This window comes from Haemorhous mexicanus, chromosome 1, assembly GCF_027477595.1.
Source record: "Haemorhous mexicanus isolate bHaeMex1 chromosome 1, bHaeMex1.pri, whole genome shotgun sequence".
NCBI lineage: Eukaryota > Metazoa > Chordata > Aves > Passeriformes > Fringillidae > Haemorhous > Haemorhous mexicanus.
The window spans coordinates 53,035,211-53,107,299 of NC_082341.1; the positions used below are offsets into that span (position 1 = coordinate 53,035,211).

Here is a 72,089-nt window from a genome sequence, read left to right on the forward strand (position 1 = left end):
GAATAAGATTCAAATCTGGGAGTCTTATAGTGGCTGTGGATCTACCATATTCAGCAGCTGAAAAAAATGTGATGATGCAAAGTCCCAAGAGAAACTATTTAAGAAGTTTTCTGTAAAATTCTGTTCCTGTTTGCCACGTGGGTTGCAGCTGACCAGCATTGGGAGGAGACCCAACAAACCTGAATAACACTATTACAACATAATAATAGTGTTATAATAGCAATAGCATAAGGGCATAATAGCATGTTCCCTGTTCCTATTACTATTTTCAAAAATTTTCTAGTAAAAAAAGGAGCTTTAAAGGTACTGTGAAGTGTGGGGACCCTGCGGGGCATCCCCTAATTTAGGAAGACACAAGAAGCTTCCCTCAAAGCTGTTTGACCTATTGGCTCCTTCCGTTGCTCCTATGTCCCTGAGCCACTCTCTCCTTATTCCCTGATTGGCCCTCATCTTGGTACTGCCCCAAGACCAGGCGGACCCTGAGTTCCTCTGAGGAGAGAGAAAGCGAGACCCTCAATGTGTGTGTGCCTTGGACCTGAACATCTTACTGGGCAGCTGAATTAAACATCTGTGGCTATTGTGCAACGGTCCTTTTTGCTTCTTCATCCTGGACTTTACTAGCAGGAATTCAGGCTGCAACAGTTGAGGGGACTCATCTATTTGAAATGGTATAATGAATGTCACTTAAAAACTGAAAAATGTAAATGACATAACAGAATTCTTCTGTACTGACCTGACAAAAAACAAATTTAGAAGTTGTTGATGAGGCCATTAAAAGAGTTTCTTTCAAGAAAATTAACTGAACCTAGTGATTAAAAAAAAAAAGCAAAGTAGGTGTACTTCTGCATGGAACAAAACAGTCATACCTTTCTCTAAATTAGAAGGGAAAAACAGTATGTTACTCCTAATCTGATGTTCTTCTCTTGCTTTTCTTTTTAATAGATTTCACGGTTATATATTGGTTCCTATTGAATCTATTATACATTTTATAGCTTCTACAAATGAACTATCACAAGTGTATCCTATCTTTTCATTTCCAGAGACGATTTTTCCTAGTAACTTCTACTCTCCCTTAACCATGAATAAGGAGGTTGCTGGAAAACAACATTAAAATAATATCAGGTGTCTCAAGAAAGAGACAGTGGAGGCAGATCTAATTTGTATATACCACTGTTAAATTATAAAACAGCACCACTGAGGTGTGAATCATCACCTGCTGACATTTTCTGCAACTGATAGCTGCACAGCACAGTGTCTGCACAGTTAGGCATTGACATTGGTGTCAGAAAGGATAAAGATCAGAAAACAGGTTCCTTGGTATGATTTGACCTCTTAGGTATTGTCAGCTCTGCAGTGAGTGATACTGTGTGTGCCTACACCAGGAGGCTATAGCTGCATATTGCAGACATAACATGAGGAAGCTCTTCAGTTGCATGAAGCTTCCAATCTCAGCAACTGTGTGTCCCCTGTGGAAAGATATTGAAATTCATCAAAATACCAGAGCAATGAGGGCACTATACCAGTTGCTTATAATGAGACCCTGAAACTAAACTTAAGCAGAGATGCCTGTGAGAGCTCATCTGGGCAGGGAGATAGATTAAGTACCTCTTGCTGCTGCCATCTGAAAGTCACGTGTGGGTGTGCAGAACCAGTGCCACTGCAACTGATTGTTTCTGTTTGAGTCAACAGGTTGTTTATCAGCAAGTGCTGATGTGCACTGTGTCCATATTGTTAAGTGAGGGTTATTTTTGACAAGAAGGTGTTGTGGGGAACTGTGACTTGTGAGTCTCAGCCACAAACGGGGTTTGCTATTGTGCCTATGTTACACTGATGCCTTTTCCTGGTCTTAAAAAACTTGAGAGCCAGATGCAGTTCAGGGATAAGGGGGTTCTACCCCGGAATTTAAAAAGGATCCTTATGGTGCACCATTCCGCCAAGGATGTGTTGCAATGCACACACATGATAAATCATGTATACAATTTATAGACCATACAAATAAACATATCTAAAGAAGATGCCCCAATGGGAGGCCTGGATGAATGGCGTGATATTCTCCCATCTGAGGAATTCCCCTCTGGATTGGCAAAATCTCTTGTTTACAGGGTATGTTCTAGATGCGCTTGGTTTCTCAACATAGTGTAGGGTTCTCTGGCCTCCTGCTATGAGGCCTTTAGGATATTTGGTCTCCTAGTCTAACAAAATACTAGGACTATGCTAAGCTATCAGACTTAAGAAATTACAAGTATGCATGTTAAGAATACTGAGGATACATAAAAGTTATATAAAATGTAAAAGAAAGAAAAGGCAAATAATTATCTTGGCATCAACACAGAGGCTCACATTTCTCTGCTGGCTGGCTGCCATTCTGATGCAGCCTGTATGGAGCTTCTTAGCTTTAAGAAATTTCTGAACATGCAAGTGTAGTGCAAATTCCCCTTATTCATTATCAATTAGTGCAGAGGCTGAAATGCTTATCACTGTGCTTCAGTGCAGATGTTTTCTTTTCTGCTTGTGCTTTTCATATGTCTCTTGTCCAGCTGCTGTCTGGGTGTTTCCCACAGCATCTTCTTCACCTCGTGTCCTGTGCAGCTCCCTATTGCTATACCTATGAGAAAACGCCTTTCAACTGCCCTCTCTGCAACAGTCAAGCTCTTGTGAAAGCGACTCAAAATCCTTCCATGACATATTTGAGTGACTGCATTATGGATGTCACGGATCACATATGCATGTAATATCACTGGATTGTGTTGTCTATAGCTAGTTTTAGGTTACAGATTTTCTCAGAAACAAATTAACTACTTCTGTGGATTGTGTAGCTCTAACTTGGCCGTTTGTGTGACATAGTTGCTGGGAAGCAGATACAGTCTTTCAGCTGGCTACTTTGACAGAGTTTTTTTCTGGAAAGGGTTTACATCCAGCTGATGACAAATATTTTCCATCCATTTTCCCATATCTTTAAATTTTATCATTAATGCCTCTTGTATGTCCAAGGATAGAGGGCTTTTTTTGCCTTTGCACAGGAAGGAAAGAGTCTTTACTGTAACACTTCCCTTTCCTGGTTATTTGCTTCCCCCTAAAGCTGTGGAAGCCATTCCTTTCGGTCCTCATGCAGTGAAATCCTGTGTGACCTGCAGCAAATGTCACTTTCTATCTGAAGTCCCTTGGCAATTTTAAGGGCTGTTGAGTCTTTAGACTCTAGCAGAAGAGGGCAATGTTCAATACTTACCGAATAGTTTTTCAAGATTAGATGTCTATTCCAAAATTCCAGTTCAAGACAAACATGGAAAGTTCATTGTCAAACATACGAAATATATCAGCCACAAAATTAGGTTAATGTAGCAGAAATTATGTGCTTTCTGAGTTAAAAGGACATCTAAAAAGAAAAACTGTTTACTTCTCGTTAATGGCTTAAAAGTAATTCCTACTTAGAAACCTTAAAATTCTTTCTAAAAGTATGATAGAGCAGTTTTAGGAGATCCCAAGGGCCTGCTTTAAAGGCTCTTTCTGTCCAGTTTCCTTTATTGGCCTGTATCAGGTTACAGAGTTGTGTCTGATGTTGTCTCCTGATGTTAGCCCTTGCTCTATCACTCTTCCATCCTACAGCAGCCAAAAATCCTGTGAAGCCTTTGAGGCAAATGTGGTTTTTTTGCTGTTCCATCACAAAACCCCAACAAACCAAGAAGTAAAACCAAGAAAAGCAAAACAAAAAAACAAAAAAAAACAAAAAAAAAAAACCAAAACCAAACCAAAACCAAAAAAAAAAAAAAAAAAACCCACACCAAACCACAAAAAACCACACAAGAAACCTCACCAAAACTTAGCTTCTGCCTACCACCTGTGAGGCCAACTTGATGGTAATACTTCAGTGCAAGAAACAGTCATGCAGGCATGGCAGAGGTCAAGGTGAAAAATTGATGCTTACTTGTCATTTAAAAGAGCACAGACCAGAGCAGTGATGCAGAGCTACTCATCCTCACAACTGCTGCATAGTGTACATCCAAGTTTTTTTTACTGGAATAGGGACACATTCAAGTCTTTGAATACAGACCATTTTTCCCCACAGTGAGCTCCTGCACCTTCAAAAATAGCTCAAAGAAAAGACCCATGTAATTTATGGGGAACCTTTTGATACTTGGATTCCCCAAATCAGCAAAATTAGGTTATCTTTCTTACTGTATCTTCTGAGTTTCTTCCTTTTCCAAGCTCCACACACAATAAGGTTTTTGATGAACAAAGAAGTGATGATCAGACTATTACTCTAGATCCTCTTTGGCAGCAGGAATTTTGAAAATGTAAGAAAAGAATTGTTGTAAGAGTGCACCTTTTCTTTGTTCACCTTCTTCTCTATTTCAACTTTCCAACACCAGTAATTCCAGAAGAACCTTGCATTTCAAAAAGAAAAATTTAATCTGGCATTTCTGCTACTTTTCCAAAGACCTGCTTATCACAACACACGCAGGGCTAGAAAGCAGTTACTCACCTGAAGTCTATCTTAATTTAATTTGGTTCCTCCCTTCTGTAACACATCTGCCTTATGGTGAGTGAGATATATCATATTAGTCAATGCAATGCAATGCAATGTAATGATCTGAAAGAAGTAGTTGAGAGATTGTAGTGTAGTTGCTAGTATACATATGGAATGCAGGATTGAGGTCTCCAGCAGTATTTTGCCAGTTTTGGGAAATTTGTAACACTTTGTCAAAATGACCCAAGATGGCAGGGAGCAGCTAAAATCTATGAATATTCAAATGCTCATTAATTTTAAGTCGGTAATCCTTCACACATTTCAGTGAGTTTAGGTACCAGGGCAGAAATGTGAACCCCAGATGACACAGAGCTAACTGTGTGGCCTCCTAAAGAACCTTCTGATCATATTGAGATATAAGAGTTCCAGTCCCCACAGGAGAGGACTCTTACCCTTGTGGGAACTCATTCTAAGACCTCTTATCTGTATAAAATGACCACACAGCCCTTGGTCAAAACAGTGCTGACAAAACACAATTTTAACATAGGCAGTAGTCAAAAACTTGATAGGCTTGAGCTGGGGTCCTAGACTGGAGGGTACATGGGACCCAGTCTTGTCATAGGGCTCTGATTTTAAAACTGTTTTTAAACCGCCATTTAGAAAGCCATGGTCACACATAGTTTCTACCTGTTCTTGATATTTGCCTGTGAACAATTGAAAGTTAAATACCTCTATATAGGGTCTCATTCATTTGAAAATATCTTTTGGCTCAGAAATGTGACCATAAAAATACTGTGTGCATGTTTCCCACAGTTAGTTTTGTTCCTTATTAGTTTTTACATTATGCTAAAAATCTTCCTTATAAGAAATTCTCTTATAAACTCAGCTTACCATTCAGGAATCCAAATACCTTCCTCTTTAGTTGTTGATCAACAGTAGCGGTGAAAATGCAACAGTCCATATTTTTCCCTGCCACAACTTTTCATTCAAGGTTAGATGTAACCCATAATTAGGGTTAACACACTGGCCCATGTATTTTCCAGTTCATTGTCAACACTGCTTCTAAAAGGAAATAACCAAGCTCATTCTTTGCTGTTTTGTCTCTGCAGGTCAGACAGAGAACAGAAGTAACAATAGCAACAACAAAGATTTGATGCCTTAGCAGATGTTATTTAAAGGCAATGACAAAATATTTTTAAATGGCTTTTTTATTATAATTCAGTAAGATTAATTCTCTTTGTTCCAAATACTTATGATATTTTAGTGTTTATGCATAGTTTCTGTAACAAAGTAAAGATTCTGCATTTTGTCTATTTTTGTCCCCAAAATAAATAATATGCAGTTTTGCCATGGGAAAAATAATAAAATTCCATCATAACTTTCTTAAATTGTTTGGAGATGTCAGTCATAAGTACAGATATGAATAAGCTGAAATAACAATTGTTCAATATTAAAGAGTCATAACACAGAAATACAGCATGAATAAACTGAAACATTAAAGGGTCTTGAATATAGTTCCAGTCTTTAATTTTATATGGTAATCTCTGGGTTATGCATTATCTCCCCTTTTCTAATGATGCAGCAACCTGCCATAATTTCTCTTCAATAAGGAGTAGCTGTAACTTTTTGGGGAAAAAGCGTTCTGCTTGAAAACCGTGTCAAGAACTCTGTTCTTGATATATAACAAAAAGTATTAAATAACATGCTCTGTCATCTAATAGAGAGAAGTTTTTGATTCTATAATATAAAACGTAGTAATATTTCTTGAGCATCTGTGTATATCTGTTGTCTCCCCACAGAAGCTTGCTAGAATTCTTGACATTTAGCTTCAAGCACAATATTTACTCTGCACCACCCTTATTTCCATAAGCACGGTGAATTTATCCTGCACTTATCCAGACTCCAGCTTCTGGTGATAGAGAAGGTTACAAGCAGCTGACACTGTGACCCTGAAATTGCTCTAGCTTTAGAGCAAACAAAGCCTTCTGCTGAACAGTTACAGAATTTAGGAAAGGTTTTGGCAGCTTTTCAGGATTTTAGTTTTTTTAGTAGAATTAGAAGGGGTGTGCAAAGCAGGTACTTCAGTAGAACATATTCTTACAGAAATACTGTGCTAGACCAGTAATTGATGAAAGCCATCAATTTTTTATGCTGCCCTAAAGACACCTTTGCAACACCACTCCTGTGCTGCAGCAAAGTTATGCTTGTAATTGTAAAAAGCAAGGATGGAAGTAATGTCAACCTGGCTTAATGAGGAATCCTAGAAATATCTGCAGGCATTCTTCCAACACTGGTGTCGGCAGAGTACTTCCATGGAAAAGACATGTCTTTGTTTTGATGAAATGCAGAGTGCTAAGAAAGTGATGTGTTTAGATACAATTTCCAATCTACTGCATCAGCAGTCTATTCTGTACACATCCTGGAAGCTGCTCTGCTAATAGATTGGCTCCTGAAATGATGTCTGAAGCCCTTGATAAATTATTTTTGCTAATTTGCTTGGCTCAGAACAGACGGAACTTTCTGTAAAATAAGTGCTGGCTCAAACATTTTCTGCTTTTTCTCTGGGTGTGTTTGTATATATATATGTGTGTGATAGATATATAACGATGTGCTATCTCTGCATCTAGAGCCTGGTGGTTTTCTCTTATAGTCTATGTCAAATCATCAAGCACAGCTCTTGGGGGCCATGAAATAAACCTCCCTAAAAAATCAGTATATCTCTTGTGTAATGAGCTGAGTATGGCACCCAGTAGCAAGCAAGAAGTCGTGTCATCCTATTAAAGCAGTAGCTTTTCCCTTCCCTCCAAGACAGAACCATGACTTTGCATTTGAGGGGCAGCATGGTTATCATGGGGTCATTTTCAGCCCAGCAGTTCATCCACAGAGATGGAGAAAAACCTTACACCACTGGTCAGTGGGGCTGCTCTGGGGTGTGAACTGCTCTTTGATGGGAGACACTTTTTTAGTATCCTATTACCAATTTGTAAAGGTAGCTGATTGCCCAGGCGGGGTTTTATTTGCATGTCTGGCTTTTGTTTGGTTTGGTTTTTTAGTTTGGGGTTTTTTGTTTGGTTTTTTTTTGGGGGGGAGGGGGTGGGTGTGAGTGTGGAGGTGTGTGTGTATGACTATGACAGTATGCAAATGAGTTTCTTGCACCCCAGGACAATGACAAGGAATGGAGGTAATTTTTAAGGAGAAGCTGTATAAGCATGGAACAGTTATGATTCTTGATGTAAAGAGAGTCACCAATTCACAAAGGAATTTGATTACCTCTATCCATTATACACACACAGTGAGTGATCGTGCTACTAACCATCTGTCATCTATTTCATTTGCATCATCAACACCTGCCCTGTTTATCTGCTACATTCTTTTCTTCTCTGAATTCTTACACTGCTTTAATAAAATACAGAAGTGTTATTGTTAAAAAACAATTAATTTACAATCCTCCACAGAGATTGTATTACTTATATTTCAATTTAGCTTCTAATGACCTGCTTTCTTGCAAAATTACTTAATTCTCATGTCAAAGATTAGTTATTAGGCATTACCCTGATGCACCAGTCATGTACTGCTGAGACAGCCAAAGCAGCTCTAGGTGTCCCCAGTCATTAATCAGAACTCAGAGACATTTTCCCTATAACTCATTACAGAATGTGATTTCATCTGCCACTTTAACTCTTTGTTTTACTGAATATTTTAAGTCTACTCTTCTTTGTTGTTTTCACAGTTTGGACCCTCAAGGGGGAGAAAATTATTGTAAGTCTAATTGCTTTGGAAAATACCTGTTGTTGCTTGTGTTTTCTGCTGGCCCTCTGCTGAGAAATTAATTTTGTGTCTCAAATGCTATGTGAATGGGGCCTTCTTGTTCTCTGCATTAGTTTTGGGAGAAATTACCACAATTGGATTTTCCACACAATTACAGCATGGGATGTACATTCCTTCCAGTGACAAGAGATGCTATTAAAACTATAGACCACAGAGGCCAAGCTGCTTCAATGGGAGTGCATTGGGAAGGCAGCTGCCACCAGTCACCTCCTTCCTGGGCTTAACAAAAGGAGTTATGAAGCAAGTGGACAAATCTGGCCAATTCTTACTGCATCAGCTGGGTTAGTGAGCATTCAGAAGAATGGCTGTTTTTGCAGTTTGCACATTGATGTTTCATACACAAAATGTTATGTGCAATCTAGGGTAGGGCCAAATTCTACATTCTCACCATATTCCAGGCAAGGATTGGCTTTTCTTGCTCATAAACTAGTATGGCTTCTTCCTTCTTCACAAGAGGTGTAGCACTTTACTGAGAGTAACCTTATTTGTGAGGCATTCGCAGTCTGTGATTTGCAGAAGGTAAGGACGGATTTGATCTTTGAAAAATAGTATAAAGCACTGTTCTGTGTCTTTGTTTATAGATTCTGTGACACATAAGAGAAATACTTGCTGTTATATTAAATCCCGATATTTAGAACATTTCAGCAACTAGGGCATAAAAATTAAATATACTAATGAATGGATTATACATAGAAATTAAACCTTTTAACAATTTATGCCAACTTCAGCTTTTTTCAGCAGAGAATTTTTAAAATGCATAACAAAATTAAAACTTTGGGCTAATAAAACTCATTTATGGAGATGGTACAACTGGCAGGATTTAATATAGAAAAGGTTATTTCTTTTATTCACAGCCAAGACTATATGCTGCAGTACTCCTTCCAATAAAATTTTATTTTTAGCATATCTAAGTGGTGCAGTTGAGAGTGGGTGAAATTTTTTACTTTCCCAAATCACAGTCACTTCTGTCTGTTGAAAACTGAAAAGATACGTAGTGCTATAAAAGGCAAATAATGTCTCATTTGCCTTCTTGCTGCATACCATGCTGGAAGAATAAGAAATGCTCTTCCTTTTCCTAAAGCACAGGAATTGGCTGTAGAGTGTAAGCTGATGAAACTTCAACAGATGTTTAATAAGAGGTAGGATTTTTTTTCACAGTAGACTGTCAAGGTACATGTGAATAGAACAGTAGACTAACTCTTAAGCAACAAGCATTCTATGAAACGATCAAACTAAGCTATGAGGGCCTAAGAATAACTACCTTTGGGTAGCAGAGGTGGGATATTGTTTTTAACATACTGTGAATGCTAAAGTCATACATAAAACATTTTGCTAGGTGTGTTCTATTTTTATAGCTTAATATTTGCAGATAAAATTAATCTGAAATATTAATACCTTAAATTAATATCTTAAATACTGAGAGGATCAACCCTTTGGACAATATAGTGTGTCTCTATGTACGAGCATCCTTAAAAGTGATGTTTCTAAATGATACAGACTAATTGTTTCAATCAGACTAATAAATAATTCATATTTATAAATAGTTTCTACACAAGGTGATGGAGCATAGTAGTAGAGTAGCCAACATCCACCTAGAGCCTAAAATGTCTTCAGACATAATCCTAAAATAATTCTATGAAAATAGAATTATTCACCATTTGAAAAAATGGTGAAATGATATGCTTTCAACTCAGGCTGCACATCATCAGCACCCAGATCAGGAGTTATGCCAAACTAGATGCAATCTAATATGGAAATGAGATGTTGGCCTTGATATTGTGTCATTCTTCTGAATAGGATCACCTGCACCCATATCTCCTAAACGGAAATTTCAAACAGAGTTAGCTCCTTAAACCTTCTAATTAAAATGAGAAATCCCCCGGCTTCCATGACTCAGCCTCAGAAAAAGATTATTAGGAATTTAATAGGGAAAATATCGCATCTCAGACCATCTGTGACCCAGTGCTCTGTGAGAATTTAAAGAAAACTGGAGGGAGGAGGTGCACGCTCCAAAGCACACTCTAGAAGTATTTTGTTGGAGCTGCAATAAATCAACATAGTTAGAGTACAACCTTTTTCAGATTTAATTACTGTTACATAATTATTAGCAAAGCAGTCTCCTCTGAAACTGTAGAACTCATTATATCAAAAATCCCCAAGCTCCTGATGGAATTTATGAGCTAGGTACTCTCTTCCTAGCTCTGGCAAAATGCAATAAGATGCATTTGATTTTGTCTCCAGCAATATTTTTAGTAGGGGGATCTATTCTATTCTATTCTATTCTATTCTATTCTATTCTATTCTATTCTATTCTACTCTATTGGGAGAATATTCCTTATTTGGCTTTTTTATTATAAAACATGTTAATTTTCATTTGTACACTTTTCTGCTCCCTGCACAGAATCTAGACATAAGCACTCAGGGAGAGATACCCTTTCCCCTTTGTTGAAAACTATTCACATCTCATTTTCTCCATCACTCTAGAAGCTACTGATTGAACTAAAGTATGGGTTCCCTCATGGAGATGCCTAAGGAAAAAAATTTTAATGTCTTTTTCCAGACATTTTACTATGAATACAGTTTCAAAACTTGCCAATGATGTGAACAAATTGCCACCAGGGAAGACTATTCGGTGCCTATCTCAAGGAAACCTGGGACCAGCCCCTTCCCTGGCTATTGTTGCCTGGTTAGAGACTTTTGACAGCTGCCTCCTGGCTCCTCTGTAGGACAATGGAGAGATTGCAGGATGCCCTGACAGACAGGCTGACCCTATCTATGAATTCATGACATTGCTTCATAGATAGAAGCAGTAAGAGGCATTTCCCTCAGAGAGCTGAGAGAAGTGAAGAATGGTAACAGCCACGGCTCTTTTAGAGTCACATTATTTCACAGCTGGTGGGACTGGCCTAAGGAAGAAGCAAGGCCTCAGTTCAATCAGATGAAAAAACTACAGCAATCCTCGCTTTTCTATTTCTTCCCTCAGTCAGGAAACTGCAATTCTTAGCAGAACTTGTACTAGCACAGCCCATCCATCAGCACTGCGAGGTACTCCAAAATGCTAAGTGGGTCTTTAGTTCCTTGTGAGCTCATGAGGCACATGTCTAGGAAAATTATCATAGTATGTTAAGAGGTAACTCACAGATAATCAATGATTTTGTGCCGCAGCACAAAGTTGAAATTATATTTACCTGTTGAAATTGCTATGATAATACTGCCAGATGGAACAAGAGCAGCCTGCTTTTTCTTGAGCTGCATAAATTTGAGCCATCAGACAGTGGCTGGTCTTCCTGCATTTACCCACTCCAAAATACTATTTTGTTGTTGTATTTGTTGACTTGCAAAATTGCAAATCTTATCCTGGTAATTTTATATATGTGCAAAATTTCTCAGCTCAATCCATTTTTTTTTACCTGTAGACGTAATTGTTGAGCTAACATTTCCCCAAAGGTTTAAACTAGTGCCTTACAAAAGGTGACATGCTGAGTTATACTGGGTCAGGTATATTGGGATATTCACTTTTGCTCTGCATTTAATATAATTTAATTAACTTCAGAGATATTACTCTTGGTAGATATTACAGGTTGAAAAATAACAAGAAATAAAATACAAATTAATTTCGTGTAACACTTTAATGTGATCTGTATCTTATATTTAATAAATGATACACTTACAATATTCCAAAAGAGAGATTAAGGAAGAAAACAAGAATGAATATGGGCCCTCTTTCATATAAGAGGGCTCAAGGATCAGGATGTGCATTTCACATTGTGCCAGCTGAAGCAAAGTTTGCTGCACTATATTTCTAATAGACCATAGATGGTTTAGAGAGGAAGAGAGAATGATAAAGACAGCTTGAAACTGGATTTCTAAATTAAGGAGGAGTCAGTATATACCTGTTTTTAATTTTCTTTTCTTCCCTAGGAAAAAGCAGTTGCTTAAATTGTTCTGGAAAAGTATGTCTTGAGGTGACCACAAGGAGAAATTACAATAGTTAAGCAAAGAGGAATCTATAGTGTAATAATTGTTGGTGAGCTGGAGAACCTGGTATATAAAACAGAAGACAAAGACAGGACACAAAGAAATCCTAGTACCATCCATGGAGTTTTTTTGAATTGCAGAGAGATCCAGATCTAGCTGCTTATCTAAATAAATCTTCTAAAGCATCTCACTGGAAAAGTGTATTGAGCTTATTTCTTGGGCACATCCTTACTTTGTGAAAGATGGGCTCAGGAGGTTTATTGGCATGGAGGCAGAGGACATGATTTGGGCAGTTATGTGGGCCACTGGGTAGAGCATCAGATTGAGGTTTCAGACTCTTGAGCAAGTTACCATAGCTTAATGAGGTCCTGTGTAGCAGCTGAGCTGTTGCAAATGTAGGGTAGCACATGTTAATTTAAACAATTTTCACTGGGGCTCAGCTGATGCATGGCAGCCATTAAGCCAAGTCACATGTCTGAAATCTGATTTAAAGAATCTGGGTTCAGCTTGCTTCAGGAAGTGGATCTCTAGGTTTCTGCTCAGTTTGTAACTTCTTGGGACAGCCAGTTCATCTTGGGTTTTCTCATGTGTTTAAACTGTAGTAATAGTGCCAGCTCACACATACGAAGTGTTCTGAGAGAAATAAAAAAAAAGAAGGGAATGTTATAAGAATAAGATGTTTGGATTTGTTATTGGGAAGAAGTGTGGAGAATGTTGAAATTTGGCAGAACTAAATGCAAATTTATCCCCACTAATATTTAAGTAAATCCAATGTGTTTAAAGGAGCTTTGCTGGTAGCAATGAGGGCAGAACCTTGCCAAAGTGAACCAGCCCTTTGTTGGTGAGCACAAACAACCTCAGTTGAGATTTGTCATGTTTCTTGGGAAGTGCTGAGGAAAGGATAGAAAATCAGGAAATGTGAATTTTATTTACCACTTGCTAACTTTGGTACTTTGAAAAGTATCATGTGTCCCCATCCTCTCAGAAAAGATGAGAGCACAAATGTCCATTTTTATTTTTTTCCCAATATGGTATGCTTTTAATAATTTAATATTGTGAATTTTGTTTTCTCTCTTGTTTGAAATTAAGGTCTCTCCTGTGGAAGGATTTTATTTTGTATTTGTGTGCTGATCATAACATGTGGCACTCCAGACAGCTATTCTGCTCAGAGCTGAACAACATCAAGCTGCTCCTTTAATACTACCAATAAATAATTTTGTTATTTTTTTCCCACAAAGTGGTACTCTAAGCATTGTGTCAATTCTCCAAGTGACAGATGCTCTTAGAGGTAAAAGAAAAGTGTCAGTATTTGCTGCTTGCTATAACTATTTCAAAACAATTTAAGAATCACTAATTACTAAAATATTTATGTATGCATGTCAGTTACAGTACTCTGCTACTATTTATTAGATAGATTGACAAAACACATGTATCATCAGAATAACGATTCCCATGATAATTACTTGAGGGAATAACTCTGTAAAGAAAATGTGAAATAAAACCATAATATTTTGTACAGTGATAAAATATTTTTGTGGTTATTTATTCTAAAGTTATTGGGTTTGCTCATATATCAAAATGTTTGATCCAAAAAGTAACATCTTGCTGCAAAAAATGATAACTGTATTCTTACAATTGCACTTTTGGAAATTGCAAAGGACAATGCTTTTCACATTCTCACAGTTCATTTCTTGTCTTGCTCCTCCTGTTACAAAGGACTTGAAGACAATAAAGTCACAAATTTCAACAAAAGACACCTGACACCACTCCTGTGTGCATTTACAGTGGATGATAATCTGAAACAGCAGAGCAAGATTTGTAGCCCTGGATTTGGGAGTCCTCCCTTGGAAATATATGCAGCCTTTGCCTAGTTATTCATCAGACTAAAGATTTTCAAAAGAGCTGTGCTAACCCCCTTAGCTACTGCTTCTGTGCTGGCAGAAGCAGCTGTCTCTTACCATTATGCCTGGAGGAAGCAGTGGCATTTGCCAGCAACTCCCTTTGTGTCAAACTCATTTTCTACATTCTCTTATTTCATTTGCATAGTCAATTGGTCCTCATGCCTCAAGAAAATCAGGAGAGCATGTGAGGAGTAAGTTGTTAGAAATGGAGGTGCATGAACAGACATTATATTCCCAACAGATCTGCCAGCTCACGAGAACATAACACCAGAGAGAGAGAGACTCTCTGTACTAACAGTTGACAGTACTAAAATAAAGAAGGCAGCTCCCCCACTCCCTCACATTTCAGGAAATCATTGTGTAAATACAGTGAAATATATCTGTGAGTCCCCTCTTCACTGTGATGCCCTTCTGGTGGACAGGGCTTATTGATGTCAGGAGCTCTGGAAAGAGTAAGAATTAAGCTATAATGGGCTGCCTGCTTCTATTTTCTTCCCTCCATATGTCGCACTTCTTTCACAGTAATTTAGTCCCAAAAGTGTAGGTTAGAAATTAGTCAAAATAGCTTGAAATCCTAGAATAGCCTAGATGAGAGACTTGTTTCATTGAATACCTTCACAATCAGAGCTCAGCATTGTTAGTGCTTTGATCTCCAATGCTTTTTCTTCATCTGTGTCTAGCCTGGCTGCAATGGTATGCTGATGCCTTTGCTGCCCACGAGAGGTCTGGCAAAGGTATTTTCCAGGAGAGGAAATCTATATCTATGTATGCTGTGCTTAACAGAACCACCACTCTGAACCACCAACAGCTAATGATGCCTCAAGTGTGTCTCTGAAAAAAAGTCATCAAGAACCTCTTTCTCATTCTTCTTGAGTAGCTCCATGGACATTTCATAAACCTGACTTCCTAATTCTGATTGTGCTCATGCATTTGGTAGGTACTTCCAGGCTGTTACTTCATGTATGATAGGCTCACAATGTGCAAGCCTCTTTTTCTGCCCCATCCCCATGCCTTTCCATTCTGAGTTTTGATATAACTAGCATTGTGCTGGATGTGGTTTCCCAGGTATAAGTGAAATCCAGGCATAGACAAACAATGCCAAACCAAAACTGATGCTGACTTATCAAACAAGTATCAGTTGCACTTGATGAAAAAAATAATTCTGTGCCTATGGTTCTGGCCTTATTTACTGATGATGTTGATTACCATGCTGGTGCCAGTTGGAAGAAAAAGAGAAAACATGCTGGGGATCTCTGACAACTTAATTAACCCCAGAGATCAGAAAGCTGATCAGAAAACTTCCAACAAAGCAAAAATGCTTTGAATTATCTCGCTTTGGTTATAAGATGTACTTCATTGAATGAGTTTTTTCAAGAACGAGAAAGAGGGAGGGAATAAGTAATATTGTGACCTGTGGAAGCTTGTAATCTAGTAAATAGAGCTGTGGCATGGGATGCTGGTGTTCATGGCCTGCTCTTATTTTGAAAGGTCTTGCTTTATTGCTCTTGCTCTTAGTCAGGTAATCCATGAATCAGACTTGAATCCAGGGGTGAAAATCCACTGTAATCACTCTCCAGCAGGCTTTGGTAAGTAAAAATGAGCTAGGTGTTGCTGAAATTTGGTGTGGTTGAAGAAGGTAAGAGACTTTGAAAACAGGCACTGTTGCTTGTTCAATCATGACAATGTTCTGCAACAAGATAATGAAATGCATGTGCAGCATATTTCCTTTATCTAGTTAATGTGTTCAAGCTAATCACAGTGCATGCACAACTCTGGGTATATTATGCAAAAATTTAGCTGTACCTCACTTACAGGTGATCTATATATCCTTGTCAAAATTTAGGCTTTTCAGTTGTTTTTAAGTTTTTAGACTGTTTTTGAAGCTTTGTAAAGCTGATGTTGTAGCATTATATTTTGGTCCTGTTGTCTCTCAAAGAGGTACCGGATGCTTAGTGCCTTTAAAAATGTTCCTTCATGGTTAGGCAGATGAACTGGTAAAGAGCAGTTCTGACTATGGATGTTTTTTTTTAATAAGCACTATATTTGTAGTTATATTTGTAGTTCTGTGAATGAGTGTAGATATTCCTCAGTCTTAGGTAGGATATGATAACCCCAAGACGTGTTAGTGGTTTGGGACTTTTTGGACTGTTGTGCCTGGTAGGAACCACCTTGAATAGCTTTGTTCCCAGTAAACACAAGCTGATTTTGTATGCCTACAGACCATTCTGCAAATAAGCCTCTGTAGTGACCAGGGAACCTAAAATTGAAGCCATATGGAAACTTACTGAGCATATTAAATTGCGTGCAGCAGTGTTAACAACGTTTTGATTTGTGGCTGCAAGTAATAAATGAATTACATTATTTTGTAGCTGCAAGCTAATTTATCCAGAATTACTTTTTAATAACCATTACCATGTTCACTGGTAAGATTTAAATATACTTAGGAAAAAGTCTGAATGTTTTCTTAAAAAAACCCGCTAGATTCTAATTTGAGATTGCATTTATTTTGTAATTCTCTAGATATTTAAAAGTAAATTGTCACAGAACAATGGAGTGAACTGGAGACCGATTACCTCTACATAATGCAGGAATTGGGGAAAATCAGATGAAATGGACAAATCAAGCAAAGACTCTGTTGTGTCTACTACTAACTTCACAGATACTGGCCAGCAGAAGAGAAGGGGCAGGTATAAAACTGATCTAGGATATCTGAGCAGAGATATCCCTCCTTGTGTGCAGTCCTTCCTTGCCAACAACTTATCCCATTCTGAGGGAGTAGTTTCTTCCCAGACAACTTGTTGGCTACTTTAGGAAGTCAGAGAATGTTAGTGAGTGTATGCTTGCAGTCTGGGACAGGCAGAAATGTGTGTGGCCCCTTATAAAATATCTTCTCTTATCCCTTGGTTCATTAATAATAAAATTAATACATTAAAACTAATTCTGTAGTGTTATTTTTGCCCAGAAGAATGCTAAATTTAAAGGGAGGACACATCCCAACACATGGATAGCAATAAGAGTTAAGGGAATATGACCACAGTATCAGTGAGATACTGTACTCAAGCAGTATCACACACTGTTAATCACTCATGGAGTCCACTAGGCATATATTAAATGAAGAGCTTTTCCATAAGGCTGTGCCTGTGGTAGAGACCATTACTCATGGCAGTCACCATATTACAGAATGTGCTGACATCTGTGTGAGTACCTGAGGGTACAGGGATCTTGTGACTGAGTAAGATGTGGATGTATGGTACAGCAGCATAAACTCCTCTAAGGCATCTTTTGCAGGTTCAGCTGTTTAAAGCGGCTGTGAATCCAGCATGAAGGCTAAAGTAACTGTTATGGGGTAGATGACCTACTGTGTGAAGTAACCAGCTCATTCAAAATGGGGATTGGCAGAGTTGTATTTGGGACATATCGCCCAGTCAAAGCAGACTGGCACCCCAGCTCATGTATAATGTGCCTGTCCCTGAGAGGTAATTAGCTGAATTTGTTGTGACCACAAAGTTGCTTTTTTGTCTCAGAGGTTTCCTCACCTGTGTTTCTGTGGGGTGCTGCAGTGCATCTTTCATTGAATTATTACTCTATTCACTAGGAAAGATGTTGCCATAGTTCTGGTGGTGTCTTTTCACATCCTGCAACACTCATCATGATAGGGCTGTGTTTCTGGTGCTGCAATATTTGTCATTCTGATTTCTGGGCTTAGTTATCACAAGATTCTCCTATAGTGAGAGTTTGAGATGTGGCACAGGGACAGGTTTATCCGTTTAGCCAAGTTCCTATTATTTAATTGAATAAGGGAAAAACTGAGAGTATAGTAAGAATAAGAATATATGAAAGTTAGGAGTAATGGGAGTATGATGGCTATGGATAATTTGAATTCATGAGATGGAAATTTGCGAGTCCAAACACCTGACAACTTGTGGTTGTACGTATTGACTGGCTATTCACTCAATGTCTTACCACATTAATAAATTTTCTGGCATTTTGGCATCAAAATAATTATAACTACATGCATTCAAATTATTTTACCCTTCCTGGTGGAAACCCACAAAATCTGTCCCAATGGATGTCAGTGTGCCTTTGTATGTAAACTGATGGGTGTGAACTAAAATGGTTATTATATCTATTGTGGGGAAAATATGTACTTTTCTAAAATAATGCCTGTTACCAATACAAAGATGCTAAGCCCAAGAACAGCTCTCCTGGCAAATCCAGATGTGTCGTGGTTTGAGAGGAAATGGTTTTTTTGCGATGGTGTGGTCACGCCAATCGGTGTCCAGATTTTAATATTGGCACCTGGTTTGTCCACTGAGGGCATGGATACGCCTCTGAGAACACAGGGGTTAAAAGCTGTGAACTCCCACTGGAAGTTCCTTTTGAGTTCCGGCCCTTGACCAAAGCAGACCTCTCCCCTGTCCAGCTCCTAGCTGGGCAGGGGGGAGGGGAGCCATGCGGCCGGAGGGAGGTAGGCCAGGCCTGGGCCGAAGGGTGGAGGAGCATTGCACTGCGAGGGCTTCGGGCAGCCATCCCCCATTCCACCCTCCCGGAGGGAGAGAGAGAGAGCAGCCTGTGCTTGTGATAGCTCGGCTGGAGTGAAGGAGAAGGGAGGGGTGCCCAGCAGGGCAGCCAGCCGTGGGAGTTCATGAACCAAACAGGCAGAGCCTGGGACTTTTAACCCTTCTTGGGATGATGGAAACCTTGCAAATGCTGATTCCTCCTGGAGTTGGTGAAATTGAGAAAAAGTTGAGAAGAATTCTAGGTGGGAGGAGATGATGGAGTGGCTTTTGGCTGGACTTTTCTTGGATAGCTATGGACAGAACCCTTGAGTTCCTGTGACACAGAGACTGCATTCTAGGGGGAGGCAAGGGCTCAGAGCCAGGAGAGTGCGGTGATGTGAAGGTGTGTGAACAGAGACGAAGGGTGGAGGAGGGTTGTGGTGGTACCCTATGTCTTCGATGAAGAAGAAGAGGAAGATGATCTCTGTTCGAGAGACCCCTCAGCCCCAGGGGGTGAAACATGGGGGGGACAGATGTCCCAAAAGGAGAGGGACTGTGCTCTTTTTTGGAACTGGACAAAGCATCCTTAAAGGGAAAAACCCTAGAAGCAGCTCTGGTCCATGTGCAGTGGTGAGAGCACTGGACATGGAAGGAAGAGGTCACGATGGCAAAATGTTCTCTGTGCGGTGCCACACGTGACACAGAGACACGAGAAGTTTCGACTGTTTCCTGGGTGAAGTCTGTAGTGCAAGAGGGACTCCTCTATTCTCAAAGAACTGAGAATTGATTATCCAAAGGGTGGCAACGGAATTAAGAAATTTGGTGGGGGGAGGAGGAGGAAATTTGGAAGGTTTTCATCCTGTGTTCTGTGTGTTTTTTCCCTGTAGTTTTATGTTAATAAAGTTTTTTTCCTTTCAATCATAAGTTAGAGCCTGCTCTTCTCTGTCTCTGATCACATCTCACAGCAGATACCAGGAAAAGAGGTTTGCTCATGGAAGCACTGGCATTTCGCCAGGCTCAGACCATGACAAGATGGAGAAGGCTTTTCATCATGGCTGACGTGAACTCTCCTTTAGAATTTGGGAATGCAATCTCAATTGCTTAATTATTGAAATTAGCAGGAAGGAGTCCTGCTTCTGGTGTTCTCCATATCTAGACAATGCTTCTCTTCCTACAGGCGCTTCTCCCCATGTGGGGCAAATATTGACTAACATCCATGTGGGCCTCTCCCTGGGTTCTGAGGAGGGTCCTGTCAGAGTCTCTTTGTTTGCAAGCTATCTGCCCAACAAAAATGTCATTCCAGTTGCATCTAAGCATTATGCATTTGGTCATGTGTAAATAAATAACACCGTTGATAAGGTTATGCTTATCTTCCCATGCGATTTAGACTCCAATCTGGTGTCTGCTGAATTCCAACAGAACAAGAGAGGACCCAGGTCCTCCTGCTCCTGCTGTCAAGGGTACAAAATTTATGATATAATCTGTGGTTTTGCCTTCATTCTCTATCTGTACAAGGACTTTCAATTCAGCTGATTATTAGATTTTGCAAAGAGAATGTCCAAGAACTTCAGAATTAATTATATTTACCATGTGGGCATATTTATAGATCAGGAAATGTCATCAATTTAAAAAATACTATTTCACATACTAATTAGTTAAAAAAAAAATACTAAGAGGGGGGAAAACCCTCAGACCAGCTTGGCAATGTTCTACAGAATTGCAAAAAACCCTGAGTATCAGAAAATACAATGTTCACAAGACTGGGGTGAGGATGAGAATATATTTTTTCCAGTAAATATTTTTTTAACCTCCTGAAGTGGTGCACATTTTCAGCTACAACCAGATAAGTTCTACATACATGATGTAGAATTAAATCATACAAGAATAGAATTAAATAATGCAAGTAATGCAGTTACAGGGATAAATGTGTAAGTGTAAGGAGCAAGTGACAAGGAAATAGTCAAAAGAAAATGGTGTTTTGGGGAAGTAGGGGGAGGAAATCTCTTTACCATTCTGTAACAACCTTTGCTGCTGTTGCCAATTTAAAGCCAGTTGTGAGTCGTAGGGGTGCCACAATGTAGGTATTACAAAAAAAGAAAAAAACCAACAAAAAACCCTAAAACCCCAAAAAACAACAACAACAAAACCAAACCAAACAAAAAAAAATTAAAAAAAGAAACAACAACAAAAAAAATCTTTTCCCCCCAGAGCTCTTTTGCTTGCAAATTTGCCTTTCCCTTTTCCTAACTCATTCTTGCACATCCTCTGAGATGAGGAGAAAAGCTCTGCAGGAAAACATGACATCCTTTTGGCATAACATAGATTTTTGTGAGATTATTTGCTCTGGTCTAATTGTGTGGTGGAGAAGACTTGGGAGTGTGATTCTGCATGGCAGCCCTGTGTACTATAGTTAGGTTTGTATCAGTGAGATATGACAGGTCTGCCCTTGAGATTCTGCAGTGGCACAGTGCCAGCTGTTCACCACGCTGATCTGTGTCTCTCCAGAGCAAAATCAAAACCTGCTGCCATGGTTCAGCTCTGGGTCAGAACCACAGCCAGGTTACTGAGGGTTTTTTTGTTTGTTTCTTCTTAATTTGAAAATTGCTGAAATTCTGTAAGGGAAGCTGCTTTCCTGACAATTCAGCCTAAAGCAGCACTGTATCTGCTACTTATATAACAAAGCCTGAAGGATTTTGGTATTAGTATTAAACCTGCTTTGACCTAGTGACCATAAAATAAAACCATTGTTAAGCTAGATTCACAATCTGCTAAGCAAAACCATGCAAAGACTTTTTTTTTTCAAGGAAAGATTCTGCCATGTATTGCACTGGGATTTCATTCATCTTTGTTGATGGCATTTCACTTAATTGCTGCCATTTGAGAGCCCTATAGGCAAGGCAGAGAAAGAAGAATAAAGTAGGGATAAAAATGGGAGAGGGAATTGCTACTATAAAAAAAATTCCCATCATGTTTGTGCTTGTGCAATCTCAATACATTTTAAAAATCTTTGTAGAAATAGCAATGAAATGAAAAAAATGAAGACCGTCCCAAAGGGACCATACTCAGGATGTGTCCTAAAGCAAGGGTATCCCTACTGTAATTCAGAAAAGGTTTGAGACCTCCACTAAGGTCTGGCAAAGGAGTGGCTGCCCCTTCCTCCCTCTCTGTGGTCTCACTGGGATTTGTAGGACTGGGGTTTGGGCCACAGGTTTTAAATTGTAGTCTTGAAGGGGTTTTTCTTTGCATGGGGTTCAGAGGTACCACCTAGTACTACCCAGTGTATCCTACTGAGTGATTACTGATGATTCCAGTATTGGAATCATCAGTAATCACTGAGTAGGATACACTGAGGAAAGAGCGCTAACATTACAGTACACTGTTATGCCTCCTGGCCTTTTTGCAATGCAGACGCATCTCTGTGTTCAATGAGACTGGAACATTATGCTTAGTTTATTTTCCAGTACTTTTATTAGTTTAAAAAAAAATATTTTCCTTGCCCTCTTCTGACACATTTGGACAACTTTTTTATGTTGTCATATTAAAAACAGATATTAGGTCAGATGGGAGATTAATCTGAACCGGTACAGCCATTCTTAAATAATTAGTGTGTTTCCAATACCATAAAAAAAACCACACTGCTTTTTAAAAATTCACACTAAAACGTTACTCTGGGAAATAATAAATGGCAAAGAGTTCCACTGTGTAAAAAAGGCACACATTAAATAGCTCTTCTTTTGACAGCTTTGGGGTTCCCATCTCTAAAACTGACAGAAGGTTTCAAAATTTTTGTGCTAAAGGACATGGAACAATAGAAATTTCTCACCTAATTTTTCTGAAGCAGTTCTTTTATGATAATTCTGTCCTCAAAAAATTGAAGGAAGTTAAGAGGAGAACAAGACACACAGATCTGACCAGTTTTGTTTTGCTGTATGAAAGGGATTGAAAGGAGACAAACCTCAAAATGTGGACATAATGAGTAAAAAACCCATTGGCTTTTATTCCTGTGATTTTAAAGGACCAGACCTTTATTAGTACTCAGATTTCCCCTCCCTAAAATAGGGCATCTTCAAAGGCTTTTAAAAATCATGTCAGAGGTTGGAGCACCTTTTATTCTGTGACTGGCCAGCGAAGGATCACAGAAATATTTGTTGTGTGCATAAAAGAGGGTATGCAAGAGAGCCTATTGTCAAAGGAGTTTCCTACCTCCGTATCTCTAAATAATCCATACCCTCCTAGAAAGAGAACATTGGAGGGTTTTTATGCCATCTCAATATTTTCCTAGTACTTGTTCCATTATTTATTGTGGAGTGACTTTCCAACTTGCAATGCCCTCAGCAAGTGTGGTTCTTGCCTTGAGCTACCAGAGGGGGAATCTGGCTGCAAACTGCCTCCCCATCTGTCGTTGAGTGAGGGAGAAAGATCCGAACTGTCAGGGAAATTTTTTCCCCTTTCCCTTTGTCTCTGCTGCCAGAAGGGGAAATAGAAACTGGCCCATGAGTTATTTAGTCAATATAGAGCCACAGAGTTGGAGATGCCCAGATTGCAGAGCCTGAAGACTGAACACTCCTTGGGTTCCTGCTGGATGTATTGTGGTAGGCATTTCTTTCCCTTGGTGCAGGACTTTACAACTGCCTCCTCACACCACTCTCAACTTAGGCAAAGACCCTCCCCCTGTGCAGCAAGACAGCTCTGAAAGTACTTAGTGAACTTTCAGCCTCCTAGAAGAGGCTTCTCTTAGTAAAATTGGTTAGACAAGTTTGTTGCCAATGCTAAATGAGGGGTATTTGCCCCCCCCCGCCCCAAATTATCCCCTGTTTCTGGGCCCTCTTGCCTACAGCACCTTGTTATATATTATTATTTCTCGGTGTGCATGAATCTGTGCCTAAGCTTGCATGCTTTCACTTCCTCAAATAACTTCTTCCCCCTTCTCTCTACCATAACCTTTCCGTGGCTTACCAAATATCAGCTAATTCTGAGTAACGGTAAATGCAATCTATTTTAGGGTCTTCTTTTCTCCCAGATCCCTCCTATATTCAGTGCAGAACACCTGGGGATGCTTTTGAGTTTACAGTCATCACCATTGCCTTTCATCCAAGGTGGAAAATGGCTTCCTGTAGTTTCCATGCCTGACTCTGAGGAAACAGGGGATGATCCTGAGCCAAACCCCTGAAATTTGGCCCAGGACTGCTCCAAAAGACTCCTTTTTGGTGTCATATTTGAGCCTAGAGAGGATATTGTTTTAACAAAAGCCCATGCTTGTCCCTTTACCTCTGCAAACATGGAAGCATTTAGACCCTGATATAAACTTTGGGATATGTTATCACTTTCCTTTGAGGGCAGCCTGGTCTTACTTAGAAGAGATGAACATCAGGTTGTGGTTGTCCTGAGGGAGCTGCAATGCTTGCCAGGGCAGACTGTTTACAACAAGTATTGCTTGTGACATTAGGCAAATTATCAGGAGAAATTGGCCCATCCCCTCTTTGTCCAGCTATGTACTCAAGTGAGGCTGTGAGATTGATGCGTCATTAACAAACTGTGACCCAGACTGTGACTCAGTCAGGAGCTTCCAACTTGCATGTGAAATTTGCAGGTTTTATACAGCTTTTTGAAAAGTATTCCCTCCTCATTTAGAGCAGAGTACTTTTGCTTGTCAGACAGCTGCTGTTTATCCATCATAATAAAGAGGTCTTGCTCATTCAGAGGTTTAAAGACTGTTGGCTTTTAGATCAACAGTTCATTCATTTTATCACTCAAGAGTTTATAGATAAATAGTTCTAGCTGGTTAGAAAACAACTGAGGCTCAGCTAAGCTAAACTCTTTTAAGGTGTGTGGGACTGTGCAGACCTCTGTAGCTGCTGAACTAGTGTGGGTTGCCTACACATCTGTAGCTTACTGGTGCTGTTTTTTAGTCAACACTAAGTCTAGCAATGTCCAGGAATTCTTTTTCTCTTGAAGTTCCTATAATTCTCATGCTCCTGCCATTCCCCCAATGAGCTAGAGGAACAGCTAGTGTCCTGTGTGTTAGCTCAGGGCTCTTCCCCATATGAAATTTGGCATTTCATTCAGATATAAAGTTACTTTCTTCCCATAAGCTGTTATTTCATTTAACACACAGCTATTTATGTGGCATTTTGAATCTACTGCATCACTAATACATCCTTCTGAAAACAGCATGAGGTTCACCCTGATAACTCTTGACTTTCTACCCCAGACTTAAGCATTATGAGTGTCCTGGGAAAAAAGGTGTGTAGGCAAGACCAAAGGCTGTATACTGTGAAATAATAAATATCAGACAAAATACACGCAACTATAGTATCACAGCTAATAGATATATTTTAAAGTGGAAACATCTATCTTTAATTGCATGTTAAGAATGTAGTGAGAAACCACAGTTATACATTTTTATAACAAACCTTTACATCTGAAGTCATAATAACACAAATAAAAAGTGCTGATTATATATGGTCAAAAAACTGAGGCAAATTTTTGACAACATCTAAATATAATCATGTGGCCCCTGTCAGCAACACTCTAAAGTCAGGCTGAATAATGTCAATGGCAATCACTTTTTTCCTTAGTTTACCAAAAACCAACAACCCAAAAACTATTTTGCTTTCTTGTTTGCCTTTTTTTTTTTTTTTTTTTTTTTTTTTTTTTTTTGCATAGCTTTCAATATTGCTACTCCCTCACCTCTTCACATTGCAAGTCCATCTCAGTTCTGGATAATTACTTTAAAATTCTTAATATTTTTAATTCAGCTCTCCTTGAATACATAATATATATTTTCTACCAATTATAAATACATAATTTTTATTACTCTGATTTCAATAACATGCATTTGTATAATTACTATACAATCAAAATAGACACTGACTTCACACAGTGTGTATGCTTTTATTTCAGTAATATTGTTCAGACACACTGCTCAACAAATCAAACAAACAGGGAAACAAAAAGTTAAAAAGGAGGGAGAAAACCTCTGGGAGGAAACATATTCTCACAGTGATTACAGAAAAAAAATACTTACAATAAAAAGGGTTTATTAATACATAGAAAATCCACACAATAGTTGAAACACACTTTAGGAACTAGTAAACATTTTAAATAGAATTGTGCTAATTATGCAGTGCCCAAGCATCTGCTTGCTCTTAATTAGATGGGGAGGTGAATGACCACTGTTTATTTTCACTTTCCTCATTAATTATGAAAAACTGCATTCAATTCATCTTGCATGGTGAGAGACTGGCTGCGCAGATGTAAGTCATAAGGGAAGTGACTCTCTGTAGGCAACCTGAACATCGAGCTCTGCCCAAGGGGACCCCTGGGTGGCACTGGACAGTAATGCATGCCATAATTGTAATTTTTGCCATAGTCCAAGCTTTCCTCTTGCTTCAGGGAAAATATTCCATTATAGTTAATTGGGGGAGGACTTAAGGGACCTTCAAACTGTGGGCTGGCGCACTCAGGGGAAGTGCTTTCATAGAAGGACTCATAAGCGCTGCAGTAATTATATGGTTTCATGGACTTAGAGTTGTCAAGAGTCCCATGCCCTGGGGGGGTGCCAAGCTCCGGGCTGTGGTAGGGAGGATAGAAGGTGGAGTAGGGTGTGCGGGTATGATGGGCACCTTCACCTGCCTGGCCCATTAGGAAACTTCTGGCATTCAGCTGCAGGCAGCCTGCCACCAAGTTTGTAGTTGGTTGGGACAGACCCTTGCACAAGTTTTGGACAAAGGTGAGCAGGTCAGGTCTCTTCCCAATTCTCAGTATTTCAGAAAGAGCCCAAATATAGTTCTTAGCTAGTCTTAAAGTTTCTATTTTAGACAGTTTTTGCGTTTTAGAATAACAAGGGACAACTTTCCTTAAATTGTCCAGAGCATCGTTAAGGCCATGCATACGGTTCCTCTCTCTAGCATTGGCTTCTTGACGCCTGAATTTAATTCTTTCCATCCTTATCTTGCTTGTCTTTTTTTTCCTAAGGCCCCTTCGCCTTGGCAAGCCATTCTCATCTTCCTCTTCTCTCTCTTCCTCCTCCTCTTCTTTTTCTGTTTCTTCTCCAGGAGATCTTTTAATATTCTTTCCTCGGAGGATGATCTGCTTTGAAAAGCTTTCTGTGTTCTTCATTTGCATTTGGTCATCACTTTCTCTGGGAAACTTTCTACACATCTGGGATTCTGGCATTACAACAGACTCATCAAATGGTAGTGTTAACATGGTTCTACAATCTTAAGTTACCTGAAAGAATGCCAGCACAATGTTTAAATATTTCCATTTTTAAAGTTTTTCGACTCACACAGACAGCCTCATGCACCTTATTTGTGTCTGTGTGTAAGCTCTCCTAAAAAGAGAGAGTGTGTGTATGTGTGTATGTGTGTGTGTGTATAAATGCTCAATCTATATTTTTTTAATAAAATGGCAGTTGCAAATGCCCACATTTAAAAAAATAATAGATGTTGAGAATTCTAAAATCACTTGAAACATTTGACCCTGCAACTAAAAAGCCACATTTCTCACAGATAAATATGGAGTAAATTCATATTTTAAATGTACAGTTAGCTCCCTGCTCATTTTTTTTTTTAAACAAATTCTTCAAACTCTCACCATCTCGGAATTCAAAGAAATGCAAAATGTGACAAAACACTACAGAAATTTCATTAATCCAAATTCCCATCCAAATGGGTGGAAAAATGAGGAGAGGGAGTGCAGTTTTAAAATTGAAAAAGTGCCATATCTCTATTATTTGATGGTAAATATTTTAAAATCACTTTTTGACTTATACTTCAAAATTGTGGGTTTTTACTCTCCACATTTCCTCCTTTATGTATCAAGATATGAAACTTTAGTAAGTTACAGTGGCTGAGAAGGAAAAAAAAATGGAATATACCCCCCAAATCACTCAGTTAGTAATACAATTCAAAACAAAGCATTTTTCCTAGTTATTTGTATTAAAATCACATAATACTTATTTCATATTAAGACAAAAAACTGAATTATTTAACCTAAACGTATTCAGATTAGAGTTAAGAAATAAAATCCCCCTACCTCTTTTTTTCCCCCTTTTTCAAGCAAAAATTCTATTTGATATTATCTGTTTCGTTAGAATCAACTTCTTTGGCTTTTTTCTTGTTCTTTTCTCCTCTTTCTTTTCTTTCCCATCAACTGGGGGGGAGGGGGGGAGGTGAAAAATTCCCTGCACACTATAGCAGTGTTTATGTTCTGCGAGGCTCAGATGTCTTCCTCCAGCTCTTAGCTGACAGGAGCGGTCTGTAGATTCTGACTGTAATCCTGCACGTGTGCTCAGAATGCAGCCTGGAAAGGAAAAATAATTTCCTTTTCCCAATTACTTTGCTTTCATTTGCAGTTTGGGAACAGCAAATGCTTGTATCCCATGGACTTCAAAGAGACAAGCAAAGTAAATGCAGGGACTTTTAACAGAACAAAATTAAACAAAAACCCCAGTCAAAGACTAACCCTATCAGTATTGTCTACACATTTGCAGTATTACATAAAAGCAATGAAAGTTTGTAATTGCATCAGAGGAATAAAATGGTAGGAGCTATTATACAGTAAATAGCATACACAAAATACAAGACAATGATACTGTATCTTTAAACACTTGCATGCACACCCAACACCAATTGAAATATATCTTTATTTGTATTACCTTAGCTTTTTATTTCATTCAACAATCAGTTTTCATTTTTTGCCTTCCAAATCTTTTCAGTCTGAATGTCGCATCGTCTGCTGGAGTCTAGATCTGTGTATATCTGCACTATCTCATTGATCTCTAAAAAGTGACATTGATGCCAACTGCCAGAGCTGGTACCCATGCCATCTGCTAGTGACGTCACAGGGCAGAGAAAACCACGTGAGTCTTTCTCCTGGGACCTTCATTCTGCACTGATCATCTGGCATCCCTCTAAGTGGGTACCAGCATTCATGTATCAACACAGAAGGTTAGACTGATAGGAAAAAAAGAAAAGAAAAAATTCTGTACCAGCATTTCACATACAGTAGGTGCATTTCCACTGTGGTTGCTTCTTTTTAGCTGTCTAGCTGCATGGATAGACATGCCAGCATTTGGTGCTATCCCTGCCTACAGGTACAGCTGCCCTCTAGTTGTTAAATGGCATTGTTTGTATGAGAAACGCTGTCTTGTATTGATCTGAGTCCCTCCAGTGCACCTGGTACACAGGGACAAAAAAGAAAAGGCAAGGAAAGGAAGGCAGTAATGGGGAAGTAATGCTGGTGCAATAATGAATAGCACAGTCACATAAAGTAGTTTTGTGTGATGCTGCTGGGTGAGATTTTTGGGGTGTGGGTTTTTCGGAGTGCAGCTTGTTGCCCCAGAACACAGAATAATAGGAGCAAACCTCATGCCATCTGTAAGACCTTGGTGATTTTTGATATTGCAAAATAAAAGAGGCATTTATAGAACACTGGACATACAGCATGAAGGTTTAACAAATCATGCCTTTTTTCTGAAGCATGTGGCAAGGCTCGCTGACCTGCTCTGGCATGTTGCAATGTGACTGGGATGCACCTGCTCATAAGTGTAGCTTAGGATTCTCAGAGGGTTTGGCCCCTGCCATATTTTCTGTCTGCCTGGCCTTTTCGTGAATCTTTCCCCAATATCTCTTTAAAAACTGTGTTATTCCCTTTGAAAACCTCCTAAAAATCTCTCCCTGCTCTTCTGTTTTGATACCTAGCTTCTCCTTTCTTCATGTCCTTGTTTCTCCTGTCAGCTGCCTCTCCTGTGCTCCCTGCTCTTCCTTTTTAACCCTTTTGTCTCCTTCTGCTGGCAAAACACTGTTAAAGGAAGCTGACAAAAACTCTTAGCTCAGCCTTGCCATGGAGATTATTACAAACTCCACCTTCATGTGTTAGGGATCTGTGTTTTGTTTTTTTTTAATTTAAGGAGTGGCATGTCATATATAAGTGATACCAAGGGAGTTACAGGAGTCTCCTTAGAAACATTCTTTTTTAAAATTTGATTTCATTATTATTGTGTATCACTGCTTTTTTGTAATGAAATAATCTCTATAATAAAATAATGAGTCATTGAGTATGCTTTTAGTATTAAAATAATACCTGGCAGAGCTGCTATTGTTATGGGTCCATGTTGGCATTTCCATTATAAATTCTGGTTTTGAAGAGTTTATAATTCACCTGCTTCAATTCACATTGGTCCAAAGCTTGGCATTCATGTTCTCAGCCCTCTAAGCCCTCACCCAATTATTTTTTCTTTCACAAAGTTTCGTTTAAATATGTTGGGGCATTTTTTTGATTAGAGACGGGAAAAAAAAAAAGACTGCAGTACAGAACAACATGTGTGTGGGAAGATCATGTTTTATACATATATATGGATGTGCTCAATGATTTTGCAGCCTTTCATTAAAAAAAACCCTCACCCCAAGCATTGAGGGTTTTGTGGGTTTTGTTTTATTTTAAAGAAGCGAAACATTCAGTCTTCTCTCATTCTTTGTAAAACGCAGGCTCTTTTTTTTGGTTTTTTGTTTATTAAGGAAAATTTATCTGAAGTGACAAAGATGTGAAAACTTAAGGGGAAACTGTCCAAAAAAGAGCAAGAGCTGCCCTATTCATAACATTCACTTCATTTTTACTGCAAATATTACAATCTGTACCAAAGGAGAGGGCAGAATCCCATTATCCTCAGTAGGAATTTATGTATTAAGATTTACATTGTTAAAAGTTCTAGGGATTGTCTACCTTTTCAAGGATTTTGCATTTTCAAAGTATTAAAAAATGCAAGATAATGTAAAAATTAAAAGTCCTAGAGTAACCGACACTATTTCAATACATGCTAAAAATACCATGAGATGCTGAAGAAAGGTTGACATTGCAATAGTTCTGTGTTTAGGGAAGGACCAACAAAATTCTCAGTTATATCACACGGTGCTCAAAATATGTGAAACTATTTTCTCCGTCCTTTTTTATTATTGAAGTAGGTGGTTATGTTTTTAACAACTCAAATGCATTTTTGAACATCTTTTATAGTGCTAATAAAACCAAAAATGAATTAGTTTATGTCAATGATTACCTCCATAGGAGTAATATTACAGTTTCACACATTACTAATCCATTATTTGACCTTTTTAATATTTTCAAATAAATTGTGGAGAAACAAAATAGCCTAGATATCAAGGTTTAAAAAGCCTCTACTGTGCATGCATAATAACTTTTCATAAGGCTTTTACTATGCCCATTTTGTATTATGGATCCATGATATGCAAATAGGTACTGCTGTTAACAGGCATTCACAGCATTCCCAATAACTGCTGCTTTGCTGTCTACTGTGAATGCATGTTAAGAATAGTACACAAAATACAGTTAAATGAGCTCTATAGAATGGCTGCACAGCACCAAATATGCTACAGAACACATATCACAATTTTTTTCTTGTACATGGACTGTCAAGCCTTGAATTAAAAGTGAGTATTTCAAATGCAATATAATAATAATGAATTAATTATAATATGTATAAATAATAACACAACCAAATATGTATAGATTCATTTAAATAATACTGAGTCATTAATAAATTTACTGAAATAATACTGAGTTCCAAGGTCTCCAGAATGTCCATGTAAGGAATTCAGGAACATTTTGAAGCGTGGTAACTTTGGTCATTCACTAGGAGGAAATGGACAGCAGGAAACTGTTCAGAAGGGGAAGATAGCTAAATCTTTTTCTTTTATTTGTGTCCTCTTCTTTCTAAAGTACATACTAGACATCACTGCAACATAGACACAGCGACAATCGTGATGCCCAACTCCCTCTTCCACACTCATGACCTGACGTGAGATTGCCTTTCTGCCATAGCACCCACATGCACAGCCCGAGCACCAGAGCAACTGCTGCCTTGAGAGTGAGACTGGGGGAAAATGTATGTCTAGTGCATCCTAAATTGCAAAGTCAGATCATAAGAGACAAATACATAGGTAACAGTGTAGAAAACAATGGCTTTGGTCTACTCTTGGGTTTAATGTTAAGGAGGAGGTGAGAACCCCTGTTTGGCAGGAGTTCTGCATGTGCTTTTGAGGATTTGGTGGGTGGGTTGGTTGGGGTTTGTGGTTTATTTACTTTTTTTAAAAATTAAATTATATTATTTTACAAAAATATTCAAAAGAAGACAGTATCTTGGGCAGGGACCCTGGTCTGCTAGCCTTGGTGAGTTTCAGATTGGTCAAAAAAGTGAGTTTCAGACTGGTTAGACTTGGGGCTTCTTGGTGAAGCCTGGACTGTGTCTCTACAAAACGAGATGCTGGGGAAAGGACCAGAACCACATGCCACATGCATGTCGCATGACAGCTGCCTATCCTGTGTACAGCTAGCACACCATGGGACCAAAGTGATCTGTCTCTCTGTCTGTGAAGAACTGTCCCTCTTCTGCCTCTCCACATCCCCAGTATGCTGATATAGACTGTGGACTTTTTTATGAGGGGAACTTGCCGTTCCCATCAAGTTGACTAAGCACTCTTCTGCCAGTTCTAAGACAGTATATGTCCTTCTCCCAGGACAGATTAGAAAACACCAATAAGGACCCCTGGCTTCAGAGAAATAAACTACATTTATTATAGCTCAAGAAGATTTGGTTCATTCTGAAAATACTGTTTTTAACCTATCTGCCAATGTGTCAAAATATGTTTTGCATTAGGCCCCTGTTATTAAGGATGTACTTCTTGCTCTAATCAGACAACCTTAGTTTCATGTTTTGAATAGGCTGTTAGAAACAAATAGGAAAAAGCTGTAAAGGGGTTAGTTACTCTACTTTCATGGGAGTTATTTGAGTAAAACACTAATGTAGAATCTGAAAAATGTTGCTAACTGTAATTGCTTATGGTGAAACAAAAATAAGTTTGTGACCAGAAATTACTCTAAGATTTCTGAAACACATGACTAGAATAGGCCTTATATAGATACAAAATACATTTGGGATAATGTTATTCATTTTGAGTTACTCCCGGTTCACGCAAATATAAAGGAGTTGAAAGATGGTGGAACCAACTAATTTTAAAATGGAAAATACCTTTGTATTTTTAAAATTACCTAGAAAAGTAGAGGCACAATATGGCCTGAAAGTTTTAGTACCAGATCAAGAGGTGATTGTGTACTTCACAGAAATATGGGATCTAAGGTACTTCTCTCCCTGGGGTAAGATATTCTAGTCAGACTAGTCATGTAGCTGTGTTGCTTCCTAAAACTGCAGGGTGTTACGATGATTGCTATTGCTTTGTGATGTGAAGCAGCCCTGTGGTAGATCTGAAAAATGTTTTTTTTCATTCATACTTGGTGACTGAAGTTGTCACACTCTCTGTTACCCTACCTTGAGGATGATCTGAGATCAGTAAATTTGTAACTATTTAGAAGCTGCTGCAGGGACATTTGGCTAAAGGACACACCCTGACACTGCTCATCACCATTCATTCTTTAATGGCAGTCTCTGTCAAACGGCTAATCAGTGATGATGACTTTCCTCCTTTTGAGGTGATGTTGATGCCTACAGCGATTTACAGGTGTGCTTCCTCTGTGTTTCCACTTTGAGACTCTCTGCTCCCATCAATGCACGTTTTTTCCAAGGGCCTTGCAGCTAGTCCATTTTAGTAGACATAGTGTTGCCTAAAATCAAATAAAACAAAATTTGCAACAGTGTTGTAATAGTGAGCTAAAAAGCAGGTCTTAATTGAAAGCTTCCCCCTTGTCATGGGCACATCCAGCATGAGATTTCTGCAGTTTTTGTAAGTTTAACAAATTAACATATTTTAAAAATATTGTTCAATTAGAAGAGCAGTTGGTTAGGTAATTTCCTCTGGGTTCTGCCTCATTAGAGTTGTTCCAGGGGCTTCTTTGCCCGATTTCTTGATATGTCTTTTAAGTTCTAGTGGAAAACAAAATGCCCTTGTCAGGCTTCTTCTTCTTAAGAATAAGACTAAACAGAATTCCAAGTATGGATTAGGAGGATTAGTTATTATTCTTATATCTAAGAGACAGGGTATGAAAAATACCAGGAGCTGTGTATTAACTGTGTATTAAGAGTCTGCAAAGTTACAAATAAATGAAAAATGTATAAAAAGCTAAAATCTGAAGGCACCAATAGTGTAGGGGTGTGTGACCCCAGAAGAGACCTGCACTGTTTCCCCTCCAGCAACAAGACCTCAGAACTATGATGCATGATTTTTCTTCCATAGATTTGCTTGCAATCTCTCTAAAGCTAAAGGGCTGCGTTCTTCTCCCCACTGCAAATCTCCCTCAGCAAGAGGTGCCTGATGAGATAGTCTCCCTAGATCACCTGTGTAGATATTCCCAAAACTTTTTTCTCCCTTTCTGCAGTCTTCTCCTGTGACAGGGTTATTCATCCTACATGGAGTGATGACATGCTGCACTCTACATGGTGGGGTCATGCTGGGGCAAAAACTGTCCAGGAAGTGGTGGGAACTCTGAGCACATGGCTATAGCACTGACACAGAAGAGCAGAGTGACCTTACAGAAACCACATGCAACAAGATGTGCAGTTTGATTAGGACCTGTATATGTGTATACATATATATATATATTAAATTGATGGATTCTATAAATTAAATTCAATATGAAGTGTAAGAGACTTAGAGATCATAATTGCCTTAAACTCTGTTAAGGTCACTGAAGGACTTTGCCCACTATAGTAAATAATATAAAGAAACAACTGCTCACGTGCAATCACCCAAGCCCACGCTCCTACCTGTCCTCCCAACCTATCCCCCCTACCGGTCCCCTCTACCCCCCAACCTATCCCCCCTACCGGTCCCCTCTACCCCCCAACCTATCCCCCCTACCGGTCCCCTCTACCCTTCCCATCTATCCCCAATATGCCTCCAGGATTCATGAAATTTAGACTGTGAGTTAAGTCACCTGATGGGAGTTTCCGATAAGTTAAAGGTGTTACTATTGTCCACTTACCTCAGGTCTATGGAGAGGAAAGCAAGGCTTCTGGAGAAGAAAGTATCCACAAGGAAAGCCCAACGCAGCAGCTGTGCTGAAAATCAGCTCTGTCTGGATCCCGCAAGGAGAGGCTACAGCTCACAGACACATTTCTGAAGCCTTCGACTAGAGGACTGCACGTGATACACAGTGTTGCAACAGATCCTCAGGGCTGCAAAAGACAGTGTAAAACTCTCCCCTTCACGACAGGGAAGGTGCTTGGCCGTTCCCACATGTACCTGAACGTATATTAACCCATTGGGCTTTCTTTTGTGAGAGCCCGTTCACCGAGAAGACCAGAAGAAGAGCAATGGGACATGGTGTGGATCCACGAGATGGTGACTATCTTTCTCACTCTCTTACTCCCCTCAACCCCTCTCCCCCTTTCCAATTTCTTTCTCTCTCTCTCACATTTACTGTTAAATAAAATCCATACTATTGACATTGATATATGGTCTCATTTGCACCTTAATTCGGGTAGAGGCATTTCTCTAATGATTGGATCTTAAAATGCAAGGAAACCAAGAAGTTGAATTAACGATGACTTGACAGTAGTGTAAAATAAAACTTAAGCATAACATCAGCCCCTGTTGGACAGTTCCCTCAAAGGAAATTATAGCATGCTTTGTAAGGGCAATTTTGTCAATGTTCCTTGCAAACTTTATAAGAAAGTCTGACACTTATTCTTTGCAGCAGACCTTTGAAACAGCAGGGAGAAAGTCCTCAGACTAGAGAACTGATTTCTTTAGCTCCATGAAACTTCACTAAGTCCAGGTAGGCTGTAAGATCATATGTAGGAATCATAATTTCCTATTTTTATACGCATGAACACCTTAGGAAAAGAAATAAATAAAAGTAAAAACTTTAAGCCTTTTTTGAATGTACACTTAAAGGTGAGAAGGCAAGAAGCTGACAGAAGTAAATGCCAGAGCTACAATTGCCTATGAAACCTCCATTCTCTCTACACACAAGTAGGCAGGTAGTTTTCATTACAGCTCAGGAGAGGTGCTTGTTTATAGGAAATAATATTAAGTGTTTAGCAGGATGACTCAGGCTTACTGTAATGGAAATATATGCTCATTTTGGTTGGCCTTTTATTATCTGAATTTATAACCCTTTTAAGACAGAACTTTTCCTGAGATACTGTCTGATTGAAACAAGTAAATTTTCATTCAAAAAGCAGAAAAGCTGTGCAATCAGGCATCCCAAGCTGTTAATGAACTATGGCCTCCCTTACACTTCTCAAATCTTATTACACTTTTGACTGGTCCTAGCATCCATAATTGCCAAACAGCATTGCAACCTGTGATAATGCATGTACTTAAAAACCTTACTAGAGCTCTTTCCTTATTGGAAAGAAAGGTAATTTTGGATTAAAAATAGAAAAGGCAAATTAAACAAACCTAAGCTAGTACCAGAATTAAATGTTTATAGGAATGAAGCAGAGAAATGCTACTTTCTAGGAGGAAAAGGGAGGCATAAAAATCTTACAGCATTGATTCTGAACTTTTCCCTCTGACTTAAAATGCTCAATGCAAATGTTAAGAGTCATGAAGAGTCCAATATCTATTTGATAGACATGCCAGAAATTATTTTTCAGAGAGAATAGGTGGTGTGTGCAGTTACTGAATCATCTAGCCTTCCTGCTTTTTCTAGTTACACAAAACTATATGGATCTTTCACTGATTTGAAAACAGTGGAAGGTGGATAGCTATATTTTTTGAGTGATCTTGACCATCTCATTTAACCTTGAGACAAGCTGGAACATTTGAGGTCTTATACCCACAGGATCAATTTTCCCCTGAAAGTTCTGGAGATTCAATGGTGGAATTCACTACAAATAGAATAGGAATTTATAAAATTGTTTTCTGGATTCTATCCTCAAGCTTCTGTAAAAGTGAAAGAGACAGCTAATTTCATCTTAGCTGTAAAATGGTGCTGAATGCAGATAGGGCTGTAATGATATTTTCTCCAAATTGTTTTGGAAAACCTGATGTTTAAAGAACAATTTTTTCAGTGATGAATGAACAATTCTATTATTTCTAGCTGCAGATCTACTTTCAGAGTAACTGATGTTTCTCATCCATAAAAATCCATTGTAATTGTGGTTTTCACCAAATATGCTGATCAGGCAGACACCATGGTGTCATAAGATGTAAATTTCTTAGATTCTTAACCCAACAAATTCAATTCCCATATATAGAAGTATACAATTAAAGAAGTAGAATCAAGAGGGGATTTTACTTACAGCTGCATAGAGGTTTTTATAAAATACATGGACACCCTCTCAGAAACTGCATTGTCTAAACAATCAATCGAGTTTTCCAAAATCAACATGACATTGTGATCTGCTGTAAATAGAAGTCAGGTTTTCATGCACTTAAGTGTAAGATGCAGTAAACAGTACTTTCTCTAATTAATATCCCTTATGTCTGAGCAATCTCGAAGGAGTTGTGTAAATCCTACAGCTTGCCAGCTTCCTTGTCCACCAATCATGAAAATCAGTGCTCCATGCCACAGTTTGAGTACACAGTGTTGATTTTGAAGGTAACCACTCTGTCAAGTGATCTCACCTAACAGGACGTGCAAAGGAAATTGCATGTCTTTTGGCAGCCTGAAGTTTTCATTTCAGTCCTTTGGCTGGCTGAGGACTAGTTTGAATCTCCAAATAGTTTAAATAGCCACGGCCAGAAGGCACCTAGAAGCTTGGCAAAATCCCTTTCCTAAGAAGGGAGCGTGGCTTGCTGATCCTGATTCCTGCTTGTGTTTCCCCTCTATTGTGCTGGTTGCCATATTAGCTTTCTATCTAGCTTGCGTGGCCTTACTGTGAGCCTGCCTCTTTAACCTCTTGAAGCGCTGGGAAAAGTTCATACAGGGCATAGTTTGCAAAATGCTGAAACAGTCAGTGGTCAGCAGAAACAGTACTGAAGATACACATATTTTTGCAAGTTAGAAATCCTTTTTTTCTTCCCATGGCATTGTTCCCAGTGTTAGCCAATATGTATCTGATGTATCTAGCTTTATTTTGGTTCCTTTCTGATCATGTTTAATTCAGGTGCTATTTTTTGAGAAATTTGTATAGCAGTTCAAGTCTTATTACTATATTGTGTCCAGAGGAGAAAAAAAAATTGCACTTAACAAATTGTTCAAAGGCGTACATTCTGAAGAGTGTGTTATGGTATGTTCAGGCTTTCATTCATGTGTTTAGGAATTTTATGTGTGACTTGGGTTGAAGTGTGCTTTCTGCCTAGAGAGGCATGCTGGAGTCTGCATTCTGCATTTGGACCTGTAAGACATCTTGCTATGTAAAGCCATATAGATAAGATTTCTCTCAAGAGGGTACTTTGCTGTGAATTTTGAAGACAGCTGATGTTAGCAGATGGTGACTAGAATAGCCATCTCTCCCAGTATCTCTAAATCCTTAAACAGTGTGAATACAGGCAGTGCAGTAATGATTTGGTGAGGCAACATAGGAAATATATTTGGCATTATGGCATGAGGCCAAATCCTGAGGGATTCATAGTTCCTGCACTATGTCTTGAAGGCTGGGTGGTGGAAGAATGAAATCTATGATGCTCAGGTTGGTAGAATTTGGAGTAAATATTGCTTTCCATTCAACCTGTTATTCATTTACTTCTTGTGGCACAAATTAACAGTAAGATTTTTTTGCAGACTGTGAAAATGCTCTTACTCCCACAGAAACAGAAATCCTGATTATGAAAAAGATATGTGCAGTTTGACCTGGTTACATAAAGGGGCAAAAAAAAAAAAAAATCTTTCAGAAGAATGTGTTTATTTTTTGGCAAAATCTTTGTGTTTTAAGTGCACTGTAATGAAATTTAATTCTGAGAATAAGGTACTTAGGAAAAGTAAGATCTATAAATCTCTTCAAAGGGATTTGAAAAGATGCTTCTTTTAAAAATTGCATATAATACATGAAATTTAAACCAGAGAAATTCTTTAAATAATTATTGATTTGAAACAAATATTCACTGGAAATTTTTCATTGCAGAGCATACTTTTTTCTTTGCTTTTGTTTCATATCTGAAGGAAAGAAAATTTTTAAAAGGGATCTTTCTTCAAAGAAAGGAATGTCTCAGTTTGCCTTATGCACTGAAATCCCTATAGCACCTGCCTTAAATCATAATTTCCAAAAAGCAAACCCCTTTCAGCCGTGTCTTGTGGATTTGCAGTTTTCACTTTTTTAATCCATTTCTCTATCATTTACAATATTCTACAACAGAATATTAGAGTCTATTAGATAGCCTGTGCTTCTTATCTAACTACCATATCTAAATTCTTATTTAACTACCATATCTAAATGTTTCTACATGCTCCCCAAATATTTTTATTTCCTTTAATCATCAGCAATTCTTGGAAGCAGAGGAGGGCATCCTTATACCCTCAATTCCATTTTGCTAAACCCAACACAAAAAAGATAGCCTTTGTTTAAAAGTTTAATGCTCTTAATTAGTAGAATTGTCAGAGTAATTGGAATGCCAGTTAGAATTGGCAGGGCTATCGTTATTTAGAAGTGCTGTGGTTTAGTGTTAACTGCTATTAAACCTTATAGCTTATGAAAGAGAGGGAATAAGGAGATGTATAACACACACATACACAATCTCCATTCTCTTCCATTTTAAATGACAAGAATCCATAATAATCCATGCTGTCAAAATGTACTTAGGGACTGTTTAATCCATGAAGACACCGATGAAAAGCTAATGACTGTTTATGCACAAAAGTAACATTATGGAATAAAAACTATTTAAATGGCTACATTCCATCTGTGGCTGGAAAAAATACTCAAAGCACCATGGACTTTCATTTGAGTTGTGCAAGAGAAATCTACTTTATTTTACTTTCTGTACTTGTGAAAGTTACCTTGAGGTTCTTACAGCACGTGGCTGGAGATCTTACAGCATTGTATGAACTGAAATTTAGTTTCAGTGTCAGCTTTTTCAGGGAGTGTTTCACAGATAGAGGAGCTATCACTCAGGTTCCTATGGTGAGTTAGACGTACAATGAGAAATACACAGAGAGTTCAGCAACTTTCACTCTCTGCACGTGTGCCCTTCCCATTGACCTAATTCTAAATTCTGAGATGATCATGGAAGGAAACAATTTTCTTCTTCAGCCTCAAAGGAAAATAAAAAGTCCCTATTCAGACTATGTACTTAAAATATATGTTCCTGTCTGAAACCATAAGGGACCACCTCCCAGAACTGAATGCTGTGAATATTGCTGCGAATTCCATGCATGCTGCTACCACATGCACATAATAAATACAATTTATATCTGCAAATGATTATATCTACAAGTAATTAGGAAAAGGGGTGCTCAGGCAGCTAGAGAACTACTTGAGAGCCTGGAGTGTCCAAGTCCCAAGTACAAACAGAATATTTCCATTTTTTAAGCAGAAATATATTTTCCACTTTTATGTTTTCTCCAGCTGGGCTGATTGCCTTCTCAAATACCTTACCAGTGACAGATTGAGGCAGGAGTGATGGTATTGATGATTATTTATCTGGGGCAATGGTGGTGTGAGCTAGAAGCAGATAGACAGAAGGCGGGGCAGAAAAATAGAAGGTCAGTAACACTGCTGCCTATGGAACACATGAAGGTAATGCAGCACAGCATAAATATTTTTCTGTTCCTCTCTGGCCCAATGTAGTTCAAGTACTTCTCAATTTATGTCACAGCCTGTTCACAGTCGGATAAAATCAATCTAGACCTAACTGCACTTCCTCTTCTAGTTCCAGAGAAACCAAATAATTCATTTTAGTGTAAGTCAGATATTTAAATTGTAGGTGTGTGGTCAAAAAACCTGTGTCTTGATCAAATTTTTTTTGTGCTAACACATTATTTAACTTTTTTTTATGTAAAGCTAGAGTGAAATACGACAAATGTGTCTTTGGTCTTACAGAAGAAAAGGTGTGAATTTACATTATTTATATAGAAAAAGTGGTTTAAGAATCAGCTACAAACTTAACATTCATAGTTCCTATTGTGTTATTGCACAAAGATAAATTCAATTCTGGATAAGTAAAATGCTGAAAAAGAGAAATAATTATGACACTTTGGGAGAAATTAACTGATGAAAATATCTTTAACTGAAAGACAGTGTTTTCTTTCAGCTTTTCGCTAAATAGGTATTTCTCTCTTATAAGTGTCTGGCAATGATCTGTTCCTCTCTGCTTTGTATATCAAAGCAGGAAATATCAGCTTCTGAAATTTAAGTGCAGTTTTTCTGTTGAAAATACTGTGAGGGAGTATACCGACAAAATATTTCAACATTTCATCATGGCTGGGATTGAAAACAAACATGGAATTTTTGTCATAACTCACTGGAAGAATTCTCTAATTTCATTTTTCTCAAATATTTCAAGGTACTTTGCAGCCACAATTTCATTTTAACCTGCTACATCACAGGTTCATTGTTTCTGCCTCAATTTGGTACAGTGAGATATCCACCAACAAGCTGAGCAAAGAACTTTGAAATACAATAAAAAAGAGGAAGCCAGGCCTTTTTCTCTCCAGTAGGGATGTAGTGGTTTAGTTTCACTTTTCTGACCTGCACTAGTGACCTGCACACATCTCTCTGAAGCACTGAATTGCTTCACACCTTGATTTGTGTTAGAGATGTTTCTTGGTGCTGCCTTGGGCAGCTGTAAACCATTGTCCCAGCCCTGGGCTACCCCATTGCTAAATATCGTATTATGCCCCAAGTGTGGTTCCTCATACAGATACCCTCTCTGAGCTGTGGTGATGGTATTTCATCAATGTGGGAGCAGAGAGGAAAGCAGCACTCTACTCCTGTAGGAGAGATAAACAGCAGTCTCAGTTTGCTTATCTGGATATCTTACTACTTGGGTGAAGAAACATCCTTGTGTTTGGAGTGCTGGAGGCAAAGAGCTGAGGACATGGAACTTCAGTATAGAAAAATTATTTTCCTATTTTACTGGTATTTCCCCAATCACTATTTTTATTTTTTGCTTAGGTGGTTTGCATTTACCATACTTATTAATTCTATTGTTTGCCTTTAGGGCTTCTCTGTGCTTTTTCTCCACCATTAGTTTGCTCTCCTTTTTTTCCCCCAATGATTTTATATGTGATCTTTATGTTAATTTGGCCTAATAGTTGTCCTCTTGGCCATTGTGGATGCAATTGTTTCTAAAGAGATGAACAATATTAATTAATTTATTGGGTACAGAAGACCATGTGTATAATGCTACCTCTATTGCTTTATCACTGGAGTGATCAAGTTTTCCTTGAACATTTTTTCATTCTTTTTGCATTCTAACCTTATAAGGAATTAGAAAAGAGCCTAAATGTACTTCCAAGAGCCATTCACTCCCATAAGACAAAGGACCACATAGACATATAGTCCACAACTCATAGCAATTTTTGGTGTTTGTTTAGATCTATGATCATTCTGATCTCATATATATTTTCTGGCATTAACCTTTGATGAAGAGAGACCCTTAAAGTCTGTACATGAAGGTTAAAAAGAGATTACTCTTATTAAATCTCAACCTGTTCACTAACAGTTGCTGAATTCTGAGAGCCCTGAAGCATGACCCAAAAAGCATTACTATAATTAATTATGGTAACTGATTCTGGTACTCTGATATGCATATCAGTTCCTTTTTCCAAACATACATTCTGGAAATCCACTTCTTGTGGAAGTGTGTTGTCTAGCCTAAATAGACTCTTGAGCACAGTCCATTTAGGATGTTTAATTGTGGGTTTTTTTCTGTTTAAACCCCTAGTGTGTATGAGCAAATCAGTCACATCTCAGCCATAGCAAAACAGAGACGTTTTAGCCATCCTTTTGCCTTCTCTTCTATCACTGAGTCTTTTAATCCTCAATTTAGAATGAACAGACTTGTTCAAAACCCATCAAAATCCTTGATGAATTTCTGGCAACCGTTGCTGTATTGCCATAAGGCTTCCTAGTCCTGCGCCCTTCCTCCAGATATTACTGAGTCAGTACGCAACCAAGAAAAAGACTGCAAATAAACTCAATGGTGTGGTACATATTCTGTAGTACTGAGGCCACCCATCCTTCCCTCAGCAAGGGGGGGAAGGGGATCTTTACACTTTAAGAAAATTGTATTTGAAAACAGTGTCCCAGCACTGTCCTCATGGAAATCATTCACTTGGAAGCAGCAGAGTGACTTAGGGCAGGTAAGGTCCTCCTTCAGAGCAGGGCAAAGGAGAGGAGCATCACATCATTCTTGTTCATGCTTTGCTCACATTAAATTATTTTTTAATAGAATACTAATAAATAGTGAAAAGTATATAGCAAATATAGAGCTAAAAGAACTCGGTAGTAAGTATGCTGATTTACTTGCCAACAAAAAGCAAAAGTGAAAATGTTAACATGTGAATGATGCTCCCTGCATGAAGAGGTGCCATGTTCCAAGCATAAGTGCAAACTAAACCCACATTTGTGTGAATCGCTAATTACAAGGGTGAAAACACTGTCAATCTTAACACTCATCTGGGTTTCATCTTGGATACCAAATGGGTCTTGCTGTTCTATATGTTAAGAAAAGTCTTGATTTCACAGTCCTAACAAAAGAATGAATATCAGTGAGAAGTAAGTGAAAGGGCATAAACATATTATGATGGAACTTTACTAGCATAATTTTTTTTTACTATATATAAATATTCTGAACACAATCAGACAAAGAAAAAAGAAAGAGAAAGAGAAATAGAAATAGAAAGAGAAAGAGAAAGAGAAAGAGAAAGAGAAAGAGAAAGAGAAGAAGAAATATCTACTACAATTTGCAAAATATACATGTCTTGTTAAAGCTTTCTAATAAAAGGATGGGTTTTATCAAACATCTTAAGTTACATCTCCTGTACTAGTACAATTAAAATTTAAATGTAAGTCTTTAAAGCACACAACAGACAATCAGAACATTATCATCCAGTATCTATTCATTATTTAAGAGGCACCTTTTGAGTTGTGTTAAAATCTTTACATATTAATCTCTGAAATTTTGTAGACCTTAAAAAAAAAGCAGCTACAAACTCACAGCAGGTGGGGTGGCCTGCACTGTATAACAAATAGTTTGGATCCCATGTGACTCCAGGATACCACAATTCTACAAAAGAACAAAGGCAGTTTGATTTTAAATATTTTTTAAATTTGCATGATGTTGAATGGCATAGCCATTAGTGTATATTAGTATTTCAAACAAAAATGACAAGTGTTTGAAAAATAATTCTTTGTCTGTTCCATAAACTGCTCTTTCAATTTGATCTATTTTAAGGGGTTTTTAATTTTCCTTTGTTTCCTTGAGCCTAAATCATAAAACTTTGGGTTATTAGTTTAACAGCATTTTATTCCAGTGTTTGGATAGGAAAATAAAATAAATAAAAAAGAAGCCATCCTAGGGCTTCAAACTATGAGAAAAGTATACAGCTCAACTTCTGGTTGAATCTAGAATGATACCGGCCCCTTGGAATTCAATTACCTATAAATCTTATTTATTGCTTCATTTTAAAACATAAAGGAAAACATTTGCTAATGCTTTAGATTTTTTCAATAATGGAAGACTATGATATGTGAGTTGTCTGAATTTCTGGTAATACAAGTCCTCTGCTGACTTTTACAACATCTTTGACTGGTTTCCAACCTACATCTATAAGGCAGGTTAATTTAAGATACACTCAAACTCTCAAGAAAATGCTCTGTAGATGTTTCACATTAATGAAAACAATGGTACATGACTGTGGGGCAAAAAAAGTAAGCATGTGGAAGATGAAAAAACCTGGGAGCTGTGGAAGATTTCCAGTTAGCCTGAACTTGTGTGACAGAAGAGGTGTTCACTTTGCTTAGTGCCTTTCTAAACTTCTTAGAAAAGTCTTTGGCTCCAAAAATGCCTGTAATGAACTGCGTACTACAGCATTGCTGGTAGTTGGTGTAGCTTCATTTAATGAGGGAATTCTTTTTTTACAGACAGGTGTTGTTTGGTTTGTTATGCTATGAGGATGGATTTTTTCCTGTCCCAAAAAAAGTAAAACATACAATAAGTACCACCTTGCATGCTGACCTTCACACCTTGGCAGGCTTTGGTACCTAAGGTTCTATGAGCATGATGTCCTGTGTGCCATTGCTGGGGCATTAAATCAGTGTTAGGGAACTTGCTGCACCTTGCAGATATTGGTGTGGAAAAGGAAGACGACAGATCTCCTGAGGCTGGGCACAACATCTGTGGAGGGGCAGTGGAATGACCCTCCCTATTCCCAGGGTGTCATGGCAAGGTAAGGATTGCAAGGGAGAGGTGGTGTCAGATAGGGTATTGAAAGTTCCCTGTTGAAATGGAGTAGAGACAAAGCAAAATTCAAGACCAGGGAAGGGCTCTGCAAGCAGTTCCTTCTTTAGCTACTCTTCATTTTCCTTGAACAAACCATTCAAATGTGATCTGATGAAGCTGCGGAATTGAAGAGTATATATAGCAGACCCAGATTCCTGAGATTTAAGTGCAAGCCTTAACAAAATATTTTGGTAGAGCAAAGTGAGTGTTTTCTTCCAGATTATCTTTCATGGATGTATAAACAGCATTTGCTGCAAAATGTGTCAATTATGGAGCTCAGAGTCACAGCCTGCAGCACAGCAAACTGGCTTTTCCTGGGGCTCATAATGTGATAATTAAATTGCTAACAGGCACCTTAGTGATGGCATTTGCTGGGGATGTGCAAGACTTCTTTCAATCATACCTTTCTGAAGGGAACCTATCAGTAGAGTCAGAATCCAGGTTTTTTTAATATATTTTCTTCAATTAGTACATTAAATTTTTATGTGGAGTGAAATGGGACAGGACGTGTTTCCCTTCCACTGCACAATGATTTATTACCCCAAAAAGACGGCAGAACTAATTAGCAGAGTAATTAATTAATATAAATTTGCATATTTGCATTTGCAATTAGTGCAGCCGACTGATTAGTCTGAAAATAGGAAGTTTGTCTCATTAGATGTTTGTGTCTGCTGGACCAGAAAGCGGCTGCCAGATGAGGCGAAAAAGCATAGAATAAGCAAGAGTGTGTGTGTGCACACGCACAAGCTCACAATTGCCTTTTGTTAGAAGAACGGAGTGCAAATATGTGGTCTAAGATAGTAAGACTGCTGGGGGGTTTTAATACTCTTTTCTTGCTTTTCACTCTTAATCACTTTTTCTGCCTGGTTTTTCTTTTCATTTACTTACTGCAGTGAGTCGCTGCAAACACGAAACTCATTGATGGTTCTGCAGTCAGATCTTAAGGCAGGGCAGCTGCTGCAGATCTCCTGATTTTGGTGCTGAAGGGAACCTGTAAGAAGCCTTCTTTTTGTGTGATTGATGGGACAGATCTATTTCCCATCTTACTGGTTACATTGTATAATCAATTCCTAAAGCTGAAAAGCCAAGCTCAGTGGTGCCCAGAAAAGCCCAGAATAAGTGATTAACTTTCTAAGTTGCTGTGCTGCTGTCTTTTCCTCCTTGGACACACTTGTAGATAAGCCTCTTTGTATACATCTAAAGAGTCCTTCCACTCTGCATACCTGAACTTGGTATAACTGGACAGCTATTGTCCCAGGTTTTAGTGACATTTGAGAGGACATTGAAGATGATGTGTATGTCTCTCAGGGAAGATACCCAGAAGCCAAAATATCTGTAGACTAATTACCAATGCTGTTCTTAGGGTGTCAGAGCAGAGCTAGTTTTCACGGGGTTCAGTGGAGAAGTCCTAGTACCTCTTTGGGGCACTTTACTTCGCTCTCTCCATTACATCTGGAGGAAATCTTCAGTCCTCCCCTACTGAGACTGATTGCCTCCCCTTCAAGATTGCTGAGTGGAATGTTCTTAAAACAGTCCTCTATAAGTTCACTGGATCTTAAAACAGTCCACTATAAGTTCACTGGATAAGTTCCTGCTGTTCTTAAAACAGTCCTCTATAAGTTCACTGGATCCTCGTTCAAAAACTTTGATCAGATTTCAGCCATTTGGTGCCACTTTGACACTTGTGCAAGTGTTGCGAAGATTGAAATGCATACTGTCATTTGTCACTTGCCATCAGCATGCACTTACAGCACAGTGAAGTCCAAATTCTCTCTAGCTCCTCTGCAGTACTACAACGAGTCACTTTCCTTCTTAATTTTTTTTTTTGTTCATTTTATACCAAGCTTAAAATTTTGCCTACAACTATTAGAACTATGGTACAACTGCAGTTTTACTTTCAATAAAGTATAATTCTATATTGTTCCAGGAACAAGCTTAAGCTAATGCACACTTTACAAATACAAATTCTGTACCCTCTGGTATACCATCATTAGTTTGTAAAATCTGAGTGCAAACTGGCTCAATTTTACAGGAAAATATTATAAACTTGAATCCAATTTTTTTTTTTGAGGTTTGCAGATGTTAATTACCTCTCAAGATGCCCCTGTTCTATTACATGTGTATAACATAATTAAAAATGTAATCATCCCTATGGAATGAGGAAACTCCTGTTTTTCGTTTGTATACCTACACCAACGTATGATAATTTGTTATTATTATGTTTGTGTGGGATTGCAAGCAAAATTATTCTTTTCCCCCTACTAATCAGTAAATTTTAATTCTCTGTTTACTACAAAAATTCCAATATATACCATCAGTATTTGAAAACAATTACAAAGTAAAAAAATATTATTTTCTAAAATACTATTTCTACTATTTTAGAAAATACTATTTTTTGGAAAATATTATTATTTTCAATTATAAAATCCAATACTAGTTAGAAGGAATTTGTGAAGAAATACTTGATGAAGAAAGAACTAATATGGATAAAGAATGCTACTTAAAAGGATCTTCTTACCACTGCAGATGAAGATATAAGTTTTACAGTCATTCTTTAATAAGAATATATTTTAAAAATTCTGTCCTAGTCAATTGCATGATAAACAATTAGCATAAAATATAAGCATAAATAAAATTTGTCCCATAGGAATTTCATCTCAGGCAAAAATCAAACCATTTGTAGGATCAAATAACCAAACTTACTTCCACCGAATTCATTATTATATTTGAAACATAACCAGATTTTCAAACACATTCAGGACCAATGGAGGCAAATCATTTTTCATGCCCCATTCCCATAAAGCTCTCTATCTGCAACCTTTGGCAATCTTTAAAAATCTAGCCCAGGTGAGAGTCATTTTGGACATGGATGCATATGAGGCAGCCCTAATCTGGGACTGTGTTACGGAGGTGCTCACCATCATATAGTACATGCCTGTTGGGATAGCATACTACATGTACTCAGCACCATGCACACACAGCTATCCTCCTGGCAGGTAAGAATTGCTTGGTACCCCATCAGCCAGAAGTGCAGGCAGATGTGAGCTCTACTGAGCTGGTCTTAGTTTTAATTCACAGGCAGCGGTGAATTTGCTTTTGAATCTAGATTAAAGCATCATTTTCCTTTATTTGCAGCTTTGCATTCTGACACTATTTCCAATTCTGACTGTCAAAATGGAGATAAAAGAAAATGATCTGGCCATTTAGGGAGATCCTTTTCACTCTTACTTCCGTCACTATCCAATTGCTTACTCAACAGCTGAGAAATTGTTCACCCCCTTCCTAAACTTCCCTGTAAAATAGCAAAACATTCTGTTTTCATGAGGTCCAAATGTTTCATTACACCTTTACTAAAAGAGTGAAGCAAAAAGCAACTCTTTATCAAAAGAGTTGCATTTTGGCAAGGCTGTTTGAGTCTAAAAACGAAGTAAATCATTTTGCAGAAGCATGACGCATAAGCAAACAGAAAAGCACAGGGTGTACAGTGCAGTTGGTGCCTGCAGTTGGAGAGCCCCCCCAAAGAGACTCCAGCAGCAGCAGTGACACAGCACTCTTCTTGGCTACAGTACATGGCAAAGAGAAGGATAACAATGTAGCTAGCTTCCTAAGTCTAATTAGCTGCATAGGGCCAAAGGAGAGAACCTGTGATATTCAGTTTTGAATAAATAGCTGGAGAAAAAGTATTTTATATTCATGAGACACAAGAAGGGCAAAAGACAGCTTCCATTTGGATTCCACTAATGAAATATGGAATTCTTCAACCCCAGTTGTTGGAGAACTACACATTGACTATAGACGCAAAGAGAAAGGTCAGGATCTCTCTATGTGTTTGACATGCTGTCAAGTAAGTCCTAACACAGAAAAATTTTGTCACTTTATGAAAATTTTTATGCATGTGGAATTCATTCCATATTAGAGGCAAGTAAAATGATATTTTTCTAACAGCTAGGAACTTTTGTGTCCAGAAACATGGGAAAAACTGGAAATCGCAAAAATAAGTCAACTCTCAAGTTTCTGGTACTAACAACTAGGTATTTCTGCAGCTACTTCCATCAGTGAGATCCAAAGGAATCTCAGTGTCTAAGAAAAGGGTGTGATTTAAAGTAGTCAAACCTCTAAGGTGTGTACAAAAAGGAAAAAAAAAGTCTGGACACTTACTGATCACTGCAAAAAATTAGGCTCCCTTTGCAATAGGCTATAATTTATCAGGACTCTCCAGCATATTCTGAATTTAAACTGTTCATCCTAGGCAAGGCAGGTGAGACTGGAAGAAGAGATGAACAGCCACAACATTTGGTAAGAAACACCTGCTGGCCTGTTATCAGTGCACAAGATTTCCTGGGAAAAGGGTGCATGATGCAAGACTGTTGACAGAAGGTGAAAACATACATGACAGTGTAGATGTATATGATCGAGACAAGAGGGTATAACACTGCTCAGTCAAAATTCAGAAAGAATAAACTAAAGCTGGGATTACAGCAGAATGTAAATTACTGCATAGCAAATTGAGAACTTCAGGAACCACAGATGAAGTGGATGCTGTAAAAAAATTTCTCCTAAGAAATGGAAAGCCATGGGCTGGGTGACTACCTACCAATTAGTAATGGGTACCAAGAACAGCAGAAGTCAAAGGGTGTCCATAAACAGCTGGGATGAGGCAGCAATCTGAAACATAAAGGATGCTGTTCGGAAAGAAACAAAATACTTCATGAAAACAAGGAAGTCCCACAACAAGGAACAGTTAATCCTACTTGAAAGGAGCTCCTGTGCAAGAAGAAGTGCACAGTGAAAGGATTCAAAGTATATATATCAACACCGCAAAATTATATTCAGATGGAAAAAAATTATTATTCTTGTTTTCCCTGAGTGTCAGTAGTTTAGTCACCACATGTAGCTGTGTTATTACCACTGAAGCAGATCACTGGCCCCTAGGGTACATTCATGACAAACCCCTAGTATCCACATGGCCTAGACATCTTTACTTCACATTTAAACTGTGAGGGTGCTTCTTGAAAAGCACAGTACAAGCAGTGAAAAACAATTCCTTTAGGAGATTTTTCTTTAATGCATTTGTGTTGGGCAGCATGTTCCAAAGGGGAAGGAAGAATTTAAAAAGTGTTGTAGCATTGCTTACTAGGAAATAAATAGAAAGTGATGATGTAATCAGTCATTTGAAAGATGGAATAATGTCAAGAAGGTCTGTACAAGAGTGGGTTTCTTTTGCTTTGGAGGGAAAATGAAGTGAATTGTGCAAAGTGTAGCAGGTGAAGTCAAAAGAATCTATGGCCAGAGCCTGAAAAAGTACTCCCAGTAAACACCTTCATATTGTACTATATGATTTGGAGGCATGTCCTCCCAATGAAATATTTCTCCACTGAGAGACACATCATAACACACAAATTCCTAGTTTTTCTCCACATGGCAGGGCTGTTGTTGAGGGAAACCTTTGAGCATGTGAGTTGGACCTAGAAAAGTAAGGCAGCAGCATGTCTTCTCTGACACAGAGGAAAAACTCTCTGATGTTGAGTGATGACAACAGAAATTTTTTGAGGCCACTTCAAAAAAAAAGAAGGCTGTTAGAGACCAATACAATCAACCAAACATTTACCACCAAAACAATCCCAGAAAACAGAAATTTTGCCTGAAGACCCTTGGCAATTTCAGGGAATGGGCGTCTGATACACCAGCAACTAATGGTTTGCAGGCCATGGCGTCTTGGGGGCAGTTAACCCCAAGTGACTGAAGATGAGACACATTGTTTCCTCATACAGTTGAATTACTTCTATGTGCTTGATGAGGTTTTCCCTTTGACTCCAGCTATGAAGGTGTTGCCCATTTTGCGGCCCAGTGCTGGAGGGATCAGGAAATAATGCGACTTTCTGGCTGAAGGAAGCAGGAGGAAATCCTCCTATGACTAAAAGCAGGAAGGTGGAAGAAAGCTTCCTTTCTAATAGATGAAAACCTGACTGCACAGTGTTTGGCTAATATTGTGATCAGTTAGGAGAAATGCAAAACATTCCTAGGAAAAACAGTTATCAAAGTGAAGCTGCAGTGAAGCTTCCACACAGCTTCCTGCAACTGCCAAAACAGTTGCAGGTACCACCTATCATCAATGAAGAGAGAGAGAAACTTTTTTAGCGGGCAGTTCTAGGCACTAGCAGCAGGGTCCTGGACGATGCCTTTGTCTGACAGTGCCTATTTCTCCTTGCTGACCGTGGAGAGATCTGGGAGTTCGGCTTTGTGGTGGATGCTCTGTAGGAAAATGCCTTGAGGCAGGTATTGTGATAAGTCTTTGCAAAACCACAACTGTTTCCAGCTGAAACTGATTTGAAGTAACAGTGCCACAAAATTTCCTTGACTTTTTGACAGGAAATATATCATGTGTCTGTGCCCAATACATGATGCCCGTTTAGCTGAGGGATAGGCTGCTTGCATGTGGGTGTCTAGCTGAGTAGCAGAGAGCAAGAGGTCTCTTTGTGAAAAGACTTATTTTTCTTCTGTCATGTGTAAAATCTTCATGACTGTGAATGGCCTGACTTAGGCAATGTCAGAGAAACAAAAGAGGCAAAATTGAAATTACATTGATTGGAAGTGACTCTGGAGTATTCTGCAGAAAACCTTGTTATTGTGAAGCCAAGACAGAGTGCTCTGTAGGTCCTGGCAGCTCTCTTGGCCTCTTGCTTCTTTAGCATTTCTAAAGAAATTTATTGAAAAGTCTTACACAAGCAAAAGTCTTCCTCAACATGTGAAGACTTCCAGTGGCAAACCTTATATAGGAAGGGTCAAGGGAAAGCTAATTAAAGATGAAGACTACAGAGTTCAACCCTGAGGAAAGGCTGCAGAGTTTCCCAGACACACCAGACTTAACAAGAGACTTCCAGCAAAGGTAAAATTTTCTCTCAACCTCAAGAAATTTTCTTTCAACCACAGCACCAGAAGGTATTTGAATGTGAAGATAGCTCACAGAGAAGAGCAGAGCAATCAAGGCTCTAGTGTTTCATGCAGGTCTTGCAAAACCTATTTCTACCCCTCATTCTTCGTTAATTAGGTGTTGTTCTCATACATATGCAGTAGAACATTTTGGTTTCCTTTCTCATACATCATCTACTGATGAGACATGGTATACAGAGTCCCTGAAGGAACAAAAGATCCTGACAAAATGGAGGGAAAGGAGTTGTCATTTCAAGGAGTTGAGGCTGAAGTATGCTTTCCCTCTGAGTCATGAACATGCCTGACATGGCTGAGCATGCATAAGAGTCGCATCTCTTATGTATGTGTACCATGTGCAGAGGAAAAAAATTTTGAGGGGTCCAGAAATACTGGTAGTGGCAGAAGGAAGCTCACTAACGCAAGTTTTTGCAACTTCATCCAAATCATACAACCATTTGAGTTGACAAGAGGTTTTCTAGGGGTCTTTTGTCATCCTGTGGGAACTGAGTTTCTAGTTAGTGGAAGATCTGGCCAAAAATCAAGATAATTACATTTACCATTGTGATAGATGAGTAATGTGGTGATTGACTCTCACAATTGACAGAAAAATATAATGTATATAAGTTAAGAAAAGTTTTACAGATTTATAGTTATGTTTTATCCCCTTGTGTGGTTATCAAGGGACATCTGGTGTTGGGACATCTGGTAGTGCCGGCTTGTCACTATGGGGACATCTGACCTCCAATCAGGATTTGAGGATTTGAGATCTCCACCACTGGACAATGAAGAAGAGGTTGATGGACAGAATTTTGGGAAGGGTTAAAAGGTTAAAAGGGAAAAACCCTCCATTCTGTGAGGGGAGAAAGCACATGGTGGGGAAAATTTTTTGCTCCCTGTGCCGTAATTTTTTTCTCTATTCAGTCTTCTGTTGTATTTTTGATAGGGTTTAATAAACCTTCCTAAACTATGAAAAATGAGTAGCTATTCCTCACACCATGGACTTTAAAGATCTTCTCTGTTGCTTCAGCACAGATGTTTAAATAAGTACTAGAGTGGAGGTTCAACTGTCCTCTATTTTTTTGATGGTGGCTGGGAATGAGAAAAGCTTTGCAGTGGTTTAGATGGGAAGGTATATTGAGCATGAACCACCATACAGAATTTATAATGGCTAAGTATTTGACTTTCAGCCTCCACAACTTATCACTCTGGCCTTCTTGTGAGAGTCAAGACATACTAGGCCAAGCATGGTTGAATGTGTTATCGTCCTTCCAGCTTTGTAGATCTTGTTTCCTGTACTACACTTGATTAAAGCAGCAGTTTCAGAGAGTGGAGCATTACAAATGATTCTGTAGGTCTTTATACAAATATCTAATTTCAATAATGATGGAAAGACATCTTTCCCTCATGCCTTTTTCCTCAAAGAGAGAAGAGCTAAAGAACCATTATAGGCCACTGGTAAAATAAATTAACAATCCTTCCATAAGTCTGCCTTATGTGAGTACCCCTGCAGTACCTGCAAAGATTGACAGTGTTGTATATATAATATCCCTAATTATTGTGCTGCAAAAGGAAAGTAATTTGCTTTGAAACAGCACATAGTTTGTGCAGCTATCCTACATGAATGTTGTGTTACAAGCTTCACAGACACACTGTCCAACTTGCAGCTGTGCCAAAAGTTCTGCTGCTGAAGTTTTTCACCAAGTCAAAACTAGGGAACTATTTGCAAATGTTTGAACTGACCCAAACTTTGACGAACCAAGTCTCAGACTGATAGCAAGAGCTAGATGGGATAAATATATTTTCATAGAGAGGATGAGATATGTCAGAGTGACAAAAGGATTTCATTCTATAGCTCTCATCCTCCTATGCTGGGATATGATGATGGTAAGAGAGGGCTGAGGGCAACAGAATCCCACATTTCTGGTTATTGAACACTACAAGGCTTTATAAAGCATTTGATGGAAAAATCATTTTAGGAAATTTCCTTTCTATCCTGGCTCCAGCTCTTCACTGTAGTACAACTACCCTTTAATTTATGTGAAATAATTTTTTTAAAGGAAATTTTAAAAAGTAGTCTTGAATATAAACACACAAGTATTGTCACAATGGAGAGATTTTAGCCTTTGACAGGGAATCAGTGGGAATGGGCAGTTATTGGGAAGGTGAAAAAAACCTCTTCTTGAGGCAGATCTGATAGGGAATTCATGGCATGGATCTGCACTTTCAACATCCAAAGTCCAACTTTCTGTTGAGCAATACACCTGGTGCAGGTAGCTCGGTTTGTATACTGCAGTTCGAGATGCATATTGAGCTCTGGGTGAGAACCCAGAGGGACAAGAGGCCATGAACTGCCAATCCTTTGCAAAACAAAGGGTGCAAAGGCTACTGACCAGGTAGGTGAATGGACACTGAAAGACACAGCAAGAGCCAAATACTCAAGAAGAGCAAGACTTTCCCACTTGTCGATTGTGGGGGTGTTCCTATGTTGAAGGTTCTCCTCAGAGGCATCAGCTCAAGCTATTTCTTCTGTTACTGTGCTATCAAAGCAATAAATTACTTTATGGGTATCTGGGAAACCCATGGTTGAACCGGCAAGGAAACCTGGTCTGACTGCATGATTGGGATGTGTAAAACAAGCCACCCGTTGGCTCACTGCAGGCACCTACTGTGAAGATGTTTCAGTCCCAGCAGTGAAAGTGTCTGGCATTGGGAATGTGACTGCTGAAGTGTCTGCCAATCATCAGACCTGGATGTTTTCTTAACACTTTCAGGACTGGCAGGAATATAGGAACCAAATGTCCATTGATTTTCAAGTATGCTGAGGCTTTACTAATAAGTCACGGTGGGTTTTTTTCTCTCTAAATAGTAAATGTTGCAAGAAGACCTCTCATATATTTTCAAAAATAGCTGAGGACTGTTACGGCCTAAGTAATAGAAAGAGACAAGCAATCCAGGGTATTTACTGTTTGAAGTTGCCAGACCCAAGCAATCATTTGAGAACAGAAGAAACTATACTTAAAGCCATCTGAGCATGATGTCTTGTAATTAGCAGTAAAAGTTTTTAAAAAATAAGTGTTTTTGAAAAACTCCTTGAGAGCTGCCAAATAAAGCCTTTTTTTCAATCACTGAGGTATTTCAGGAAAATTACTACCAGTTACAGTAGAGTCAGGTCTTCCAAAGTTATATGAACACATTGAGAGCCTTGATTAATGAAACAATCTAGAAGAAGAGTTCCATAGTGTGGAAGAATTGTTAGACATATCTGACTAGCAAATATAAAGTTGTCTCTTTAATATATGTTGAAAGTGAATATCACAGAACATTCCAAGGACTTTCTCCCAGTTTACTGGCTTTGGTTAATGGCATCTTCCCTTGAAGGATCATGTTCTTACCTTGTGTATATCCTTTGTTCTAGAAAAAAGATGAGACATATTGCACTTGGGAATATGTTCTTGCTACACCTATTTTTCATGACAATGTACAAGATGGAAAATCATTCTAATGAGTATTAACCAGCTATAGGACTATGTTTGAATATGCAAAATATCTTCATTGTGTTATCTTGCAGGAAGGGGGAGAGTGTAGGTTTCTTTACTTTTTACTCACAGAATTTCTTCCCATAAGTTGCTAGGAAGCACTAATGACTGGGCATTTAAGAAGCAAAATACGTGATCAAGCTCAGAAGAGGAGGGTATCTGGTCACACTCTTCTTTGGGAGTGTTATATATTATCAAATTGGCAGCCAAATTTATAATAAAAATTTAACAAAGATTTATTAGATCGTTAAAAAAAATAGAATTTCGAAAAACCACCACAGCCAAGGTGTGCCATCAACCCTGGGTGTCAGCTCTGGGTCAACCGAGATCCAACTGACAAAGTGTCAGCGTCTCCCCAGTGGTTAACCGTGACTGCTTCATGCAGCTAGCTTATATACAGTTTATTCTGCCTGAGGCAGAAATGACCGAAGGTTCCTTTGTGTCCCTTCACATGTAGAACTGGGACTATACAGATGCAGAAATATACAAAAGCCAGTCGAGATGTCTGGATGGTTGTCTGAACTCTTTGGAAGAGCCTTCATTCACATGTAGCAGAGTGGTGCTCAGTTTGGTAGATGCAGTCTTCCCAGGTGCAAGTTCTCATGAGTGGCTCAGACATTAAAGGGAAGTCAGCAATCATGGCCCGGGAAGGTTTCATTCATACGTTAACAGACTTGATATTATCTTAACATTGTCCGGGAACTAATTGAATAGAAATAAGACTCTGCTCCCAGCCAGGGTGATCAAAGAATTAACTTGGATTTTACAATATTTTATACACATATATAGCATGAATTATCTCTACCATATACTACAATCCCTCACCATTTATTTCACCAATTTAATTCATGCTCGCAAATTGTTAAATTTTTAACTTCCTACCTCTACCCATCACCGTTAAGTGTTCCTCACAAATGGAGTATTCTTTTTACACTATTCGGTACTCCCCTTGTGGGATACCCTGGTATATCACATTATTCATTTCTACAGTTGTCTGTTTCTCAAACTTTGCCAATGCCTCTGCAGCATTGCTGGCATACTTTCTTTCTCCCAACCGCATGATCTTAGATGCGTCGCCTCTGGAAGCTCCCTCCGAGTCTATGGGAACTATTGCAATCTGCATCCCCTGGACCATGGAGTGGATCAGTCTGAAAAAGCATGGAATCAGACAAGAGAGGAATAGGATTCTGCCTACTGAACAGATCACAAGAAACATCACTTTGTTCCACCATGCCCCATCAAATAGTTTGTCCCACCATGAAGACTGTAAAATAGAGTTCCATTTTTGGACCGGGACATGGGCCACCTTTTTAATTTCGGCTGCCAAACATCTTATGGTCTCCCCATAATCATAGATCTGGATACAACAATCTGACTCATTGAATTTTCCACACACTCCCCCTTCCTCGGCCATCAAATAGTCTAGAGCTATTCGATTCTGGTACATAAAAGCCTGTACCTGGGTGTGCTGCCAACTTAGTAAATCCAGGGCTTTGGAGGTGTGATTTGAAACAATTTCCATAACTTCTTGCAGCCTAATCAGTCTGTTCAGTAGATAAATCGGAGTCCTATACCCGTAACTTCCATCCTGAGCCCACATGGCCAGCCCATAATAATCAATTATTCATGCTGCTGGCCATTCTTCCTCCCCCCAAGCTTGTTTACTGCTTATCACTGGTATTATGTTTTTCAGATTCCTCCTCTCCCTTCTCAGGGTCTCGTATAACAGAGCCCCCAACAGATTGCTTTTTGTCCTCGGGAGAGTAAAGAAAACTGGTCCGATCATGCCTAAAGTGCATGACCCCTTCCACCTTGAGGGTAACTCAAAGTATGCCTTTTTCCCACAAATCCAGTAAATTCCATGAGGAGCTTTCCACTTAAGATTTATTTTCTCTGGGTCTCCCCAGTATTCCCTTATACCTTCCAAGGATTGGAATGGGTTGGCTCCTGGATTTTTGACCCAGCACAATCCTATTCCTTTGTCCCATTCACAATTTGTATCATTTTTTCAGATCCAATACCCCAAAGGAGGGGCTGGATGCCAGGCCCTGCTTTTCGTGTCTGAGTTCACCGTGAGGGTAGATGCACATGGAGTGTATCCCACCATTTCAACGTATTCTCTTCCCTCCCGACTGACACAGATTGTGTTAATCACCCTTTGATCCAAAATCCACCCCTCAGGTCTCTGTACCAATTTTGAGACCCTCGGATTGTCCCATTTCAAGAGCTGTTCTGGAGCTAAACCTTCCCCTTTCCAAGGCCATTTTTCTGCAGATTTCAGCCCCCCACAAATCCAACAATTCGACAAACCCAATTCTGTTGCGATTTCTTGCATCAAATCAATGAACAGGTTTCTGTCTGGAGAAGGTAATTCCCCATCAGCATATTGTCTTTCCAGTATTTCATACTGTTGGCCCAATGTTTTCAATCATTCCTGTTCGACTCTGTCTTCTTGATTCTGACTCCCTTTGTTTCAGTTCCTGAGTTATCTCTCTCATCCTTCTCTCAGGATCCTCATTATTTTTATTTTTTGCAAAACAAACCACTCTATCATATTGCAGGCACACCCTGTCATCATTTGCCAGTGCCAGGTCCAATATGAACGGGTCCTTGTTCAGGGTAATCTTACTGTCAAATTTCACATTCTCCGCCATCCAGTACATTTTCCCATTCATCATGCATATTTCCAGCCTTGCGTTAACATAACACAACGGGTTCACCTGATGATATGCAATGAAAATAGATTCTGTCTTCCCCCTGACCCACATGGTTCAGTTACACTGGTTAAAAATGGGGATTGACATCGGTTTCATGCTTCATTTCCTCATTTGGTGCCTGTGATCATTTGACTGTCTGTTCCTTAGCCCAGCCTTGGGATTGATACACCAAGTCCCAACTTCCAATTCACATAATTTCACCCGAGTGTCATTCCTCCAACAGTACCTGCCAGTTCTCCTGAGACATTCTTTTGGGGCTTGGTATGACGAGTGTCCCCCGTCCCCTGTGATTGGGACCACTTGAGTGCACTTTTTGCACTCATCTGCGGAGCTCTCGCTTCCGCCTTTCCTTGGGACCTCAGTGCGTAGACTCTGCGTCCTGCACATGACTAGGATCAGGCCAATCAGAATTCCCACTAGGCGTGCTCCTCTGCCTTTGCCTCCGCCCCCTGGGGTGCCACCAGCGGCGAGGAAGACCATCTTCACAGCAGCAGGAGTACTCTTCAGGGAAGATGCCCTCAGACCTAGCTGCATACCTCCTCTTAAAGGAGCCCCACCGCGACACCCTGACTGCATCAGAACTGCACATGACCCTGATGGATTTCCAGCACTCCACATCCAGGATTTCTGTTTGAGATCTAAGATTCCCATGCACCCCGTTTTGAAAAATGCGAAACCACTCCTGTGAGTCCAATCCAATGATACCCAAACTGGTGGCTAAGGTCAGGATATGGTCAGTCAATTCAAGCTCCTCCTCTAAACACTGGGTACACAATCCCTTTGGCCTCTGTCCCCTTCTGCAATGAACAACAAAAGCCCCCTGACAATATTCACACTTAAAGTGTACAAATGGATAGTATACACAATCTGACAGTATACAACTTATCCTCTCGTTGCTGGTCATTTACGAGGACATTGGAGTCGGATCTTTAAGTCGCCGGGGGAAGAAGTGACCCTCCAATCGGGTGCTTGCTCCTGCTGTTTGAACTTTTTCACTCTAGATGCGTGCATCCAGCCTTTCTCCGCTGTCCGAATGGCCGTGTCTGTTGTCAGGAGCACAAGAAAATGTTCTTCCCAGTGATAAGAGAGTGGCACCTCTTTCCACACTTGCACAAACACCTTGTCCCCTGGTTGGATTTTGTGAATAGCGAAACCCAGAGGAGCACTCTGTGTCACTATTCCCTGTTTTCAGAGTTCCTGTAAATTTCTGTTGATTGCAACCAGATATGGTTGAATCTGACCATTCTCAAATCTGGGGTGTCCCACCAGCATTCCACGTTTGTATGGCATTCCATATAGCATTTCGAATGGTGAGAGCCCCGTCTCTGAATGAGGCATGGTTTGGATATGAGGCAATGCCAAAGGCAGACACTTCAGCCAGGAAATCTTTGTTTCCAAAATTAATTTAAACAACTGTGCCTTCAAAGTCTGATTCATTCTTTCCACTTGTCCTGAACTCTGGGGGTGCCACGGAGTGTGGTACTCCCATCGAATGCCCAGTGCATCGGCCATTTGCTTAATAACCTTTGATGTAAAATGTGTTCCCTGATCTGAATCAATGCAATTCACTACCTCATATCGGGGTACAATTTCCTCTAACAATTTTCTGGCCACGGTCTGGGCTGTTGCCCGTGAGCTGGGGGAGGCTTCTACCCAATGAGTCAATTTATCCACAATTACCAGTACAAATTTGAACCTTCCCACCTTTGGCAATTCTGTAAAATCAACTTGAATTCTTTCAAATGGTTGGTACGCAATGGGGTGACTCCCCAGGGCAGCCTTTTTGGCTCTTGATTTGTTTACCTTTTGACAAATCAAATACCCTTGTACCTCTAGTCTTGCCAATTCATAAATTCCCTTGTACCCGAAAAATTTCAGAAATTGCTTTGCCAGGGCTTGTGCCCCCCAGTGTATTTTCTGGTGCAATTTCCATAAAATCCTTCTGGTAAAAACTCTGGAAACTAATTCCCTCCCATCAGGTAACCTCCACTTACCTTCCTTCAATTTACCTCTGATCTTTTCATAGCATTCAATCTCCTTTTGAGAGAGCTGGGGGGAATCGTCAGGGGTTTCTTCCCTTTCGATCTCTGGGGTACTTACCACCATCAACGCTGTGGTTTTGGCCTCCTGATCTGCCAAATTGTTCCCTCTGGTCCAGAACTGAATTCTTGTCTGGTGCCCCTTCACATGGACCACTGCAATTTCCTCCGGCCCTCTTAAAGCTTCTAAAATTTGCCGGATTAACTCTCCGTGCATCAGTTCCTTTCCCCTTGTATTGATCAGCCCCCTCTCTTACCAAATTTTCCCAAATGTGTGAACCACCCCAAAGGCATACCTTGAATCTATGAAAATCTTTCCCTTTTTCCCTTCCAATCCCTTCAATGCCCTCAAAACTGTGTATAATTCCCAAGCTTGTGTGGACCAGCTCGCATTCAGGGGACCTGCTCCAATCACCTCTCCTGTTTTCCCATCCATGACTGGGTACCCTGATTTCCTTTTCCCTTCAATCACTCTGCTTGACCCATCTACAAACTACTTCTCCCCCTCGTCCAATTCCTCTTCTTCCAAATCCTCCCTGATCTTGGTCTGCAACTCGCCTATCTCCACGCAGTCATGAGCCAACTTCTCTGCAGCCTCCCTGAACAGAAACTGTGCAGAATTCTGCGCAGTAGTTGTCCTCAATTTCAAGTCCTGCGATTGAATCAAAATGGCTTAATATTTTAGCAACCTTGCATCAGTGAGCCACTTGTCCGCTTTCTGCTGTAGTATGCCCCCCACGTTGTGCGGTGCGACTACTACCAGAGGTGCCCCGAAGGTCACCTTCTTTGCCTCTTCCACTAGCAAAGCCACAGCCACAATCGCCTGCAAGCATGTGGGCCAACCCCTGCTGACCGGGTCCAAAAGCTGGGACAAGTACCCCACAGGCTTCCTGAACCCCTCCCAGTCTTGCGTCCACACCCCGTGTGCCTTGTGATTGCTAGCATCCACAAACAACTGAAAAGGTTTTCTCACATCAGGGAGGCTCAGCACTGGTACTGCTGTGAGTGCCTCCGTGACTCCCCTGAATTCTTCCTCATCTTTTTTGTTCATTTGATCTGATTGGTGGTGAGTTTCTCGTAGAGAAATGTCACCTTTTCGCTGTAACTTTCAATCCACTGCCGGCAGTATCCCAACAACCCCAAAAGCTGCCAGATCTCCCTTTTTGTCTGTGGGGGTGGCAAGGCAATAATCCCTGTCACCCTTTCCGGGTCCAGTTTCTTTTTGCCCTTAGTTAACCACTGTCCCAAGTACCTGACCTCGGGCTCTGTGAACTGCAACTTTGACTTTGAAACCTTCAATCCCCTTTCTCCCAAGAAATTCAAAAGCTCAATTGCGCTCGTCCTTACCTCCCCCTCTCCCTGACCTGCGACCAACAAATCATCTACATACTGTAGAAGCTTTGTCCCTCCGGTTGGTACAAAATGACTTAAAACCTGTTCAAGTGCCTGTCCAAATAAGTTTGGAGAATCCACAAAACCCTGAGGTAATGAAGTCCACCTGAGTTGCTGCTTCCTGTTCGTCTCCAGGTCTTCCCACTGAAATGCGAAATAATCGCTGCTGTTCTTGGCAAGAGGGCAGGTCCAGAAAGCGTCCTTTAAGTCAATTACACTGTACCAAGTGTCCTCAGGAGAGAGCCTGTTCAGCAATGTGCAAGGGTTTGAGACTGTGGGGAACAAAGTCTTAGTCTTCTGCTTCACAGCCCGTAAATCCTACACCAGCCTAAAGCTGCCGTCTGTTTTTCTTACTGCCAGAATTGGGGTGTTATGCCTTGACATGCACGGCTCCAGTGTGCCTTTCTTTATTAATTCATCAATCACTGGTTTCAAACCCCTCCTCCCTTCCATGGAGAGAGGATATTTTTTGACCCGTATGGGATCTTCTGGTCTTTCAATTTCCACTCAAATTAGTTCTATGCCCAGCCTCCCAGCTTCCGCCGGAACATACCACACCCTCGGGTCTGTCTTTTCCTCATCTGGAACAGTGAGGCTATAAATTCTCACCTTGAGCTGAGATTTCTCCACCACTAGCCCAACCCCCAGAGCAACCATCATGCCTCGCCCCAGCAAGTTGAACTATGCACCCTTTGCCAACAAAATATTACCATTGTGTTTTCTGTTTCCTGCATTTATTTCTACATTTTTTATAACTGGAACCTCAAAAGGATCCCCTTTTGCCCCAGTTACCATCATGGAGTCATCGCTCAGAGAGCACCCCTTTGGTAGCTGTAGCCCCGTTTTCCATTCCGCCCCCGAATCCACCTTAAACCACATTTCTTCTTTGTAGGGTTCTACTCTTAGATTTATCACAGGCTCCCTAGATGTTCCAGACCCCAAATTGAAAAGCCCCTGACACCCCTAATCTTCCTGAAACCTTGCCTGGTCCTTGGCTCGTTGGGACAATTCCGTTTTATGTGCCCCTTCTGTTTGCAGTAAAAACACTCAAAATCCCGCTTCTGTTTGCCCAAGCCCTTCCCCTGAGGTGGACCTGGTTTCTTTGCCGGCACCTTTTTTGCTGTGTCCTTCCCCTGTTGCTTCTGAGCCTCTCTTACTGCTGCTACAAGAACCTTGGCTTGAATTTTCTGTTCTTCCTCATCCCGGCGCATGTATACTTTCTAGGCTTCCTGCAACAGTTCTTGCAACCCCTGCTCCTGCCATCCATCTATTTTCTCCAGCTTTCTCCGAATATCTTCCCAAGATATCGCCACAAACTGTATTTTTAACAATGCCATCCTCACCAGGGAATCAGGGTCCGTTCCTGAGTACATTCTCAGACCCTTCTGGAGTCTTTCCAACCACTCCATAGGGGTTTTGTCTTTCCCTGACATTCCCGGAGCACCTTGCTCATGTTCTGCCCTTTTGGTACCGCCTCCCTGATACCTTGAATAACCATATCTCTTATTTTTATCATCTTTTGCCTCCCCTCCTCCATCTGGGCTTCCCAAACCAGCTTCTGGTTTGGCCACTGTTCCTCCCCGGCTCCCCCATTTGGGTTCCGTCTTTCCCAATCCCTGATCGTGGCTAACCGAATCATGTCTCTCTCCTCGTTGTTAAACAGCGATCTTAAGATCACTTGGAGACCCTCATAGGTGTATATGCTGGTTCCCAAAATTTCATCCAACCTCTCCGCCCCCCCCAAAGGATCATCCATTAATTTTCTCATTTCCTTTTTGAATGCCCTTACATCACTGGTGTCAATCAGGGTGTGGACATATCCGATCACCCTCGGAGCTGTCAGTACTTCCCGTAAGGGATAAATATCGGGTTTTTCCTCCTCGTCCCCACTTTCCCCCACGGTCGACCTCCTCGTTCTCTGCCTTGTACGACGTGCCAGGGGAGAGACGTCTACCTTTCTTTCCTCAATTTTTGGAGACGCCTGAGGCCGTGGCTACACTGCAGCTGCATGGCCATGTGAGAAAGCTGATGCTGCCGCCTGCTCTGGTGGAGGTGCAGTCGCCTGGGCTTGCAGAGCCCCTGCCTCGGGAGGCATCCCCGGTGCCGCTTGTGCCTGCGCAGGATCAGGTTGTTGCGGGGCCACAAGGTAAGGGGGTGGAAGATTTTCCAATGGTTCCCATTCCTTCCCCACTTTCGCCACGTGCCGGCAGGCTTGCACTGGGTATAGACCCGAGCAAGCATGCCTCCACATGTCGTCATACTCTATTTCCTCAGGATCCCGCGGGCTGCGACCGGCCATGTGGTCAAACAAAGACTCACAAGTCTAGGTTTCGAACGTGCCGAATATTGGCCAGACCACGTATTTTCCGATCTCCCTCCCTCCCCATTTTTCCATGCAAAAATGAATAATTTTCTCCTTGGACTTCCCCACCTTCCGCGGGTTCTCGTCCCAGTGTTCTAGCATCCACCCCAGGGAACTATCTCTGGGGATTTCTGGTAGAATTCTTTCGGGGACTCGAGAGGGTTTCTCCTGAGTTTTCTTCTGGTGTCTGCTCTTTCCCAACCCTATTTTCTCAAAGAAAGTTACGATTTTTCTTACCTTCTCTCGTTTCGCCGGGACGTCTGTCTCGAGTCCCGTCTTTCTCTCCGATGTCGGATTTTCCGGCTCATGAAAAGCTGCCAGCCTGACCAAGTTGGACAGCAAACTGCTCTGCCGACTTTTGGGCTGTTTTCCTTACCTGTTTCCTCCAGTTTCAGAAGGTGGATGGGTTCCTGGAGTTTTCCAGGCTCGTCTCCCCCCTCCTGATCCCAAACGTGACCGGTTTTCCCCCTAGACTCTTCCCAAGCCCCAGGTCTCGTGTGTTTCAAACAAAAATCTTGCACTTCCCCCTCAACTGACCACGTCCCTCACAGGATGGTGGAACTGCAGTCTTGGGGTCGGCAATCGCTCCGTGACAGTGTCACATCTCACACACCTGTCCGATCACGCTCCACCCAACCACATAATACTTACGGTTCTTTTTCTTGCGTGGATCTCTTCGTGCACGCTGAATTTTACTGATGAAATATACCTCGGGTCTCGGAAATCTCTCTAGATCTTTCTGAGCTTTGCTGAGAATCGGGCCCCCTGTCTCCCTTGGCTGTGGTTCTGTTTGCAGCACGCGGCTCCAATTACAGTCCGTGGCTCCAGTTGCAGCTCTTTTGTGGATCTGATTTGTTTCGGAATCCAATTCCTGCTCGGGCCGCTGAAATCAGCAGGTGCCCCCCAGGTGGGAAAAGGGGTTCCCGAACCCCAGTATCAGATCACGTCGGGACGTCACCAAATTGTTATATATTATCAAATTGGCAGCCAAATTTATAATAAAAATTTAACAAAGATTTATTAGATTGTTAAAAAAAATAGAATTTCGAAAAACCACCACAGCCAAGGTGTGCCATCAACCCTGGGTGTCAGCTCTGGGTCAACCGAGATCCAACTGACAAAGTGTCAGCGTCTCCCCAGTGGTTAACCGTGACTGCTTCATGCAGCTAGCTTATATACAGTTTATTCTGCCTGAGGCAGAAATGACCGAAGGTTCCTTTGTGTCCCTTCACATGTAGAACTGGGACTATACAGATGCAGAAATATACAAAAGCCAGTCGAGATGTCTGGATGGTTGTCTGAACTCTTTGGAAGAGCCTTCATTCCCATGTAGAAGAGTGGTGCTGATGCTTGAGTTTGGTAGATGCAATCTTCCCAGGTGCAAGTTCTTGTGGCCCGGGAAGATTTCATTCATACGTTAACAGACTTGATATTATCTTAACATTGTCCGGGAACTAATTGAATAGAAATAAGACTCTACTCCCAGCCAGGGTGATCAAAGACATAACTTGGATTTTACAATATTTTATACACATATATAGCATGAATTATCTCTACCATATACTACAGGGAGTTTCTCTCCGAGGGGAGAATTTGGTAGGTAAAGGACAGAGCTGGGGCAGCTGCTACCTCTCTCTCTCTGGGCTTTGGAGGAGGATGATGGTCAGAGCTGCTGCTTGGGGAAAGGAATTCGCTTCCACCGCCATAACCGAGCCTGAAGCTGCTCCTTCTGCTGTGGGGTGAGATTCTGCTTGCTAGAGCAGCCACTGAACCAGTACCTCATTAACACCTACCTCACTAAAAGAGGGACCTATTACCATCTGCTCGGATGCCTGGGATCCTGAACTCATGTCTGCCAGCCCTACTGGGAGCCGAGTTGTGGCTGCGCTATCCCTGCTGCTTCTTCGGCACTTCTCTGGGTTTCTCTGCTCTGTAGCCCTGCATCCCCTGCCCTGCTGGGACATCCCTCAGTCCCAGCCACAGAGCTTCTGATACATCTTGTTCACCTCTCCAGGATTTTTGCTCATTCCTGCTGCTCCAGCTTGGTGCTCCTACGAGTCCTGCTGAGGCACCGAGATGAACTGCCCCAGGCGTTTGCAAAGCAAAGCCTCTCTTCCATCCCTTCCCATCCTGGGCTAGCCGCCATTGCCCTGTGTTACTCACAGCGCCCCCTGAAGCTGCCGGGGAATCATCGCACCTGCCCTGCCCACCGTGAGTCACCAGCGATCTTGCTGGCTGTGATCGTAACTGCACCAAAAGGGAAAGTGCCTGCAGCCAAGAGAAGGCTGGGTTTGTGGTTCTGTTTGTTGCTAATGCCGCAGTTGTTATTGGCTGTTTGTTGTAAACGAGTCCTTCCCTTGATAGATATAATAAAGCTGATGCAGCTTTTCTCTGCTTTTTCTCAAGTGCTGGGCTTAGAGGTGGACAGAGCAAGTTGAAGTAGTTCCTTGGCTGTTTGGAGCGCTTTTGCATGTCTCTGAAGTAAAGTCTTCCTTGTAATTCTCTCTGGATGTAGTAAGGCCTAGACAAACACCAGTGTTTGGAGAGGAGATGGATGGAAGGAGGTATCTAATTATATATCTGTTCTCCAACATTTTGGATCTCAGAATTAAAATAAAATTTTAAATAAATAATTAAATAGAAAGCAGGCAAAAATAGGCAGATAGTGAGAAATACAAAGGGACAAAAAATGAATGCTATGTTATAGTTTTAATTATTTGCTTTCTCTTCTGGAAAATGTAGGAACATTGAAAAAAACAATAGAACCTGTTTGTAAGAAAGATTAGTTCTTACTATTCTGATCTAACTCCCTCTAATTCTGGGGGAAAAAATGTCTTCTTGAAATGTTTGCTTTTGATAGTTTTGAGACAAATATTTTACTATTTTTAAATTCAAGACAATTATTTTATCACATTATTTAGTTAGTTTGTAGTTTAAAGTGTGAACATTTAAAAACAACAGCAAAACAAGAGATAGTATTATTTACATGAAATATTTTAACAATTTAATCTTAGGGATTTCTACAAATTTTTCATCTTGAACAGCATGATTTTCCAGGTTTTTGGCTTTTTACCAAAATTCTGAAACTTGTGGGATGGGAAATAAACATCTGTGACTTGGCATAGTGCTTAACATTTACGAAGGTCTTTGGCACAAATTATAGTCAATGCTGTACTTAGTCAGATTTTGGGTGTACATTGTTGAAATGGGTTTCCTCGGGACCCTGAGTTTTCTGCTTCTCTTTGGTAGAGGCAGGGCCAGAAGAACAATGTTAAGTGCACCTTAACATTTTTAAGCCATGTTTCCAGAGAAGTATGCTTCAGACTGTTATTTGCTACTATTTTGGCCTTATGATTTGAGGACACAGCTGTATGGTCAGGTAGTGATGTGTGACGTGGCAGATAGAAGAGTGTTTCATGCTTAGCTTGTCTAAAGTTGCTTCTGCATGTATTTAGCATTGGTGATTACCGCATCCACAGACAGCAAGGAAGAAACCAGGATGGAAGCTACAGTCGAGGTCTGCAGGGATATTGGCAGACACAGACTGAGGTGTTATGAACATGACTGGTGCCACCTATGGGCAGGTAGAAGCAGAGTAACAGGCAAAGTTGGGCTGTACTTTACTGATGGAGCACCGCAACACTTGCTGGATTTTGGCAGCAGGGTTGATTGGCTGTAGAATTTGCATAGTTTATAAACAGGTGGTATTTCTTTATCCTTTCCTGTTTTTTTTTCTAGTATGGACATACTATTGCTCTAGCCAGTGACTTGGAGCTGCAAAATTAAATCAGGAATGTAGATGATTGAAAAGGAAATATTATTAAAAATTGTTTCCTTCAGAGCTAAAACCCCTAAACACCCACTGCTTCATATATTTACACTACAACCAAGAGATGGACTCTATGACCTGATGGGTCCCTTCCAAGTCAGCATATTCTAAGGTTCTATGATTCTATGATAAAGGAAGCTACAAACAACCTGAGATGAGAGTCGCATACTTAAGTTTAGGTATTACTTTGTAACAGAACCAAAATAGAGCTAAGAAGCTGAACTGCAGCTGACCAAGAAGGAGAAACAAAACTTGAAACCAGAGTAGGACACAGTGAGTTTTAATGAAAATTTTAAGGGCTCTTCTCCTCTACCTTTTGCAGTCATATTATGATTTTTATTGGTATTAAAAACTAAAAATATTTCAGGCCAAATAAAATACTAGTATGAAACTTTTTTGAAATTAGATAAGAATAATGCAAAGATCCTCACAGACTTGACTTCTAGCCCTGGGCATTAGTCCTACTTACAAGCTTGATCCATTTCTGTAGATTTTAAATAACATTGTCTTTTCCTCTTTCTGTAAAAGACCTAGAGGATTATTATCAGCGTAAAGTGTATTATTGCTTGTGGGATAAGCTGAGAACAAACCAGAATGTCAGCCCTTTTGTGGAGCTTCAAGCTTTCAGTCTCTTCTATGTTCATCTCATCTCCACTCTTATCTTCAGTTGATGAAACATTGGACATGATTTTCCTTTTTCTTTCTATGGCTTTTAAACCAAATTTGGGCTACTGTTTTGTTGATGAGGATGAGTAGATGCCTTCTAGCTTGCCAAATAAAAAAGAGTGATCTTCATATCTGTGGTAAGCAAAAGTGATAAATCTAGTAGAGGCGCTGTTAAATATCACTGTCTGAATTTAAATATTCAGACAAAGATAAGCTGCATGACTGTTTCATCAATATTTATCATTCCTATTGGTCAGATATTATCTTCTTTGTTTAAATACAGAGTCAAGCATGCTTGCTTAGTACTATAACTCTCTTAAAATTTGGACAGTTTTAAGCAAAATCCAGTTCATACCTTGTTGCACAATTAGGAATGAAAGATAAGAGAGTTGAATCTACACATCATAGGTAGATACATACTTTACAGACTCTAAAAATTATGTTGGGGCATGGCTTTCAAAATTACATTTAGTCACTAGAGGGAGACACCGTCGTGTATAACAGAAATCTTCACACTGGAGAGACAAATATCAATCAGGCTGAAGTGCTACTGCCCAGGTGAAAGGATGCTGATGTGGTAAGCATCTGGGGGTATAGGAGACAGGGCAAGAACCCTTCATGGATCTGCCTGATCCTCCAGAATTTCATCAGCAATTCCTTTTCATAAAACAATATGACTGGGGCTCCAGTGAGAAGATCACCCTTATTTTAAGTGAAGAAAAGGCTTTTACCTCATTTTCAGCCAGCGCTGGTCTGTGCTATATTTCTCATCTTTCTTGAGAAACCTGCTGGGTATGGCTGAATTTCTCACCCAGAGTAACTTGACTGGGTGGAGAAGAGGAAGGGCAATGAAGAAAGCCCTGTGTCTCCTTAGGAGTTTTTCTGCTGTCAGAAGTGGGCTAGCACACCTTAAAAGCTCCTAACGTATGGTGTCAGTAACCACCGATTCCCTCCACAGTTGCATTTGGGCTGAACAGGGATGCTGCTTGGGGGAAACCAGTGAGGATGTGCACAGCAGGCTCCTGGATGATTTGTTGGAAGAAGACCTGTTTTTCTCTTTGTGGAAGATCCTGCAGGGGACAATCTGTGCAACCCTTTGGCTGGAGAAAGTGGCATGAAAGGCTAAATTGGCAGGGTCTCGTCTCAGTGATTTACTTTAAAATGAAAGCTAAGGTGAAAACATTAGACGCAGATTTTGTGCCCACTGGAAAGTGATTTGATCAAACCACCAAGCCCAGCGTGAAGCTTGCATAAGTGTTACTATTCATCCAAAAACCAAACAGAGCAAATCAAAGGCCCTGTCTGCGCTGGGACGAGATTGGGCTAGCATGTTGCTGCTGATAAAACCACAGCAATATCTCTACATCTGGAGCTTCTGTTCAGTGTTTATCCATTCCGGGAAGCTGTTTAATAATGTATTAAACTAGGGTATTGCAAAGGTGTGGTAAGCAACATTTTTTTTACCATTACATTAATAATAGGTGTTATTTATTCTCTATTGCCAAGAAATACCTTATGGAGCTGTTAATATCTCCTCCAAATAAATGTCTATGGAATCACTAATTCTGGTTTTATTTGCCATATTTCTCACAAAGTTTCTGAGTTATATTTCAAGTCTGCTAGGATTTGTGACCCTATTTTCTCTTTGCTTTTTACATTATGTATGTCTGTGAAATTTGAAGAGACAATTGTAGAATGTAAGATGGAAGTAAGTATTCTTTATTTTAATTAAAATACTAACATAAGAAATGGTCCTATTGAAAGATTTTGTTGTAACATAGCCACTTGCTCCACCATACAGTAGTAAAATGCTATTTGGTGCTTCCTCTAGACTGCTTCCCATTCTCCAGGGCTTATACTGTAGCCAAAACCACCCTCTCTTTAGGCTGAGACTTGGCACACAAAATCTCAGCTCAACTTCACTGTGGCTTGAAACTTACAACAAAAAAACTTTGCTTTCCTGTGTTCAAGTTGATTTGGGACACTACATGTTGAGGTTCCTTATAATGTTTCTTTTTGAGTGATTAAAGACTTCAAAATCATTCCAAGATTAAAAATTAAGTGTTGCTATCATTAATTTTTAATGAAATATCATACTGCTGACTACAGAAAAAACCCTCTGTATCAACCCTCTGTCTGGGTTCAAGAAGGACATAGATATATCACTGCACAAAAAGAAAATTTATTCTTTTGCTGGCAGTTTTTGCTTGTATTGGCCATCCTAGATGGAAGACCTTACCATTCATGGAGGGGCCATGACACAGGCTTTCATGTCACTGACCCTGGTTGGAGATAGTGGATCTGATTCTAGCATTTTTGAAGCTCTTGTTGTTGTTCATAGAAGATGTTGTTTCTTCTATGAAGCCCAGTGAATAGTGAGTCTAAACTCTTAACAAATCCCTCATCTATGGTTATTTATGCATAAATGGTTTCTGAAGCAAGTCAAATGTGTTACTGAGCAAGTTGCCTGTCCTCATGTCACTGACTACAGAAAGTTGGTCATAATAATCCGATGGGCCAGTTAGATTTGGATAGACCTTTGATCTTTTAATAACAGCATATACATATACACAGAGGGAAAGGGAAAGTCAAGTTCATTGCAATTTGAGGATACATAAAGACTAAGTCTAGCAAAACTTGAACACCTGGGACCAAGGGGAACTTGTGCAGCAGGATTACAATTTTTGACATATATATGTACTTATCTTTTTTTTCTGAGTTGTGTGCCTGATTGATATAAAGCAAATTTTGCACAATTTCCCAAGATATTTACCATAAATTTAGTAGTTTCAGATGACTGCAAATTGTTTTCTAACAATTTTTTCTCCTGATTTTATTAATATTCACTCTTTGAAACATCTTTCCATGCATAAAAATTAAAGATGGTGTTTAATAGATGGAAATTTTCTCTCTGTGAGACACCTATAAAAAGGGTTCCTCTTAGCAGAAATAAGGAAGAATTTTAGTTTTTTCATTATAGGAGAAAAAGCCGGGGAAGTAGTGACTGACACTTGAAAACAGGAAAATAAACTCTCAGGTGGAGGAATTTATATTTGTTTATGCCAGTCAAGAGTCATATGGAAATCCAGAAAGAGACAATAACACTTAACACAATGGCATAGGATGCTTTAGGTTGATAAATGCAAGTCATTTAACTTGGAATAATGAAGTGGGTATTTGAAATGGCCCATTAATTTTGGAGGTTACAAGCTAAATTTTTGCTACTCAGGAAAAACGCCACTGAATACTTGTCATTGTGTAAGAGCTTAAAAATATAGGCAAAATGTTAGTGCCTGTAAAGGTTGGACTATAAACTATGTCAACCAGTTACAGATCGATGCAAGCCTGTCAATGTCACTGTATGCATTACTGCCATGTTGTCCCCTGCAACATCGGGTCAGATGGGCATATGTAGAGCAATTTTTCTCTTTTCTTCTCTTTTATTGGTTTGTTTGGTTTTTTTCAGTCAACACCTGTATTACATTTGTAAGAGACCAATGCTTATATGTTTTACAGTTTTGGGATAGTTGTGGATCCTCCTGGTCAACCATCCCCAAGCTTGTGGTCATACAAAGTTGTAAAAGTCCAGAAGAAAGCCTGAATCACCATCTTCTACCTTTCCATGGGTCACTTATTCCCTT

The 72,089-nt window shown here is 39.8% G+C and overlaps 1 protein-coding gene across 1 annotated transcript; it reads right to left on the minus strand.

Moving 5' to 3' along the window:
- Nucleotides 1-25,868: 25,868 nt before the first annotated feature.
- On the minus strand, nt 25,869-26,899 carry NEUROD6 (neuronal differentiation 6). Its single transcript, XM_059870811.1, has one exon. The coding sequence runs from the start codon at nt 26,880-26,882 to the stop codon at nt 25,869-25,871; it is 1,014 nt and encodes a 337-aa protein (XP_059726794.1). The 5' UTR covers nt 26,883-26,899.
- Between the last annotated feature and the right edge of the window lie 45,190 nt (nt 26,900-72,089).

Coding starts and splice junctions, on each gene's coding strand:
- NEUROD6 (XM_059870811.1), bottom strand. CDS start 26,882: ATGTTAACACTACCATTTGATGAGTCTGTTGTAATGCCAGAATCCCAG.